The sequence below is a fragment of the Labeo rohita genome, chromosome 20 (assembly GCF_022985175.1).
Source record: "Labeo rohita strain BAU-BD-2019 chromosome 20, IGBB_LRoh.1.0, whole genome shotgun sequence".
In the NCBI taxonomy this organism is placed as follows: Eukaryota; Metazoa; Chordata; class Actinopteri; order Cypriniformes; family Cyprinidae; genus Labeo; species Labeo rohita.
In genome coordinates this window covers 6,613,012-6,685,100 of record NC_066888.1, presented here as the reverse complement: position 1 = coordinate 6,685,100, position 72,089 = coordinate 6,613,012, and the positions used below count along the sequence as shown (strand labels likewise).

General features: G+C 35.4%; 3 protein-coding genes, 2 long non-coding RNA genes and 1 other non-coding gene across 6 annotated transcripts; 2 read left to right on the top strand and 4 right to left on the bottom strand.

Moving 5' to 3' along the window:
- Window positions 1-37,393: 37,393 nt before the first annotated feature.
- On the bottom strand, window positions 37,394-39,360 carry LOC127183232 (alpha-1-antitrypsin homolog). The gene is made up of 5 exons (XM_051139163.1): window positions 39,250-39,360; window positions 38,409-39,098; window positions 38,050-38,320; window positions 37,766-37,913; window positions 37,394-37,679 (listed from the first exon to the last, which is right to left on the bottom strand). The coding sequence occupies exons 2-5, from the start codon at window positions 39,088-39,090 to the stop codon at window positions 37,491-37,493; spliced, it is 1,290 nt and encodes a 429-aa protein (XP_050995120.1). The 5' UTR covers window positions 39,091-39,098; window positions 39,250-39,360; the 3' UTR covers window positions 37,394-37,490.
- A 216-nt stretch (window positions 39,361-39,576) lies between these two features.
- On the bottom strand, window positions 39,577-43,294 carry LOC127183233 (uncharacterized). Its single transcript, XR_007830007.1, has 3 exons — window positions 42,355-43,294; window positions 41,569-41,651; window positions 39,577-41,432 (listed from the first exon to the last, which is right to left on the bottom strand). It is a non-coding gene; the product is annotated as an uncharacterized LOC127183233 (long non-coding RNA).
- A 1,380-nt stretch (window positions 43,295-44,674) lies between these two features.
- Window positions 44,675-57,211, bottom strand: clmnb (calmin b). The gene is made up of 11 exons (XM_051137911.1): window positions 57,061-57,211; window positions 54,918-54,979; window positions 52,617-52,712; window positions 52,436-52,519; window positions 50,715-50,807; window positions 50,423-50,643; window positions 49,435-49,628; window positions 49,025-49,107; window positions 46,340-47,151; window positions 46,149-46,298; window positions 44,675-45,341 (listed from the first exon to the last, which is right to left on the bottom strand). Exons 1-11 carry the CDS (start codon window positions 57,128-57,130, stop codon window positions 45,212-45,214), a joined length of 1,995 nt encoding a protein of 664 aa, XP_050993868.1. The 5' UTR covers window positions 57,131-57,211; the 3' UTR covers window positions 44,675-45,211.
- Window positions 57,212-58,879: 1,668 nt separating this feature from the next.
- On the bottom strand, window positions 58,880-59,152 carry LOC127151889 (small Cajal body-specific RNA 13). Its single transcript, XR_007824989.1, has one exon. It is a non-coding gene; the product is annotated as a small Cajal body-specific RNA 13 (non-coding RNA).
- A 665-nt stretch (window positions 59,153-59,817) lies between these two features.
- Window positions 59,818-62,565, top strand: glrx5 (glutaredoxin 5 homolog (S. cerevisiae)). The gene is made up of 2 exons (XM_051092195.1): window positions 59,818-60,249; window positions 62,060-62,565. Exons 1-2 carry the CDS (start codon window positions 59,952-59,954, stop codon window positions 62,230-62,232), a joined length of 471 nt encoding a protein of 156 aa, XP_050948152.1. The 5' UTR covers window positions 59,818-59,951; the 3' UTR covers window positions 62,233-62,565.
- A 1,264-nt stretch (window positions 62,566-63,829) lies between these two features.
- On the top strand, window positions 63,830-67,899 carry LOC127183251 (uncharacterized). The gene is made up of 3 exons (XR_007830008.1): window positions 63,830-64,288; window positions 64,366-64,480; window positions 67,174-67,899. It is a non-coding gene; the product is annotated as an uncharacterized LOC127183251 (long non-coding RNA).
- Window positions 67,900-72,089: the final 4,190 nt, after the last annotated feature.

Here is a 72,089-nt window from a genome sequence, read left to right as displayed (position 1 = left end):
TGATATTATCATTACCTCCTCAACAGAGACTAAGCATTTGACTAAAAGCAGCTTTGGAAGTCCTAATGGGGGATTTGAACAGAATTAGAAAAACAGAATTATTGCCCGAAGTGACATATTTGGGACAAGCTGGGGTTCGGAGCAACACATTACTCCTGAGCAAACAAAAGCAAAGCATCTAGCAAAACCAAACAATGTTACTGGTGTTGTGCAAATAATTGGACTTTTGATCCAGCCACCAGTACATTCATTTATTTTCACAGAAACTCCTCAACGATGCTCTGAAATGAAAGACACCAGTTACCAAACGGACAGAGCAGATGGGTAATACAAAGAGATCTTCAGTGAGAAACTTTGATGCCAACAAGTCTTTTCATTTTGTTTGTTTCAGGTTTGGTGTGTTAAAGGCTAGAATGTCTTTTGCCCAGAATTGCAGTCTGGAGGAGTCAGCAATAGTTGTTGAAAGTCAGAGCCAGTTTGCAGATTTTTGGCGGTCAGAGTTGATAGATTTCACAGACTCCAATTTTTTAGCCTCAAACTATGAATCCAGCCATTCTGAGGATGTCAAACATGTTTCATATTCTGAGCCGGTTTTAGAACACACATTGTTTTCATTTGTCATGTGTTTCCTAGCAATGAGGCATATGTTTCGGCATGAGTTTGTTGTGTTTGGAACAATGTGAAAGTCTAAAAGTGTGTGATCTTCAGTTGTTTAGTGTCTGATGCCCAGTTTTTTCCTCATAGACTGCGTTTCGCAGTAAAATTTTTGGAATCATGTTATAGTTCAAAATTCAAGATTCAGATTGTGCAAAGGTAGAAATTGAAGCGGTGGACCACCAAGATGTGACTGAACATAGTAAACTCAGTACTTCTGAATTAGTTGTTTGGGCAACATGTCCTTTAAGATCATCTCACCCTTAAAGCTTCCTTCAGGGTCTCCAGGTAGTGGATACACATACAAATGCTTGTACATTTGTTCTGACTTCCACTGAGAAACTGTATAGCAGAGCTACAGCTAGCTAGCTATTTTAGCAATAAAGTGTTCCCCACTGCAGCTTACATAGCTAGATTCAGATCAGAGGACTCTTTTTAATGTAAAAGTAATAGAAGTCAGAAAACACTTTCATACTGCTTTTAGACCACAAGATGTTTTGAGAAGAGGAATTACATTAACTACCATAAGCATCTTACAGACAGACTTGGTGGGAATAAATGTTTATATGTGTATATATGTATGTTTAATCAGATAACTGATTTATCTAACAGTGACAGTCATTATAGAAGCAGATATTATTGCATATAGGGGAGGGCAGAGTGGGGCACAACCTAACACTTTTTGAATTTTTCAGTTTGTGTAAATCCATGTGTGGTTCAGAGTATAATTTTTTATCCATGTTACTTTCATACTTGTACAAATACATTGCTTTGTTTTATAATTACAGTGTATATGTTTTTTTTCGTTATTTACACCAAAAGAAAGGAAGTGAAAATTGACAACATGCCCCATATGTGGGGTACATTGTAACATGTGAGGGGCACATTGTAACATGACCATATGACAGCTTAAAATGTTATATGATCGAACTAAAACATATATACATGAGAAACTAAAATATTTTGTCAATAAAATAAAATGATTAACTTTTTCAAATAAAATAATGGTGTTTTTTAAGAATTAAAAAATATCTAATTTTTGAGGTTCACAATGAACACATCGCAACCATGCGTGACACGCCCCTACTAGCAAAACAGCTATACAGTATAGTTCAAAACAATGTGCACAAATAGGTGAAACGCATTCAGACATAAAAAAAAAACACTCCCCTCCCTTCAAACACAGCTCTCATAGAACACGAGACACATAAACGAGCCAAAATTCTTTACATTTTTTGAAATAATAATTTCTTAGCATTAAACATTGATTACCAGTCTTTATTCACCTGTTTCTTGTGGTTTCTTTTTAAAATCCGTAAAAAGTAAAAAGTGAAAATTACATGGCTAATGCCATAGAATAGCATAGTTTAATATAGCGGGGCAGATTTTTTACTTTTACTATGATAAAATAAATATTCAGCAATATTATCTTTTGAATTTTGAATTTTGGCACACTTTTTTCTCTGTATAGTGTTGCTATGGCAACTAGTAAATACCGTAAATTTGGTTATGTTAGCGTGTGTGGAAATATTTAAACCACGTGTGTTAAAATTAACCCCGTGTTAGTTTGTGCCCCGTGCACCCCTATTACTTACAGAGCTTCTCTTCTTCTTCAGTGTTTCACACTCACTGATGCTGGTAAACACATTGCGTTATGTGATATTGTGAAATTCTAGAGAAGCTGTCCATCATCGGTTGAGTACATGCCTAAACTCTTCTTGAATTTTTCTGTCATTTACAATGGTTGCTTGTCAGATTGTATGATATGAGCCTGGTGAATTGTTGTGTAAACCAAGGCTGTATGACCTCATCTGTCATTATTGTCAGACTGTACGATATACACTGTTATGACACAGTATTTACTGGATGATCAATTGTGTCATGTAAAATCTTTGACATGGGAAAATGAAAATGAAATAGTAACACGCAAAACCCAAGCAAGCTATTTTTCTAATAATAGCAAAGTGGTCTGTTGTATCCAGGGTTATTACACTGACCAAAATTATAAATATAACACTTTTGTTTTTGCCCCTGTTTTTCATGAGCTGAACTTTTGATCTAAGACTTTTTCTATGTACACAAAAGGCCTATTTCTCTCAAATATTGTTCACAAATCTGTCCAAATCTGTGTTAGTGAGCACTTCTCCTTTGCCAGGATAATCCAAATTACCTCACAGGTGTGGCATATCAAGATGTTGATTAGACAGCATGATTATTGCACAGGTGTGCCTTAGGCTGGCCACAATAAAAGGCCACTCTAAAATGTGCAGTTTTATCACACAGCACAATGCCACAGATGTCGCAAGTTTTGAGGGAGCGTGCAACTGGCATGCTGACTGCAGGAATGTCCACCAGAGCTGTTGCCCGTGAATTGAATGTTCATTTCTCTACCATAAGCCGTCTCCAAAAGCGTTTCAGAGAATTTGGCAGTACATCCAACCGGCCTCACAACCGCTTCCCATGTGTAACCACACCAGCCCAGGACCTCCACATCCAGCATCTTCACCTCCAAGATCGTCTGAAACCAGACACAGCTGCGGCAACAATTGGTTTGCATAACCAAAGAATTTCTGCACAAACAGCCAGGGAATCTCATCTGCATGCTCGTCGTCCTCATCGTTGTCTTAACCGATAAATCACGGTTTTCACTGTACAGAGCAGATGGCAGACAACGTGTATGGCGTTGTGTGGGTAAGCGGTTTGCTGATGTCAACGTTGTGGATCGAGTGGCCAATGGTGGTGGTGGGGTTATGGTATAGGCAGGCATATGTTATGGACAACAAACACAGGTGCATTTTATTGATGGCATTTTGAATGCACAGAGATACCGTGATGAGATCCTGAGGCCCATTGATGTGCCATTCACCACGACCATCACCTCATGTTGTAGCATGATAATGTACGGCCCCATGTTGCAAGGATCTGTACACAATTCCTGGAAGCTGAAAACATCCCAGTTCTTGCATGGCCAGCATACACACAAGACATGTCACACATTGAGCATGTTTGGGATGCTCTGGATCGCCGTATATGACAGCGTATTTGTGAACAATATTTGAGAGAAATAAGCCTTTTGTGTACATAGACAAAGTCAGAAGATCAGAAATGCCCCAAACCTTTTTTATACAAAGGGCCAAGAATCAAACTTGATTTTTCAATCTTGAATCTTCATTTTCATTTTTTTCAAGTTATTCCAAACTGTTATCTTTTATGGAACACATGTGAATAAAATGCCACTCGTTTCAATGCAATTACAAGTTCAAGACAAAATTTAACTGTATTCATAAATCCAAGGCTTTAAAGTCAGTGGCTTTGGTTTTATTTGGACATTTACTATGTTGTGTACATAGAGACTTTAAATATATAAACATAAGCACATTTGAAATCTCTCTATACACAACAATCTCAGTCTTCAAAAGAAACAAATTCCACTGACTATAAGGCTTTGGATTTATCAAGGACATCTTTCTAAAAGACTGCACTGACACTTTCAGAGTCCAATGTCATTGGCATTGTCTTTTCAAACCGGCAGTCTTTAAAGTTTTCACAATTTCTATGCATTTTAAATTCCAATCTCACTTTAAATTGCCTGTTTTCTAGATGAAAGCGAGGCAAGCATGTTTAAATGACCGGTGGAAGTAAGGTAAGTGAAGATTGCCATCCATAGCCTTGGCCAGATCTCTCTCAACCCCTCTAAAGTGCTCCTATTTACCTGGAGATATTCATCTCACTCTTCCTCCTCCTTCTTCCTCCAGCTGCAGTGAAAAGGACTTCAGAGACATGGCAAAGATTGACTAAGTCAAGCGTTAAATTGGCTTTTTAAGGGAAATGAATAAATAACTTTGAGGAACTGATCCCTTGGCACTGCACATCTGTCGTGCTTGCATTTTTACTGAGAGGGCTGCCAGCTCAAATGGCCTGTTCTGACATGCAAACATGCCATTTGTGCTGTATTTTACTATAGTTAATTACCATGATACCTTCCTTTGTTTTAATTTGGTTTGACAGTCAGTATATGATACAGCAGGTCTATGCTATCCAGAGACCCAAATCTTAATGGTTAAGTTATGACTAAGAAAATTAAAAGGCAAAAAAAAAAAAAAAAAAAAAAAAAAACTTCACACTCGTTTTTGGAAAAAAATAAAATAAAATAAAATAAAAGCATGACCGTATTCTACATCCCTAATCCTACCCAATACCTGAACTTAATAAGCAGCAAATTAGGAGTTTATTGAGAAAAAATACATAGTTAATGGTGTGTTAATAGCGAGAACTGGACCTTAAAATAAAGTGTGACCAAATAAAATTTAAAAAATAAATAAATAAATAAAATAAAATAAAATAATATAAAATAATAAATGTACCCATACTAATTAATTTACCCATACTAGTACGTATGCATTTATTAATAAGCAGCAAATTAGGAGTTTATTGAGGCAAAAGCCATAGTTAATGCATTGTTAATAGTGAGAACCTTAAAATAAAGTGTGATAAAATAAAATAAAATAAAATAAAATAACATAAAATAAAATAAAATAAAATAAAATAAAATAAAATAAAATAAAATAAAATAATTTACCCATACTAATTAATTTACCCATACTAGTATGTATGCATTTCTTAATAAGCAGCAAATTAGGAGTTTATTGAGGCAAAAGCCATAGTTAATGCGTTGTTAATAGTGAGAACTTGACCTTAAAATAAAGTGTGAGAAAATTAAATAAAATAAGATAAAAAAAAAAAAAAAAAATTAAATTAAATTAAATTAAATTAAATTAAATTAAATGTACCCATATTGACCAATACTAACTAATTAATTTACCCATATGCATTTATGTGGAACACAACTGACTTTAACTATATGGGCGATATTAAAAAAAAAAAATAATAATAATAATAATAATAATAATAAAAATAAAAATAAAAATCATGGAAAAAAAAAAGTGGAAGGAAAAAAAACTGAAAAAACACTTGTTTTCCACAGAAGAAAATGTTATACACGTATAAATTATTTAAATATAAAGTAATAAGTATGATGACTAATAATAATTAGTATTCATTTCTCGGTGAACTGTTATTCTCAACTAAAGCTAAGGTTAGTTAAAAGCTAAGTATTATTTATTGTCACACTTTATAATGTATTAAATGAAGTTAATATGTATTATACACAAATATAAACTTGCACATCAATTATTATTTTAATGCCTTTCCAATGTGTATATAAATAAAGACTTGAATTTCAGTCTGTTTCTCACACCAGTTATACGGATAGTATTTATGAAAAATACCAGCTGTTTTGAAGCTTGAAAGTCTCAGGCACTCTAACAATTACTCCAAATTCTTAATTTTGATTCACAGAAGTAAGTAAGTCATATGGGTTTGAAATGATAAGCGAGTGAGTAAATAATGACAGAAGTTTTATTTAAGACTGAACTATCCCTTTAAGCAAAGAGCCATTTTTTAAAGCACAGTGAATTTAGAGGCTCTAGCAATGGAGGAAACCATCTGTCCATGAGTTAAAATCCCAGAGCCAGTCTGGCTCAATCTTTTCTTGATTACAGCCTCATGAAGACGGACTGAACAAGCTGTTATAAACTGCACTTCCATTACAGACTCCATCCTGCAACCACGGCTGCTCTCAGTGTGGGTTTGGTGATAGTTGTTTTGCATGCCTTTGATTTAAAGTAGTTTCTGACAGTAATTTTTGGAGTGAATTCTAACTAATTTGTTATTTTGTTTGTTGTTACTGAAAAATAGTTTGGAAATACTGAATGTTACATGTGGTAGATTGTGTTCAACAGTTTGATCATGTTGATCATTTGGAGGCCTCAAAACATTGCATATCAGATATGATACTGTCTTTATAGAGTTAACGTTGTTGCAATTGCTATTTAAGACTTGAAAATACAGTGGAAAATGAAAGTAAATCATGCATTTATGCTCTGTGGGTTGTTTTTGAGTTCCAGTCTATCCCTGGTGATAGAGTTTAAAACATCCATTCATTTCACACATATCCTCTCACACCATGCGGATGGGACCAATTAATGCCTCCATCCGCCAGCATCTGCATCCACACAGTGTGGTATTCTTCAGCCTTTGTCGTATAAATAATCACCTCTGATTCATGGAGCTTTAAAATGACCAGAGACTTGATCACCCATGAATATCTACCACAAATCTCTCATTTTAGGTGTGATTTGCTGCCTGTCACATTGCTGTGAAAAGGACTGAACATAAACGGAGAAAATACAAGTTATTCATTATACGTTATTCATTCAAAAACATATTATACGCAGTGCAACCCCATAAAGATGAGCTCATTAAATTCATGGTCACACTCCGTAAGCGGATTTTACCTGTCTCCAGGTTTGGAAAATATTTTGCATTAATTCAGGCATGATGGATGGAAACTTTATAGGTTACACAGACTTGAAATTGCTGCCAATGACGGATGTGTTTAAACTGACAAGTGCTTTGTCTTTTAAAACAGTGATTTTATTTGCCTAGATTAATAATGTAGAATAAAACCTAATTAAATGTCATATCTACCATTAACTCAAGCATCTTTTCTGGTGTTCATCTAAAGTGATTCATTTTCAATCCTTGTTACTTAAGTAGAGCTATCCAGCATGAATATCTGGATGAAACTGGTTTGACAGTCGGTTAATATAAAAGACTCCCTCCACTATTTAAATTCTTAACTTGTTTTCGTTTAACATGCAGGTATTCATCTAACTGCTTAGCTGGACCTGCTTAGATTTTCACTTATACTGGCTAAAACAGTACTTAGGAAATATTTTGGTAAGTGAGAGGGAACAACAGGAGATGGACTTTTTAATTGCTGAGGAAGTGCTATTATGGACTGGTGTTTGGGCCAGAAGTGTTAGTTTAAAGTTTAAAGTTATAGATTTGTTTTTTTAACAAACATTCCACGTTTCACTTCACAAGATGTGAATTGATGGGCTGGAGTCGAATGGATTGTTTGTTGATTATGTTTTTTTTTTTTTTTTTTTTATCAGCTGTTTGTACTCTCATCATGAGGCAACCCATTCACTGCAAAGGATCCACTGGTGAGCAAGTGATGTAATACTACATTTCCCTATGAAGAAACAAACTCATCTACACCTTGAAAAGCCCAGGGGTGAGTACATTGTCAGCAAATTTAAAGTGCCCCTATAATATGCCATTTTTAAGGTTCCTAATAGGTGACCCTGGACCTCATAACCAGTCATAAGCAGTGTTGGGGGTAACGCATTACAAATAACACGAGTTACGTAATAATATTATTTTTTTCGAGTAACTTGAAAAGTAACGCATTACTTTTGAATTTATAAGCAAATATCTGAGTTACTTTTTCAAACAAGTAACGCCAGTTACTTTTTTTCCCCATTTATTGATTGACAAGTCTCCTGTTGGGAAATTGGGAGTAAACATGATGTTACTGTATTCTAGACTAAATGTGAACATCCATTAATTCATCTCACTTACAAAAAACAGATTCAGTATTCCTCAAAATGAATAAAAACAGTGAAATGCAAATTCAGAATATGACGCAACCCTGCAATAATTAAATATATTAAATAAAACAAATATCCTTTATGTATTTAATCCCATTTTATTCTTTGCTGCTGACCTTAGATGATGCAATTTAACCATATTAATAAGCAAAAATTACTTTAGATAAACTAACATTTCTGCTTCATTTTTTTCATAGCTGAACAGTGATCTCCTGCATAAATGTACTTTTCTTTCAGCCTGAGGTGAATTCATTTCACTTTTGGTGTAAAAGGGCTTTTACATTAAAATTGTTAAAAACAAAGAAGCAAACCCTGCCCAGATTTAAAAAGTAACGCAAAAGTATTGTAACACGTTACTTTCCATAAAAAGTAACTAAGTAACGCAATTAGTTACTTTTTCAGGGAGTAACGCAAAATTGTAATGCATTACTTTTAAAAGCAACTTTCCCCAACACTGGTCATATGTAGCACAGGTATACACTGTGTGCAGAATTATTAGGCATGTTGATATTCTGGTCATATTTTTTTTCCAAACACATTTTACCAATTCCAAACCACATCAGTCTTAATAACTACTGTTAATTTTGTGTTTAATCATTTATATGTGATATATAATTGTCCGTGAAGGCTGGAAGTGAAAAACTCCTTATATTCAGGTGTGCAGAATTATTAGGCATGTTTTCGTTTACAGCTAAAATGAGCCAAAAAATATATCTAACCCAGACTGAAAAGTCCAAATTATTAAATGCCCATGAGAAGAATGCAATACTAATGCATTACAAGAATTTGCAAAGTTAAGGCTTGACCATTGGACAGTGAAATGCTTGTTGAGTCTGCATGGTCAGAAAAACAGGTGGAGAAGAAAAGATGCATGTTAACTGCAAAAGAATTAGGAATTAAGGTGAAGAATTAGGTGTGACACCATCAGGAACCGTTTCCAGTTCTCCAGCGCCACCATTTTCCAGAACTGCAACCTACCTGGAGTCTTCAGAAGTACAATGTGTCAGGTTCTCAGAGACTTTGCTTGGTAAAAAATCCTAAAAAATGCCCCTGACTTAATAAGAATAACAAGCTGACGTCTTGTGAAATACATGAAGACAGTTTTTTTATATGCTTTAGAGACAGATAAGTTGAGAGTGACTCTTGAAGGACAAGCATCACATCCTCTTGTACCTCTGATTCAAGAATTTATCTTCTAAAATCTGGCAGTAAGTTTTGGGAGTTCATTTTAGTCCATCTCTGCAAGTCAGACTTTTCAGGATAAGAGACTAAACATGAACTCCCAAAACTTACTGCCAGATTTTGGAAGATAAATTCTTGAATCAGAGGCACAAGAGGATGTGATGCTTGTCCTTCAAGAGTCACTCTCAACTTATCTGTCTCTAAAGCATAAAAAAAAACTGTCTTCATGTATTTCACAACACGTCAGCTTGTTATTCTTATTAAGTCAGGGGCATTTTTTAGATTTTTTACCAAGCAAAGTCTCTGAGAACCTGACACATTGCACTTCTGAAGACTCCAGGTAGGTTGCAGTTCTGGAAAATGGTGGCGCTGGAGACTAAACGGTTCCTGATGGTGTCACACCTAATTCTTCACCTTAATTCCTAATTCTTTTGCAGTTAACATGCATCTTTTCTTCTCCACCTGTTTTTTCTGACCATGCAGACTCAACAAGCATTTCTCTGTCCAATGGTCAAGCCTTAACTTTGCAAATTCTTGTAATGCATTAGTATTGCATTCTTCTCATGGGCATTTAATAATTTGGACTTTTCAGTCTGGGTTAAATATATTTTTTGGCTCATTTTAGCTGTAAACGAAAACATGCCTAATAATCCTGCACACCTGAATATAAGGAGTTTTTCACTTCCAGCCTTCACGGACAATTATACATCACATATAAATGATTAAATACAAAATTAACAGTAGTTACTAAGACTGATGTGGTTTGGAATTGGTAAAATGTGTTTGGAAAAAAAATACGACCAGAATATCAACATGCCTAATAATTCTGCACACAGTGTATTTGTAGCAATAGCCAAAAGTACATGGTATGGCTCAAAATTATTGATTTTTCTTGTATGCCAAAAATCATTAGGATATTAAACAAAGATCATGTTCCATGAAGATACTTTGTAAATTTCCTGCTGTAAATATATCAAAACATAATTTTTGACGTAATATGCATTGCTAAGAACTTCATTTGGACAATTTTAAAAGTGATTTTCTCAATATTTGTTTTTTTTTTTTTTGTTTGTTTGTTTTTTTTACCCTTAGATTCCAGATTTTCAAAAATTGTATCTCAGCCAAATACTGTCCTATCCTAACAAACCACACATCAGTGGAAAGCTTAGCTTCAGTTTTCAGATGATGTATAAATCTCAAATGGCCATTATGACTGGTTTTGTGGTCCAGAATCACATATTGTTTTGGGAGTCTCGTCTCCTACAATAGATTTACATACATGCAAGGTCAAAAAAAAAAAAAAAAAAAAACACTTGGTTTTCTCAAAATATGCATTTAATATCACCTCATTCCCCAGCGATACTTATACAATTCATTCTAAGCGGTTCTCTTGACAGCAAATTTTGATTTAGTCTTAGTCATAGTCTTTTTACTAAAATGTTTTGTTTTGTTACTATCTTGTTTTCATCTGTAAAAAAAAAAAAAAAAAGTTACTAAAAATTATTCTTCAACGAAATTACCACTGTTCTAAACCTCTCCTTTCTGAGTCTACTCTGCTCTGATTGGTCAGATGGCCCAGTCTGTTGTGATTGGTCTACCATGTACAGCGTGTGTCAGAAATGATACACCTTTTGCCATAGTTCCATATTTTGAAATTGTAAATTGATGTGTTTGAGGGCAGGTCAAGTTGTTTGTGGCTGGCCAATGTAGAACTTTGGAATTATGCAAATGTCTTACCGTGCAGCCATCACGAAAGTGGGATTCAAATATTAACAACTCATTTAAGCTATACACTATAAAAAATAAATAGTTGAGAAAACCTTAAAAAAAGAGAGGCAACTTGATGCAGTAATACTTTTGAGTTCTCTCAACAATAGTTTTTTTTTTTTTTTTTTTTTTTTTTAGTTCTTCTCAGTAAAGATACTTTATTTAGCCAACATAAATTTAGTTGTTCATGCAATGCTGATTGTCTTATTTTGCTAATAGAAAAAGTCTTGTCACAGCAACTGAAACAACAATTACTGTCATTGAGGTAATTTATGTATCTTTTTTTTGTTTGTTTGTTTGTTTGTTTGTTTGTTTTTTGTTTTGTTTTGTTTTGTTTTGTTTTGTTTTGTTTTGTTTTGTTTTGTTTTGTTTTGTTTTGTTTATGTACAAATGACAAACTGTGAATTGCTATAGAAATCTTAATGGATAACTTAGCCTAATGTGTAGACAACATTTTCTTTGACTAAGATATCCAGAAAACAGATATAAGTGGTTGAAAATACTCCTCAAAACTAGACACACAAACATCAAGAACTATTCCTTTTAGAGCTCATTTAAATTATTACTGGGCCACTGTTATCTTGAAAAATCTGAAAGAGATGTATAACCAGTGTGCAGCAGAAAGACTTGAAATGACCAGCAGTATGTATCCAAATGTGTGATTACACTTCTTTTTTGCAGTTATCTGTGAGAGGTGTGAACCTGGTTTTTGGAGTTTTGTGCCGACATGGGTTTTATAACACACGTGAGAGAAAGTGTACAGCTGTGAATTGTATTTGAAGTAATTCCCTCGTGTTTAGAACCACACATGTGACAGGCTGTGACAACCAAATCAGATGCTTTGTTTCTCTTTGATGGTCTCAACAGAGGAGACTGACTCTCTTTAAAACCTGTAAGTGTGTCTTTTCTTCCTTGAAAAAGGAAAACATCTTGTATGAAAACTGAAAACTGAACAGGGGAAAATGCATTCAAGGATTTATTTTCTTGCTTTTTGGAACTGGTTCTCAGTTTAGGTCACTCTGTGCCTTCTGGCTAAATACAAGGGTACACAAATAAATCTTTATCCATTTTATAGTACATACTTGCCTATAAAGTTGTTATGGTTAAATAAAGTTATTTAAGATAATTTGGCATGTCTTATTAAATCATTTTGATTGTAAGGATCATTGAACATTGTAGAGATGTCGTCACTGGATGCAATTGAGCGTTTTGCTTTCCCTTTAGAATCAGTGGGTCTCATTCACTAATAATTGCATACAGATGTTTCTACTTGTTTAAGTACAAATTAAATAAGCAAGTAATTTGTAGCATGACAGAAATGGAAATTCACCATTGTTCTTTTGCCATTTTAATCATGGATAGCCAACCAAAGTAAAAGGTCTGTGTACACCATCTACTGGACTGGAGTGTGAAGAGCTGGATAGTGCACAAAAGAGTGTTTTTCGGAGTGTCTATGTACATTAAGTGCAAACAGCCTGTCTTGTTGGCAGAGGCTGTTGACACTAACTCCGCCCACCAGTGTAGTCAACACTGCTAGACAATTTTTAAACATCTGCACCAGTGGCGCAGATGGTAAAGCATGTGTTGTACTCCTTTCGACGGTGATTGACCCGAGTCCGAATCCGCCTTTTGGCGAACTTTTTCCGTTTTCAAATCTTATTTCATATCGGAAAGGCATTTATTTCCAATAAAAATTAAGAAAATAACTGAAAAGTTGAAAATAAAGCATTGGTTAAGGTTAGGGTATAGGTGTAGGGAGGTCTTGTTGTCCCAATAAGGCAGCATCCATTTAATAATTTTAATTAAAACTATAATTTACAAACAATGTGTATACTATTTTATAATGTACTACAATACAGAGGTGCAGATAAGTGCCTCTATTTGCAGGAAGTATTATAAATAGCAGAAAATCCTGCTATTTTAACACAGTGTAAATATAATCTAAATAGATTATTTTTAAAATCTTTTTTTTTCTTCTTTTTTTTTTATGCACACTTAACCATTAAGTTGTTTTCCATTAAAACTACATTTGAGCACATTTTGGAATCACGATGTGCTGCCATTATATTGTATTATTATTATTATATAAATTATAAATTTTCTTCTTTCACAGAAAAGTCATAGCAGTTTGGAAGGACTTGAAATCTGTGAGCGCACAAAGCATATACAACAATGCTGACCAAAATGAATCTCAAACTCTATTTATAGCCAGAATTTACACTTGCTTATTCAATACTAGCTGCTGAATGTAAATTTTCCAATACCTGTCAATGTTTGAAGTAAGCATTGCATGAGAAGGGCATGGACCCTCATCCTAATGTTGATTTTAACCTCTCTGGATCTCTAAGAAAGGTATAAGCACTTGTCTTTGGATATTTGAAAAGCTGAACGATTTTTCAGCTGGTGTGAACAATGGTAAATGGACAACATAAAAGAATAAAAGGCTTTTTTGAAGTTCTAGCATTTTTTATTGTTTTGTCAAGCATATGGTGAGGGATAGACAGATTCTGGGCAGACTCTGCCAAGAATAGCTCATACATCCCAATCAACACCAGCGTTTCTGTAAAACTCCCATCCTGAACTGATCCCAGCTGCCACTGAAAACCTGTTTCCTCTCTTAGAATCATTTAGTGATAGACACTGCACAATTAAGTACTTCTCCTGTTTCCCTTGAAGTATATTTGGTACACTACACTTGGTAAATCACTTTAATAAGAACTGAACTCATATCAGATTCTCTCAGTGAAACTGGGACACAAACTCTTTGTTCTTTAACCCTTTATGTTCACAATCACAAAATCACAACCTCAAATATGGTATGAGTAAAATGCCATTAATGTCATTCACAGACATCGGAGAGTAAATTGTGAGAGAATGTTTACTTTTGCAATAATATTCCTCAAAATAGTTGAGCTTCTTCAATATTACCAGAATGAAGAAAGTGGGTCCTCAGAAAGGATTTTCTGCTGCTCTCCTTGTCTGTTTCCAGAAATGTTCAGTTGTTACGACGAAAGAGGCAAAGTCTGAAGCTAAAATATTTAAGAATCTGTTCATTCACCAGAATCTCATAAATAATTTCTTCAACACATCCCAGAATACTGCTGGCGTGAGTATAGCAATCCATTCAAAATTAAACTCAAATCCAAAAGAATTACGCTCATTTATCTCCACATTTCAACACAAGAACCTAAGCTTCAGTCCAAAAAGGCCAGTATGAGGAAGACAAATGATGGGTTGAGATACGGCCAACAGACAAATGCTCTCTCTGAAGGACTTCAGGAACAAGAGTTTCAAGGTTCTCACTGTTTTCTGCTTTTCTGGGATCTGTGACAGATTGACATTGACGGAAAGATGAGGATTTGAAGGTTTCCACTGAGTTTGAAGTGATGGCCTTTTGTCAGTCATTCATAGTCTTAGCTGGACTTTGGTTTAGTTTGTGTCTATCAAGGACCAAACTTCTATGCTGGAGTGGAATGGGGAATCAGACATGAAGAAAGATGGATGCTTCTGTCTAAAGGTCTAATGAAACACAGCTGTATGTACTTACTGGATTTTTCCACGCACACACAGCCAGGGCTGCAGTTGAATTGTGAGGTGATCAAACAAGGTTTGGGTGACATTGAAATGAAAAGGAATTGGAGTCATTTTTCAGTTCTCACATTAGACATGCATCATCATTAGCTCCAACATTAATCCTCAAGTTTGCACTCGTGTGAACCTCCCTTCCAAATGGATTCACCTTAGATGTTTGAATCTCTAAAGCAAATGTTTCCATACAAATTAAGCATTTCTATAATATGTCTATTTCAAAAAGCTATTAAATATATCCACAAAGTCCAGATCTATTGTCTGGGAAAATAACTAGGGACCAGTTCAGAAAATAAATAAATAATATACAGTTTTCACAGTACGTGAGATGAAAGGTGCAACATGAAAATGAAATGCAATGAAAAGGATTTAATATAATCAACACAGGTAAATCCACAAAAGGAAGGCAGGAACACACATACTCATTGACGAGACATGACGACAAACACTGAACACGTGTTTCCGAGGGGCGCTACTGTAGAAAAGAACGTGGGTACAACTTCCAGTGAGGCGGCAGTATACCAGTGGTAATTTGTGTGCTAATTAGCGAGAGGCTAAGTGTTTTTCGGATCATGGTTTACTTTGTAAAGTTGCAAACCTTTATGACAGATGTCATTATGGTGCTCAGGGACAACATGTGTTGTTCGAAGCTGTGCTCCCACATCGTTAGCAAGTTTGTATCTTTAAATCTTCAATGACTGTTAACTAGTGATGTGACATTTAAACCTAAGAGAGTAAATAATGACAGAATTAAAATTTTCATCACCACAAGCCTCACACAAAAATGTTGGCCTGTCATGTGTATTTAATGTTGTCAAGTTTAACTTGATTTGAACCCGTAACATTCATTTAACGTGTAATGACCCGTGAGCATCTTCATGTCAATTTCCGTTAATAACTTCATAAAAGTTATGCTCACCTACACTCAGCAATGATCACCTTTAGATTTGCTATACCTCAGCGGATACAAAGGCCTGATGAAAGCCAGAAATGATCATTCCGACTGTAAAATGGGTGTATAATGTGACAGCAACCTCCTCTATAGTCACCCTACACAACTGCATTATAAATCAGTGCTGCACCCACTTTGCAATCAGTCATTACACTCACACATGCAACCACATGAGGGAGGACAGGGGGAGGTTGATTGAAAGCTTGTGGGACAACGTAGGTTAATGGTGCTGTCTTTTGTGTCTCTGGTCACACACACCTCGGCTGTCCTCTGAGGCTCGCATGAAGGGACTTCTCAGCGCAGCCAGATTCAAACTGACGGGAATTGATTTTTGCTCTGATTGAAATGCCGTCTTCATGATGTGCTTGACTCAGCTTATTACTCAAAGCAGACACCAGCTATAGATCCACACAAAGCAGTCTTCATCTTGGCCACGTACGCATTCAACCTCTTCTTATAGCAGCATAAGAAAATGGGTATTTTCAATTTTATTAAAATTATTTTATTATATTAAAATTATCATATATTATCATTTTGGCAGATTCTATGAATTTATGAAAATGACTCAGGAATGCACTTAAATAAATAAATAAATACAATTAAATCAAAATTGCTTTTAAGGGCACAGCACACAGAGGATGCTGCCATCATATTTGTTAATAAACTTCCTTTAAAACTGACTTTTGCAGTCTTTGTGTTGTCCTTCCTTTGGCCCCTTAATATTTTGTACCTTCTTGAAACATCTTTTTTCTTTTCCTACTGTGATGTATATCTGAGTGAAATGGCTTTTATGAAAAAATAAATAAAATTATATATATATATATATATATATATATATACACTGACCAAAATTATAAACGCAACACTTTTGTTTTTGCCCCCATTTTTCATGAGCTGAACAAAAAAAGGCCACTCTAAAATGTGCAGTTTTATCACACAGCACTATGCCACAGATGTCGCAGACTATGTGTAAACACACCAGCCCAGGACCTCCACATCCAGCATCTTCACCTCCAAGATCGTCTGAGACCAGCCACACGGACACAGCTGCAACAATCGGTTTGCATAACCAAAGAATTTCTGCACAAACTGTCAGAAACCATCTCAGGGAAGCTCATCTGCATGCTTGTCGTCCTCAACGGGGTTTCGACCTGACTGCAGTTCGTCGGCGTAACTGACTTGAGTGGGCAAATGCTCACATTCGATGGCATCTGGCACTTCGGAGAGGTGTTCTCTTCACGGATGAATCCAAGTTTTTACTGTACAGGGCAGATGGCAGACAGCGTGTATGGCACCGTGTGGGTGAGCGGTTTGCTGATGTCAACACTGTGGATCAAGTGGCCCATGGTGGCGGTGGGATTATGGTATGGGTAGGCATATGTTATGGACAACGAACACAGGTGCATTTTATTGATGGCATTTTGAATGCACAGTGACAAGATCCTGAGGCCCATTGTTGTGCCATTCATCCTCAACCATCACCTCATGTTGCAGCTTGATAGTGCACGGCCCCATGCTGCAAGGATCTGTACACAATTCCTGGAAGCTGAAAACATCACTGTTCTTGCATGACCAGCATACTCACCGGACATGTCACCCACTGAGCATGTTTGAGATGCTCTGGATCGACATATATGACAGTGTGTGTCAGTTCCTGCCAATATCCAGCAACTTTGCACAGCCATTGAAGAGGAGTGGACCAACATTCCACAGGCCACAATCAACAACCTGATCAACTCTATGCGAAGGAGATGTGTTGCACTGCGTGAGGCAGATTTATGAATATATGCCTTATGCCTAAAGTGTATAATAATAAATAATAATAATTTCCTAATCATTTTCTCTTATTAAATAGGTTTCTCTGACCTAATAAAACATTTATTTAAATTATTGAGGTTTTAATGTTTTTATTTCCCCTGCTAAGTTTATTAAGAAATGTTACTGTTATTTAATATGCACTGTAAAACATTTACATCATTTTCTAAGTTGTAAATAAAATAAATATTATTGGAGTTAGTTGAGCACTGAGTGTTTAAATGAAAATTGTTTTAAAGTAAATCAATCTAGTTTGTTATTTATGTATTTTCAGTGTAACAATGCTTCTGATTTGGGGGTCAATTTGGCCACAGCAAAAATACAATTTAAAAATTACAATAAAATAAATAAAATTGTACAAACTATGACCAAGAAATATTACTATGTAAATGTACACTGCATTTATTAACGTTTTTACCTATAGAGTCTTGGAGACCGCAAACAGAACCCTTTCGAAATGTTTCAACAAGTTAAAATTGTTTTTATAAGTTCTCAAAGGACCGAAGAAAGTCTTGAAGTTTCAACCTGATACTTCAATGTGTTGTTTTAGATCAAAAGAGACTCGTCTCTTTAGATCCAACACGAAAATAACTTTTTTATTTTATATATATATATATATATATATATATATATATATGGAACTGGACTTGATTTTGTCCACAAGCATTGATTGGACCATTGGATTGTTTGTTCATTGCTGCAATAGGATGGGCTAAAAAGAAATTATGACATGCATGGATAAATCATTAACACTGCTGTATTCCATGGAAAAAAAAAAAAAAAGAAAAAAAAGAAAAAGAAATAAAAGGCTGCATCCTAAATGAAATCAGAGGTGGGGATACTCAAGTTGAAATTTAGAAGTTCTGACCTCAAAATGTCCCAGTCATTTGTTCCAGACTGCTCAAAATTCTCCCACCCCACACCACTTGAAAATAACCAATGGAATATTGTTTTAGACACTGCTATCACTGAAATTACATCAAGTGACACTTCTCACTAAATTCAAGGTTGAACCAGTCAGTTGTTCGACTGACTGTGCTATTACAGTGGCTATTTTCCATTTTCAAGTAGGAGGTGTTTTCTGGAATGCACAATCAAATTTTACAAAAATGTATTTTGTCAAGTGTTTTTTTTTTTTTTTGAAAGCCCTGTAAGCCCTGTAAGACTGGGGTTTCTGGGGTATGTAGGATGCAATATTTAAATAAATATTAATTCTTAAGTGAGATGGGATAGCTGTAAGAAAACCAAGCTTAAATATGTTGCACAGTATTGGGCAAATTCATTATAAACAAATAAAGTAATAAGAAAGAAATAGTAGCCAACATTAAAACCAAAGAAAACTGTCAGAGAGATGTAATGCTATGGAGTTCTGACAGAGTCAAGAATGATCAAATGTTGTTAGATTTAAGCATTATTCAAAATGATTGATGAGTAAAATTGCAAAAATGATGATTGATGCATATCTAATGTGCTAAAATTACTAGCATGACACGAAGTCAACTCCTTAGAAAATTTCACCAGGTCCCAAATGAGCAGAAAAACAGCTGTAAATTCATTTTTAATTTCACATGTCGCATGCTCTTTAACCTTTGATCTAAACTGTCACAACAGTTAAAAGTCAGAAACCCCTCACTGGAGATCATTAGCTGTCATGCTAACCAGCCAAAACTTGGAAAAGATATTTGGGTTCCTACTAGTCTAGTTTGTTCACTGCTGTTTTAGTGCTGGTCTGCCACAGCTGTGCTGTTCTTTTGTATTAATAGCTATAGATAAAGGAAGACACAGGCTTGATTTACACAGCCTGCATCTTCAGCACATGACTGTCATATATTCATTTTGAAATTTACTATTTTTGCCTTGCACCACATGCTGCGCTCAGCAGAAAATTGTGTTGAAAAGGCATTGTCAACTAGTTTATGAACAGTCTTTTGCAGTAAAGACTTTTATGAAGCAACATAAAATAATGAAGTAACCTACTCGCTCATTGTTTGAGGAAAAAGTTGTCTGCAAGTTTCATACAACTTCCTATTCAGAACCTCACTGCCTATTCTGTAAATGTGACCGAATCCAGATTACTTAAGCAGTTTATAGCTTCAGTCTGAGGTTTGTGTTCAATTTCAAGTGGATTAATTAAAATTAGTAGAAAAAAGCTAAAAAAATGCTAACACAGAGCAATTTCACCTTTCGCCACTACTAAGCCTTAACTCTTTCAAAATCTAGACGTTGGAAAGTATGAGTTAGAAAAATTAGCAAGAGCTTGAATAACACTATAAAAGCATTTCAGGAATTTAATTGACTTTGGGACGATGAAACCAGAAGTGCAAAAATTCTAAATTGTTTTTGGGTTGTTTTCAGTCCTGCAGCACTATTTAAAAGTTCACTACTGAACTCTTGGCCTCTCTGTTGCAATTTGTGGTTGAAACATGAAGACGACAGTTAGACTTTTTTCTTCTTCTTTTAGCCACTCGATAATTTTTTGTTCACATCTAAAAAAAAAAAAAAAAAAAAATAATTATAAGTATTTTCAGTTGACAAATTTGTACTTTTTAAACTTCTTATGAATGTCTGATTATGATCTATGATCTTGGCCTGTCTTTATTATCCTCTTTCCAGCACTGGACCGCTGTTTGTTTCTGATTTGTAAACTGGATTATAGAATAAACCACCACATTCGGATCCTACCCACTGTTTGCCATGAGACATGAACCCTATAATCCTCAGCAGACAAACTGGGCTGTGTATTTTATCCAGGGCTCATCGCTGTGTGATGGCTTGAGATCGTGGGATGTGTCCTGCTGACCTCAGCCTTGCAGAGATGATTGAGACTGCAATCCTGTTATCAGAGTTTCAGTCTGTCCAGGTAAACCTCACTCCTCTGCACATTAGTGACTGGACTTTGACACCTTAGTTTGTGTGCCCACCTCCCATGTCGATTGATTCTGGCTTGAATCCTGCCCAGGGCAAATAGGTCCAGTTATGTTGGTGCAACGACGGTTACAAAGGCGAGTATGATGGAGTCACGCTATGTGGAGATGTACTGGTAAATCTCAATCCCCTACCCTCAAGAAGCACATTAGCAATTGGACTTTAACTTCATTGTTAGTGAACCTGCCTGCTATGCTGATTGAGTCTGGTTTGAATCCTGCCTGGAGCGAGTTGGACCAGTTATGTTGGTACCATGACCTGGATGGGAGTGGGGGTTAGGGGATGTGCAGGTAAACCTCAATCCCCTGCTCTCAAGAGGGACTTTAGCGAATGGACTTCAGGACCCAAGTTAGTATGCCGACCTCCCATGCTGATTGACGCTGGCTTGAATCCTGCCCAGAGCAAGTAGGACCAGTTACGTTGATGCTGTGACCCGGATGGGAGTGTGGTTTAGGGGAGCGAGTTTAACTTTGCAGGTAAACCTCACTCCCCTGCCCTCTGCACATTAGTGACTGGACTTTTGCACCCTAGTTTGTGTGCCCACCTCCTATGTCGATTGACTCTGGTTTGAATCCTGCCCAGAGCAAATAGGATCTTACCCTCAAGTAGCACATTAGGGATTGGACTTTAGCATCTTTGTTAGTAAGCCAGTCTACCATGATGATTGATTCTGTTTTGAATCCTGCCCGGAGCGAGTTTAGGGGAATGAGTATAACAGAGTCAAGCTAGGAGAAGCTGTGCAGGTAAACCTCAATCTCCTGCCCTTAAAAAGGACATTAGTGACTGGACTTCAGCACCCAAGGACTTCAGCACCCTAGTTTGTGTGCCCACCTCTCGTGCTGATTGACGCTGGTTTGAATACTGCCCAAAGCAAGTAAGACCAGTTTGGTTGGTGTCATGACCTGAATGGGAATGAGTGTTAGGAAAGTGAGTATGATGGAGCCAAGCTAGGAGGAGATGTGCCAGTAAACCTCACTCCCCTGCCATCTGGAGACACATTAGCAACTGGACTTTGGGACCTTAGTTAGTGCGCACACTTCCCACACCGGTTGGCGCTGGTTTGAATTCTGCCCAGAGTGAGTAGGACCAGTTACGTCGGTGCTGTGACCTGGATAGGAGTGCTGTTTAGGGGAGTGAAAATTACAGAATCCTGCTAGAGGAGCTTTGCAGGTAAATCTCACTCCCCTGCCCTCAAGAAGCACGTTAGTGATCACCTACAGCAAGTAGGACCAGTTAGGTTGGTACCATGACCCGGATAGGAATGAGGCCTAAGAAGGTAAGTGTAATAGAGTCAAGCAGGAGCTGTGCAGGTAAACCTCACTTCCCTGATTGAGGCGCACTAGCAACTGATGCTAGAGGATGATAACGGTTGAAACTGATTTGAATCCCGGAGCCGTGCGTGTACATTGCATTTGCAAGAAAAGCAAACACTTAAGCTAAGACAAACTTTGAACCAAGGAAAAATGTAAAAATAAATAAATAAATAAATAAATAAAAAATAAAAAATAAAAAAAAAACTTTGATATCGGAGCATAATACACAGCACAGACAATCTTACAGTGTTACAAATTACAAATGACAGGCAGCATCTGATATTGTGACAAGTGTGCAGAGAAGAGCAAACTAGTTAAAAACTGTGTTTTTATTGAAGGACATAGAAAGGCATTGCACCAAAGTATCAAAGTCATCATCAGTCACTCTAAAGCAAGTTAGCACACTTTCTTTACAGTCAGAGGAGCTGTGTATTCCTATATTCTCCGAAACCTCAATAAGCTCCTTTATATATAGGCCATGGCATCAATTTCATTTTTGAATTCAAGTTATACCCTCCAGCACATTCTTCATGGGCCACTTTCACTCAGATTTCTCTGAACCAATTTCACACAAATGTATAGAAAAGCACAATATGCAGCCTTCTCATTCTGTTCTGTTAAAAGATCAGCACACAAAAGACCATAATGATTATTGCTTCAGGATTTTGCAATTTTATCTTGCAAATCTCAGTCCAATGATTTAATTGTTCACCTTTTCTATAATGCACATTTTTAATTGCTCCTAGACAAGATTAATTGGAATAAGTGCTGGGTATAATGAGCAGAGATTCTGCAATCGCTATTCTATTTGAAAACAATCCCTGCGAGTTAGCTGGTCACTAATATGTTGGGAGTGATTTCCATGCTTTTTTTTATGTTTTCAATTATTTTTCTCCAGGAACATGGTTGGAAACCACTGAGTTATACCAGTAAATATTTAACGTAATCACGCATTCATGACCTCTAGACTGGACTATTGTAATGCACTATTAGGTGGTTGTCCTGCATCTTCAATAAACAAGCTACAGATAGTCCAAAATGCAGCTGCTAGAGTCCTTACCAGGTCAAGAAAATATGATCATATTACCCCAATTTTAAAGTCTCTGCACTGGCTGCCTATTAGGTTCCGCATCAGCTACAAAATAGCACTTCTTACCTATAAGGCACTTAACGGTTTAGCTCCTGCGTACCTAACTAGTCTTCTACCACGCTACAATCCATCACGCTCCCTAAGGTCACAAAACTCTGGACTGTTGGTAGTACCTAGGATAGCAAAGTCCACTAAAGGAGGTAGAGCTTTTTCACATTTGGCACCCAAACTCTGGAACAGCCTTCCTGATAACGTTCGGGGTTCAGACACACTCTCTCTGTTTAAATCTAGATTAAAGACACATCTTTTTAGCCAAGCATTCAAATAATGCATCTCATAAACTTTTTCTGCAGCTATATCTGATCAAATGTTCATTTTAATCTTTTAGCTCTGGTTTAACAAACCTTCCTTTTCTTAGTTTGAACAGCAGCTACGCTAATTATGTTCCTATTTGTTCTCTGTTTTTGCCATGGGATTGACATCCCATGGTAACTAGGAATTCACAAGCTCCAGTGTGGATCCAGAACACTTAAGAAAAGATGATGCCAACCCTTCAGAGGACTTCAGATGATGCCAACCCTGATGCCAACCCTGAAAACATACAGCACTACCAAATTCTGCTACAAATTTATAGTGTTCTTTGTCTGTTTGATTACGTCATTAATTGATCTTTACCACACATCTCTACCATATGTACATCAAGCTACTACTACATATATTGTAAAAATGTCAATTTGGTATAAAGCTGCTTTGCAACGATATGTATCGTGAAAAGCGCTATACAAATAAATTTGAATTGAATTGAATTGAATTGAATTTTATTTTACAGTTCGGCTTTGCTAGAATTAACATGAAGACTTTTGAAAGAATCAACACCCTACAAGAAACTTCAGCCTAGCAGCAAATGTTCTGAGACTGTGTATTACAATACCACTGTACTATAAAACCAACAGGGCTTTAAACACAAGATGGAATGGGTTAACAAGACTAATTGACGAAACACCTGGGAACAATCCAGGGAGGTAGAGAAAGCTAGCTGCTAGAGTTTCCATTTTATTTTAATGGTAAATGTTGGACTTGTGTGTTTAAGTCTCCTGAGGTATTAAAGAGCAACCACTGAAGAAATGAAACAGCTATAAACTTTATATGCTCAGAGTTCCGAAAAAACACTTGAATGAAAATATCTGTTCACCAGTCCATTATTAAAAAAAAAAAAAAAAAAAAAAAAAAAAAAAAAAAAAAAACACACTTGAGAAACCACTTTCATGCCCCACAACACTTTTAGAAAACAAAAGATGAGGATAAACTTGATCAAACAAGCACATCATCAGACAGCATGGTGTGAGGGGAAACCATGGTTTGGGCTGCTGGAGAGCTCAGAAGTCAATTGGATCAATCATTTTAACCAGAGAATAGCAGGTTAGTAGTCAGTCACCTGAAGCCAAATAACAAAGACAGATGGAAATATCAATATAAATATATAGGTTTCTTAAGCCTGTGGGTGAATCAGCTGCATGCAGAGCTAGTGCTCTCAAGAGGAGAGACATTTAAATACTAAGAAATAGGGTTCTTAAGCTATATTCACACTAATCCAGATAAATTTGGAGAAACAAAAAAAAAAAAAAAAAAAAAACATCTTATTTGCTACATTGTACGCTTTCGTCCACACTGAGACAGTGTTCTTATTTAGAGAAAACTGAAATTTTTGAAAACACTATACTAACTGGATTTATTTATTTATTTATTATATTTATTTATTATTATTATTTTTATTTATTTATTTATTTTATTTTGTAGTTTGCACTGTGAAAGTAGGAACCCTTACTGCCTATGGCAACATTTCTGCAAAATAATATTATGTTTTTTCTTACCTGTTTTTATTGACACTTTCAAAGTGAAAAGTTCAGCGACTGGTGCTGAAAGCATGTTTTATCTGTAACAAATGAATGTGAATATGGCAGTGTTTTATTACTTTGGTTTGTTAGATCTGGTCCCCACGCCAGACAATTAGGATCCAGCCCCGGACACCAGATCCCGTCAGAAAATATCAGTCTTTCGGTAACAGGACAACTAGTCAGCAAGCTGTAGTTACCCCAACCCCACTAACAAAAGATGCAGGACTCTAACCCACAGTAGATGCAGGACTCTAACCCACAATAACAGCAGGCTTCTGTCAGTTATGAAGTTGACCGATGGAAGCCAGAGATGAGCAGAAGCAGGAGACGAAGTGATGATGGTAAAAAGGGTATAACAGAATTTATTGAACAGTTTTAGTTGCGTATGTCTCAATGTTCAGACTTGAAGAACAATGATATATCAAACGGATTCAACATCCCATAAACCTTGAATTTCCATAAACATCCCCGTTATCTATTTCTTAGACCAAACAATTCATGAAACCCCACAATCATGGAACTGAACAATAATGAAAATGCATAAGCAAGGAAAATAATAAGAAATATAAAATATAAAAACATATAAATGAATAATATAAATGAACAATATATATGAGTAAATGAATAAATGATAAATACTTAAATAATCAAATAAATAATTAAATATGAATTATTTGAATGATTAATGATTATAAAATGATTATAAAATGATTATGTAAATAAATGATTATAAATGAAATTAAACAAACATAAAATTTAAACACAACACAATAATTTGCATGTAAGGATCTAAGGATCCTTCAGGTTGTTGTACATATCCCAGCAGTTTCAAAATGAAATGTACATTTAGTGGCTCTAACAGGTTAATGCTCTATGAAAAAAACAAACCACCTACCCTTAACCTAAACAAGAACTCCACACTGCAAATGCATTGCTGTACCAGGTGAGTGACCAAGCAAGTTTACTACATCAGAAAAGCCATACATATGAATCTGCAAATGTTATGCACTGCAAATGACAAGTGTATTAGTTTATGAATCATGCATTATGATAAAAGTCTTTTAAGGTCATAGCATAGTATTGTGCAAAAAACCACGTACAAATTGTCCCTGTAATCATAATGTGAAAAGGAAAGGAAATTAATATATATAATTTTTATTTATTTATTTATTTATTTATTTATTTATTTTAGGTGAGTTAATTCAGCTCTGACAGAGTAAAATATTTATTTATTTATTTATTTATGAATGAATGAGTAATCCATGTAATTTCAAAATGGATCATATACTAGCAGCATTATTTTGGAGAGTAAATCATAATATGGTACTTCAAAGGGAAAAAAAAGATGCTGATTATTGCTGAAAACATTCTTACATTATTCATTTCACATTATTCACAGGTCAGCATCAGTGATAAGCTTAGGAACCATCATACTCCCACATCTCTTTGAAAATAAATTTAAAAAGGCAAAAAAGAAAAAAGGAAAAAAAAAATCATAAACTTTGTAAATTGATGTTCTCTACAAGAGAATAACAATCTGCTCTACTATGACAACGTAATTTATCAAGTAAAATATATTCCAGCAATGACAATAATGTTTTTTGAGACAGGAAAAGTAATTTAGTAGCTGCCATATTTTTCTCAATGTTATTTCCTGAACAAGGACAATATCAAAATGTTTGTCACTTGCATGAATTCTTTAATGTCATTCTAAATGTGAAATATAAGTACAACAATGTTTTACCATAGACTTTCTCATTTGCTTGACATTATAATTAACTAAATCTTTCACATTTTAAATATTAGTTTATGTTTAAATAATTGCCCAAAGGCCCTGCAGTACCTTCATAGACCCCCAGGGGTCCAGAGACTTGTGTTTTCTTGGTCTGATTAATATTCAACATTTATTTCAATAAATATATACTTTTAACATAATATTTGTAACATTTTTATACAATTTGTAAAATAAGGGCTTCTTTTCTAATCTGAAACAAAATGATAATGTGGATCACAAAATAAGCATGAATTTTAAAGGTACAGTCCAGCGATTGTTACACCATCTGCAGCTTGTGTGAAGGCTGGGGAGATATATGAATATGTATAGTTCTGCTACTCTGGATGGGTTTGATTGCTTTGATGATCAGATGTCTAAGAATTATGAATTATGAATCTCTTCCCAAAATGTAATTTGTGAACAAAATGACTGAACCGCTTCCCCTCCCTCAACACCCCCACTCTCATCCTGCTAATAAGGTCTGATTACGCTTTGAAGTGGAGGAGCATCATTTCCATAGACCATCTTCACATCTCTGATCCAGGAAGACTGAAGACCTTTGTGTTTTGTTATGTTTGTGTTTGATGCTTAATTTATGGCCCATTTTCAGGAGCACATAATGGCCGGAAAGGGAATGGCCTTTGCTGTTGTTTTTTTTTCTCTCTCCTTTCTTCTTTTTTATGACTTATTGACGATGGCTGGAGGTAAAATAAGCAGCTTCACTTTTACAACAGTACTGTTCCTTGAATCTGGTCAGAAGTTCATATATAACCATCCATACAATAGCAATGGGTGTTTTCATTGTTTGTCACTTTATTGTCTTTGTTAGTGCATTCCAGAGAGACTGACAGTATGTGCATAAGTGGTAGGGATTTTGCACCGACTTTGTATGCAGGTTACATCATTACACAAGTAAGAAACAGCAAGTGACTGTCTATAAATAAGTCATTGAATCATTAACCCTCTGGTGTCTGAGGGGGGTTTTGGAGCCCTGGAGAAGTTTTGACATACCCTGACATTTGTGCTTGTTCAGTATCTTAAAAACACAGTAATGGCTAAAGCCTGATTCTGCTGTAATCAGCACAAACTGGGCTACAATAATATGTGAGCAGCATGAATGTACATATTTGTGCATGGTTAGTGAGGTTTTTTTTTTTTTTTTTTTTTTTCATCCTGTTCACTCATTCACAGAAAATAATATATTGATTTAACTTTCGTAAGACATGTTTTGTGTTAGAAAGACCATATGCAAGGGAGTGGCAATGGCCATGGAGGTGATTCTCACCTGAGAGACAAAGGGTTTGTTGTATGTTTGCTGCTTCTTTCCATGAATTCAAGGGGGTAAAAAAAGAAGAAAAAAAGAGAAAAAAACAGCCCCAACATCAGTAGTCACGGAGCTTATTTGATCTTATTCACGTAGAACATCAGCCCAATATAGTTAAACAGCTTCTGAAGTTGGTGCAGCATTCTCAGAGGAAAAAAAAAGTTTAGTAAATGAAGTCTTCAAGGTCACCAACAACTAACTAAATAAATAAGTTAGAAAATATATTATTACATTAGCATTCACTAATATTAGCTACTCATAGCTCCAAATAAATAAATAAATAAATAAATAAATACGATTTTGTATAAACACAAGCATGTTTTGTATGTATTGTACAATACAAAAATATTTTATATCTGAGAAACTAAATCATTTTTGTTAAGCATGTTATAAACATCTGTGTTTGAACAGAAATTCAAGAGTATTTCACAGTAAAAAATTGTCTAAACATTCTTAGTCTCTAACATTCTTAGTGTTACAGTGTAAACACTCATATTACTTTTATATCTTATGTTTTTTTTTTTTTTTTTTTTTTTTTTTTTTATTCTATAGAACATATATGTGTGTGTGTGTGTGTGTGTGTGTGTGTATCCTGGTGTTGCTAGACATTTAGATGCAATGAAATGAAACATTGAAAATGAATACTTCAAAATGTTTCAAAAATGTTTGGACAGCCACGTGATAGCCGAGGTGCTCATGGGCATGATCACATTACAGATAATCAGCTCAGATGGTAATGACTCAATCATTCAACGTTTTGGAATGAAGCACACGACTGTCTTTATGGGTAATGTAATCATTCACTCAGCTGACTCATTCCAAAATGCTGATTCATTCAGGAATGAAACAAGTAACTGTCTATATGAATAAGTTATTGAATCGATCATTCAAAAAAATTGTTTTAAAATTGGAAATCATTCTGGAACGAAACATTTGACTGTCTTCATGGGTATGTAATTTAATCATTCACTTAATTCCAAAATGCTGATTCATTCAGGAATGAAAAAAGTAACTGTCATATAAATGAATCATTGAATAATTAATTTAATTATTCCAGTCTTTCCAGAAAAAAAAAAAAAAAAAAACACAACTGTCATTCACTCATTCATCAAAGAAACAAGTAACTGTCTATATGACAGTCATTGAATTGGACATTTAACCAATTTGAAACCAATTTCAAACCATTTAATTACTCATTCAACTGATTAATTCCAAAATGCTAATTCATTAAGGAATGAAACAAGTAACTGCCATATGAATGAAACATTTAATCATTCAGTCAACTGAGTCATTCCAAAATGCTGAATTATTCTGGAATAAATCATATGACTGTCTTTATGGGTAAGTAATGTAATCATTCACTCAGCTGATTCATTCCAAAATGCTGATTCATTCATCAATGAAACAGCTAACTTCATTTATGTATGTTATGTATTTATTTATTTTTATGCTAATCCATTCTGGAACAAAGCACATGACTGTCTTAATGGGTGAGTAATTAAATAACTGAACTGATTCATTCCAAAATGCTATTTCATTCAGGAATGAAACAAGTAACTATCTTCGTGAATAAGTCGGTAAATCAATCATTCGAATGGTTTGCTAAAATAGGCTAATTCACTCTGGAATGAAACATGTCTTTATGGGTAAGTAATTTAATCATTCTCTCAACTACACCACACATCAAAATTGCTGATTCATTCAGGAATGAAACAAGTAACTGCCATATAAATGAAACATTGAATCATTCATTCAACCAATTTGTTTAAATCTTTCTGGAATTACATGTGTTACTGTCTTTAAGGGATTAAGTTATTTAATCATTCACTCAAATTAATTATTCCAAAATGCTGATTCATTCATACCTTGAATTAACTTTATTTTCCTTAAAGGCAATTCTTTTTTTCAGGCAGCAGTATACATGCACTTGCAACAACATAACACACATGAAACACATTTATAATAAGCCATTTAAAAACATTCAGGAATGAAACAAGTAATTGTCAAATGACACACTGAATCATTCATTCAACCAATTTGTTTAAAAATGCTAATTCATTCTGGAACATGTCTGTGTTTATGAGTAAGAAATGTAATCATTCACTCTGCTAAAGTACAAACCGCGCTGTCAAGTTAATAATGCTAGAAACCAGGAACTGATATGTTTTGTGTGCGCCGATGCAATTACTTCAACTTTCCTCATACCAGTAAAATTAACTTAAAAAAAAAACATAAATAACTGTCACAATAAATTTCCTTTCTGTCACAAAAGTATACTGATATAATATTTAGTATTTTCACATGTAGGTGGAAAAAAATGTAATTTGTGGCAGCTATATTGCTGTCACTGCAGCACCCAGGGAGCAGTTGGGGGATCGGTGCCTTGCTCAAGGGACTCACCTCAGTCAAGGTATTGAGGGTGGAGAGAGCACTGGTTATTCACTCCCCCCACCTTCAATCCCTGCCTGGGACTCGAACCCGCAACCTTTCGGGTTACAAGGCCGACTCTCCCTAACCTTTAGGCCACGGCTGCCCCTACAACATGATAACAACATGATAAACAGCATTAATCATGTTGTTATTGTCATGTGACCTATACCATTCCCAAACCCTACTGCCATTCCTAATGGCCTCATGGGATCGAAAAGTGTCCACTGGCAATCATACATCTTCATAAATGAATTTGTCTTAAAAATTTCTGAAAAGGTTCTGTATCCGTTGTTGTATAAATGTGAATTTGTTGAATTGTTCTCAGTTAATCTGTTCATGTTTTCTTTTCATGTCTCTTCACAGGGGGAGCCTACAAACTCTTCTCAGCAGGAATCTCAAGATGTAATTGTCCTTGTAAGTAACATTTTTCTTCATTACAGTCCATTTAAATCCACTAAAATGAGCTTGCTGCTGTCTATTCTTTAAGTTGCTTTGTAGAGCCCACAGTAAAACTGACTTGCTTCATTCCAGCTGGTGCCATCACATCGGCTTGGACTGTGGGTTATACAACAAAATAGATGTTTGCGCTTGAAGGTTTTTAGTAGAATAATCACATTTTGTCATCTATTGTAAATCCGTGGAATGCAGTCCATGTTTACAGAAAGCAACAACAGGTTTGTTAGTTTAATAGGATATCTGTTCAAATGACGTAGCTGAAATATTATTGTACCTCCTTAATGCTAAAGTACTTGCTTACAAAAATACATTTAATTATAAACAGCTTCATGGAATACAATAACTTATCATCTGTTTACAACCTCTCTTGCAAGGTCAGTGCAGTAGCTGCAGCATGAATTACCTGAAAAATACAGATGGGCTTTTATATAAATAAAGCCTGGATCCTTCATGCTAACAAGCTGCATAGTGTTATAAACAGAAAATTGGGCACCAGCAAACAATTTAATGTGCATAAATGTGGGCACGGAGAGTAAAATGATAATGAATCCCCCCTGAGGGGATTAATAAAGTCTATTTACATGTATAATAAAAAAGATGAATTTTAAGTATTTTTAAAATCTCAATAAAACTTTTAATATGTTAATAATTTTTCATGGTACATATTTTTAAATTAACATTAATCCACTCATACAAAAAATCCATTTAATTGGATGTAATGCAACATGAGCTCATGACTACTAAAGATGCTCATCATTCAGTAAGCCCATGTCAAAAATAATTAAATAAACATTAAAAAACAAACAAAAAAATCTATTCTGTCTTCTGCTTATCAGAGTCAGGCTGATCTGATGTCATTAATGTGTACCTCTGTCATGCATGTTAACTGAATCACATCCTGAATGTGATGCAGTAGCACAAATGTTGCTTCAGGCTCTGTTCTGGATCAGTCCTGTATCCAAGATTTGTTATATCTGGTGTTCATTTAAGCTGGGATTGAATTAATGCAGTAATTTGTCAAGCTGCAGTAGAGTCACTCCACAAAAAGACAACCATTTGTACCCACAAACATTTGTGAACTAAACACATCTATTCGTACGTGTTTGATATATTAAATTCATGAATTCAACATTAATTCATTTTTTAATAAAATACATATTTTATGCAAGGACACTGTTGTCATAAAAGTATTTGAAAGGAGTCTGAAATACATCCATATAGTCAGTAATAGATCATTTAAAATAGCAGTTAATAAATTATTTAAAAATTAATTATGCCAAATAATCATTTGAATAAAACATTTCACCATATATTAATCTTTATAATAATATATATTAATCTTTGCTCACCAAAGCTGCATTTATTCAATGAAGATTTTAGTATAACAGTATTATTGTGGAATACTATGACAATTAAAATAATTGGAATATTTGAATATATAGTTAAAATGCATTGTTTTTTTCTGTGATGCAAGGCTGAATTCCTTGCATTATTACTCCAGTCTTCAGTGTCACATCAACCTTCAGAAATCATTATAATATGCTGATTAAATATCTGAATTATTAATAATACCGTCAAAAACTGCCATTTAAATGATCATTTGACTTTTAAAAGGTGCAAAGTTAAAACTTCTATATTTCTATATTTCATAATTAGTTTAGAAGTTCTAGATTCATTAGACATAACATACCCACCCCTTTGCATAAAATCACTTTTCTTTTTCAGTAGAAAATATATAGTTATATACTGTGTAAACGTCTTGAAATAGTGCAAATATTAGCACTTGAAGAACTGCCTGCACTGTAAAAAAAAAAAAATAAAAAAACACAATTTGTTGAGTTAACTTAAACTTATTCAACTCAAATATCTAAGTTGTTACTTAGTATAATTTAACATTTCAAGTTGAATAAACATTTTTTTTGAGTTGACTGAACTTAAAATTTTAAGGCAGCCAGGTTACAAACAAATTGTTTTTTACAGTGTGTTTCAAATCAAACTTAAATATCACTTTTATAAAATGAGAAAGGCATGGGCTGAATACAGCAGCGACCAGTAATCATTCAGGACGTATTTTATCGTTTAGAAGAGTTTCTCATTAATGTACTTGTCATAAATACAAGCATTTTGGGCTTAGTTTGTTTGGTGTGTTGCTGGTGTCCTGCTGTGGCCATATGATGTCTATCATCACCTCTATCACCCGTCTGTGACTCTGCCTGCTGCTAGTTCACGGCGTGCCCGCAGAATCCATTTAGTTTCAATTAACTCTGCTACCATCCACCCCAGGGACACAGCCCTCGCCTATTCGTAGATCTGCCAGCGCCGAGCGTTCACCTGCCTTGTCCTTAAACTCGTGTCCCATTTTGTAGATTTAGTGGCGAGGGTCTGTCTCGAAATGAATGCCACAGTTTTGTGTGGCCTTACTGAGCATGAAAGTCATTAGTAGTGTTAAATGGTCAGTGAATTGGGAGGCTTGGCTGCTTTGCTTGGCGCTCAATAGCCAACTGAAAGAAAATTAACATCTGCTGTGCTGGGAGACCAGCGTGTTCTCTCGTTTTCTCTCCCTCTCTCACTTACTCACAGACTTTCTTTTAATATTCGGAGCGAGAATCAACAGTGCCACCTTGTGAATGGAAAAAATCAGATCGATGCAGAGCACTTCTGTTTAATTCAGCAGCTTTTACTGGGAGAGATGCATATAGTGCAGCATGCTGATGGCTAAAGGTCTTGGCTAGACAGAGCAATGGGGTTTTAGATGCAGTTAAACAAATATCAGTAGTGTTTGTAGTTATGCAGGTGGGGGTGTTTGTTGTCAGTACACTTGTGCACACTGGAACACTAAATAAAGCAATGTTCATAGTCCAGCAAGCAAGGTGTGCACAAAATAAAGCGGTCATTCCTGTCATGTCAACTTCTATAATGAAAAAAGGGCAATTTAATGAGAAATATTCCAAGCGTTTTCCTTAAGTTTTTCTTTCATTTTGCTCCAAATCTGTATGGAGTTCTTTCTTTTGCTGAAATCACACATACAAGCTATTTTGAAGAATGTGGATAACCAAACAGTTGATGGTCCATACTAACTTAGTATTAGCATAGTATTTTTCCCCCCTTTACTATGAAAGTCAATGGGGACCATCAACTGTTCAGTTATAACAGGGCTGGGAACTTAGGTCCTGGAGGGCCACTTTCCTGCAGAGTTTAGCTCCAGTCTTTCAACATTTGCTCTATTTCCATCCCTGTTAAGTTCCATCCTGTTAAATGTTTTGCTATTGTGGAAATAATCAAGTTATGATGAATAGAATTTATAGGTTTAAGCTTAATCTATTGCCTTTAATAGAAATACTTGCATAAATGACTCTACAAGCATATTTACAAGAGTTCATATGGTACTTAATAACAGGAATGAACTAGCAAATGGACTATTAGAGCTTTGTGTTGTCTAAAATATTATAATCAAAAGCCTATGTTTTATATTGTAATAATCACTGCATAAAATGCAGTGTTGAATGATCTCTGAGAATACAAACTATTCTCTGCTGTGCGCCAGAATTAGCTGAAGTGTTCTTTTTTATTAAATTATTTCCATTTATTCCAATCATTTCCATAATATTTCCAGGTTTTTCATCAGTGTTAAATACATATTCATGTTTCTCTGATTAGGCTTGTTTAATTGCCATTGTGAGCGTGCATGAATAAAACAAACCCAGCCTTATTCACATCTACCGCTCTTGATTCTGCCCTCGAAAGAAGTCACAAGCACTTGATGACATCAGGCTTGATCAGAAACATGTGAGGAACTGCCATATGGTCCGGAGTCTTTGCCAGTGTTATCTTGGAATGAGCATCACCCTGATGTGATCTATTTCCTGACTGCATACCTTCCACAATAAGGCTTTCATGTCATTTTCATTTTCATTTATTTGCACTCTTGATCTCTTAGACATGTCTCGACCTGCTGTGTTGGATTTTTAGAGAACGTGGTATTGATTGAGCGCACTATCATGGAGCTCTATCATAAGGTTAAAGGTTAGAGGGGAATGAACCAGAGGTTGTCTTATCCTTCTCGTTGTGCAACCCAAAACATAGCTGCATTTGTCCTTAGAACTAGAAATGAACAATTCTTTTATTTGGAAGCAAGTGTAAATTGTTAGCGGCCTCCTAGTGTTTTTGTTGTCAAATTTTTATTATTATCTTTCTTTATGCACTTTTATTCTTTTAAGGTTTGAGATTCATAAAGAAAAAGTTCTGTGGTGTTGATTTATCTCAATGCATTTGATCTCAAAAATATTGCCAACAACTGAGAGCCAACAAAGCTCTATGTACAGTGGAGTCCAAAGTCTGAAACTGCTTTGAAAATCTGGGAACCAAAAAATAGGAAAAAAATAAGTTTTGCAATAGTTAAGTCATTTAGAATCATTCTTGCAATAGTGGTCTTACAGTTTTGGACCCCAAATTACTGCATATGCATACTGTGCATTCTGTGTAGTCAAGTATATCCCAACTATGTTCCAGTAACTAGAGGAAGCCTAAGAGGAAAAGATCAATGTTGCAAACCAAAATATCTGTCATTCATTTGCAGGACTACTGAGGAATCAGGGGCCCAGATGGGATTTTTTAACTGGGGGGGATCAAGCTGTCAGCAAATGATTTCAACTCAATTAGTTATTTTGCGCAATGTGGGCTTTAACTAATGCTCAAGTAGTAACTTTACATAATTTGGGCTAATGGTTTGTACTAAAAGAGCCGTTGGGGGATTCTTATTTGAAATCATGTATAAACAACAATGAACAAAGGCCTGCCTGATCAACACTAGCAATGCATGATCAAACTGTTTTTTTGTCTAGTATGCCAATCACCCACCAAAACTTTATGCCTTCTGCAAAATATGTTTTATTTAGCTAAAATTTAACATGGTCGCATTTGTGTGCTCCAAAGCTTCTGCTATATAAAGCACACGTTGCAGCAGGAGTCGGAATTCCAACTATGTATAACTGCAGACCGGAGATCTCCAAATGGAGGCGGGAACTCCAAAAGTGGTCATAACCTCCAAAATGGGGCGGGGTCTCGTCACGCAAAGACTTTCACCATTGGCTCTGGCTTCAGCCAATTGTTATTTCAAAATAAAACTTTATAAATTAGACATTGTTTCTAGTTGTTCTAAAATAAAACAAAATATGCTACACAAATAAATATGCTCAGTGAAAGCAGAAAAGCTTGTGGCCAGTGGTGTTTGGATTGGAGTTAGAATCTCTGCTTAATGATTTAAACGGGAATCACCCGCGAGCTCTCCCACGAGCCGTCCCAGCGCAGTGCAGGGGAAAGGTTTTACTCTATCGCTTTGTTTTAAGAAACGGGGGCATCCCGAGACTTGAAATTCACAGGGTAGAAGGGTGTAGTGATGCTGAGTGTAACTAAAAAGGTCCCATTTTCTGGTGAGGTCCGGTTGGGAAGTTGCGGAACGCCCCGGTGATCTTATATTGCATAATTGCATTAACTGTTTATCTGCCACGCTATTTAGCACCAATCCCTACGTGCAGTCAGTTCACTGGTTAAGGTTAGGGTCAGGTGTGGGATAAGTTTAAGGGTTAGTATTGTTTGTAGCATAGTGTAGGAAATCAACACTGTGATTGACACAACTAATAAAACCTTTAGAAGCAGCTGTGGGGCGGAGTTTGCGCTGAAGTGGATTGGTGCCTGCCTGTCAATGGGAGGAAGCCACGCCCTATTTTGGAGCTCCCACCCCGTTTTGGAGTTCCCGCCCCCATTTGGAGATCTCCAGGCTGCAGTTATACCCTTTTCCAGAATTTACTGATCACGTAAAGAGAGGCACATTTAGTGTGATCGCTTTGGATGTAGAGCCTGGTTTATACCACTAGCCGTGTCAGCACGGCGCGAAGGTGTGCGCAGCGTCATTTACCTCACGTTACGTTATGGAGGCTTTCTTTTAATTTTATTTGATTCCTCAGTGTTTGCTAAACATTCTGTAATTTATTAGTCAGTATAAGCTAATACAGCATGTGGTCTTATTCGTTTTGTAGCCTGTTTTAGTGTTGTTATGCTTTTAATAAAGAATAGGCTACCAAAGATTCCATCCTTTGTTTTAGTCTTAAAAAGTGAAAGACAAAACAGACAATAATCTTTTCTTGTAAAACATGACAAGATCACGAATTCGGAAGTGAAAGCGTCTGAAGCCCGACTTATAGCAAAAGAGGAACTCCCGTTCACAAAATTCTAACCAAAAATAATACTACTGGTGAAAGAAAGAAAAAAAAAGTACGGGTTGAGGGTTAACCACTTTTGTTACCATATAACTATAAACTATGATAAAAGTTTATGAGCATGCATTGATTAAAGTTGTAGCCAAAAAAGCGAGCAATTAACGTGACCCTGTGGCCAATTAAGAAAGCGCGTTGCAAATGAGTGACCCGTGGAAAGAATGAGTCTAGAGCCCTGGTCAGCCTGCGACTGATTCTGAAGCAGTGACAGGTCCCTATGAATCTGGGGGGGTCATGTCCCCCCCGTCCCTAGTGCTATCTGCGCTCCTGTGAGGAATAGCACTGAGGCAACAATAGAAAGTTTTACAGAAATTACTACCACCACCAAAAAAATTAAACTCTTGCTAAAAGAGAAAAGTAGGCTAAATATCTATACAAACTGAAGCACAATTTAATAAGCTGAACATTTTTTCAAGACCGCATTATGTTGAGACCAGTATCAAAATCATGATGACTCTTTTAATTAGAATCAAATCAATTTATTGCAGTTTACAATAAGCTACATAAAGATTAGCAGGCTTATGCAGAGTTGGATATCACTCTGTAGGATTGGTGATCTTGCCCATAAAGAGGATGCTCTTGGTGCTGTCCTCTACAATCAGTAGCAAGAAAGGTCGGTTGAGGATCACAGAGTCTGGCAGGGACATGGGCATGATTTCTATTGTGGTTACAGCCGCTGCCTCTGTGCCCTTCTCATCCACGCTGAGGACTGCCTGATGGACAACCTGGAGAATGGGTCCAAAATGTTAACTTAGTAGAGTCTAGCAACCACTGATGATGCTACAAGAGGTACAAACAAGTCCACATGTACCTGTGACACCTTGACTTTGAGCTCATCTGTCATCCCAGAGAGATCTGCTGTGTCACCGAATGCGTCAGTCACTCCCATTTCCTCCAGAATGGGTTTCAGTTTGGACGTTGCAGAGATGGAGAACTTGGGCATGAACAGGTCCACTGAGCTGAAGGGCAGACAAGTAAAATATGGTATACAGGTCATTTTTGAGGTACCTAAACTTGCAACTAAACGACAATTAACCTCCAGGTCAGAGGTCAACTAATACAAGGATTTCAATCTGAAGGTGATACCGGTACTACCTTCTGAAAAGTTTCCCATGCCAGTCCTTAAGATGCTCTCTGGAGATGGCTTCTTCAACCTCCTTCATCTTCCCATCATCAGGAAGAACGATCATCATGGAAGTGTTGCCTCTGTAGGGCACCATCATGATCGTAGTGTGGCCGGCCACGTCTTGATAGATGTCATAGCGACCGGTTCTTTTCATCATGTCAACTTGCACGGTGGTGTCCTTGTCCACTTGGAAGTCAGCTTTGTGAGTCAGCTGTGCATCAAATGGCTTATCCCACTTCCCTATCAGAACAAAATGCAAGAACTTCAGATCAGCATCAACCAAGACTTCTCAAATACATGAATATCATACAATGGAGGAGAAGTTTACCTCTGAAGTACATATAGTTAATCAGCATCATCACTGTATCGGAGTTCAGGTCCTTCACCATGCTGGTGATCTTGTCATGAGTTTTCTTGGCAATGAACTTGTTAATCTCTTCTATGGCAATTTCAGGCTTGGAGAAGTCAACACTGAAGGCTTCACTGTTGTAGTAGTGCTGAACGTCCTTCAGGAACTTGTCCACCACTTTGATGCCTTCTCTGATGGCTACACCAGCGCCTGCCTCCAGCTGCATGGCTTCCCGACTGTGGCCCAGCATGTGGATCAAGTGCTCATAACCCTCATTGACCTGCTGAGCCTGCAACGCACTGTAACCCAGAGTGCTGTATATCTGTGAAAGAGTGCTGCCCTTGGCACCAACGGCCAGCATGCTCAAAGCCATTGCAATACCGACTGGGGAGAAGAAGATGTTCTTGCCTTGTGCGTCAGGTTGGGATGCAAGTTTCTTGTAAAGGGAGAAGGCGAAGTCAGCATTGTGTGGAGCAAGCAGGTGGCAGGCATCATCCTCACCGTGGCTGGGGTGGGGTTCGTTCTCGCCGTGGTGGAGGTGGTGGTGGTGCTCAGCTGAGTGGCCACCGTGGTCGTGGCCTTCGTGGCCTTCGTGGGGTGCAGCCCAGGCTGTTGCTACCAGCAGGGCAGCAATTGCACAGTAATAAGTCTTTCCCCACATTTTTTCACCTGCGTTTTATGACCAGAGGGTACAGAATTTTACAAATGGATCTTAAATGTGTGACACAAATCTTTTGACACGCAGTAGCTATTTCACTATTTCTATCTCTAATTCAGTTACAGTCACGGCACTTTTGAAGAAACAATTATTGTCACTTACCATCAAAGTCCTCTTGACGGGAGACTGGTTGGATAGAGTGGAGTCAATTTATAGTCCTTCAGATATCAGCTGAGTAAAATCTTTAAACATTAACCCACTTCCACCCCCGTTCTGTGAACACAATCGCTCATGATTAGCTGTTGCTCTAAATCCAGTGATGCAACACACATTTGGACGTCAGAGTCATGAGTTTTCAATGCTTAAATTGTGTGTGCATGCTGGTTAATGGGATTTAGATAGAAGAAATCACCAATTCTTTATTGATGTAGTTGTCACAGCACTGTGCAAGATGACTCTTTTTGTAGGATGAATCAGTTGTCCTTTCAAAACCACAAAATCTGTAAGTTTATCATATACAATAAAAAAACAAACAAACAAACAAAAAAACCTTGGATTTCCCCCGCTTTTATATTGGGTTTCAACCACTATGATATATCAACAAGTGATTAGACTATACTGTCAGAGAAGGGAGAAGGGTGCTTAAAATTAATACCCTCACATGAGACAATACCAGATCGTTCTCCTTTGAGGGATGTATACAACTGGCTGATCTAGAGAACGTATAGTGAACACCATGCTTCTCAGGTCTCTAAAGTATATGTTGTTTTCCAAGGCAAACTATGGGAGTTGGATCTCTGCAAACCTGTCAAAGGGAGAGGGGAAATCAATGTTTTAGACAGTGCGCAATGTCACTTTCTCTCCATTTTATTGGCATGTTTACAACAACTGAATTCAGAATGAAGCTTCTTGAGCTTGTTGTTTACAGAGCTGCAATTGGCCACAAACAGAATGTCTGGCTTAAGACAGAGCCTTCTGTACTGGATTAGATTGAAATATACAGTGGGGTCCAAAAGTCTGAGACCACTAGTGGTAGAAATTTTCTTTCTTTCTGTACAAATTGTGTTATCAGCATAACACACTGAGTGAGAATTTATGGATTCCCTAGTATTTTATATATACTCTTTTAGCTTTTAAGGCAGAGGTTGTGAAAGGCAATGCATTAGCTTTTCAGCACTTTAACATCCCTCATGGCAACAGAAATAGTCTAGCATGATTCACATCCACAACCACCCCTTCAGACATCTGTAGCATAATTATACTGTCTTTCTACTGTTTGAATGGCTCGTCCTGTTTGGCTACTTAAATTTTTTGGTCCACTCTAGACATTCTACTAACTATAAGTAACTTTGCAACTACATGTCAACTAATTCTTATTAATTTGCAACTGCATGTCTACTAACTCTCAGAGCAGACTGTTAGGTTAGGTTTAGGGTTAGTAGAATAAGTTGACATATACTTGCAAAGTTTAGAAGAGTGTAAGAAAAAAGTGGTTTGTGCAGTAAAATTGGTTTAGATGCACGTGCATTTCATTTAAAATAATTCAATAATTTACAGTTGACGTCAAAAGTTTACATCCCCCTTTCAGAATCTACAAAATGTTATTTTACCAAAATACGAGGGTTCATACAAAATGTATGTTTTTGTTTATTTAGTACAGACCTGAATAAGATATTTCACATAAAAAGATGTTTACATATAGTCCACAAGTGATAACAATAGCTGATTTTATAAAAATGACCAAATTCAAAACTTTACATCCCTTTGATTCTTAATACCGTGTTGTTGATCCACAGCTTTTGGTTTATTGATAGCTGTTAATGAGTCCCTTGTTTGTCCTGAACAGTTATACTGCCTGCTTTTCTTCAGAAAAATAAATCAGGTCCCATAAATTATTTGGTTTTCCATAATTTCTGTGTATTTTAACCCTTTTCAACAATGACTATCCATCTTTTCACACTGGGGACAACTGAGGGATTGATATGCAACTATTACAAAAGTTAAAATGCTCACTGATGCTCCAGAAGAAAAAAAAACAAAACAAAACAAAAAAAAGACTATGCATTAAAGGAGTCCACTTGTCACCATATCAGTCCGTTATATGGAGAAAAATCTAGAATTTTTTTCCTCAAAAAACACAATTTCTTTACGACTGAAGAAAGAAAGACATGAACACCTTGGATGACAAGGGGGTGAGTACATTATCTGTAAATTGTTGTTCTGGAAGTGGACTTCTCCTATAAAAGCCAGGGGGTGAAAACTTTTTGAATTTGAACATCAGGATAAATTCAACTTATTTTGTCTTCTGGGAAACGTGACAATCTTCTGTAGCTTCTGAAGGGGCTCTGAAAAAATGATATTTAGGCAAAATAAGAAAACTGTACACATCTCCGTTCTGTTCAAATGTTTTCTGACATTTGCATAATATAATCTGCTCTATATATGCTTTTTCTGACTTAGTAAACTTGCTTCATAGCTCACCTGGTACAACATTGTACTTGAGATATGGCACACTTGGGTTTGACCCCCTAGAAACACTGGCCTTAATAAAAGAGCCAAAAGACCTGTAGAAGCAAACAAAAATGGCATGTTTGCTTCATTCATCAGATGTGTTTTTATCTCATGTTTGCTTTTGTCAACACTATCTGTAAGGTTTAGGTTTGGGTTTAGTGTAGCTGGTATTTCTAACTGCCGAGATACATAATAAAACATTGCCCGTTAAATTGCATTCAACAATTCAAATTAATCTGTTCTTGGATAAAACTGAAAGTGCTTATAGTCCCACTCACTGGACATTTTATTTTTAAAGTGTCACAAAGCATTCAGGAAACAACAAAAAATCATTTTGTTGAAATGTTGCAACGGGGACATATTTTCAACGAGCCCAGGTTGCAAAACAATGTTTGTCAAGTGAATTTGTATGCCCTCTTACTGCCCCTTTGTGGTGCCTCCATCTCCCTGGGAGGTTCTTGGTTCACAATACCATTTGCAAAAAGATCATGCTCAAGATAATAATGAGCAAGGGTTGTTTTGTAAGGGTCTTCTATAGGTTATGAATGTTCCACAGAGGCCTCTGCGAAGTTAAGAAGCTCCTCTATCAGTCTTTTGAAAGCAGGTCATGTGAGATCCTCACTATCTTCCCAAGGGCAAAGAAGAGTCCCACTGAGGAGTAAAGAAGATTTTCCCACCGCTTCTCCCTGCTAGCAGCAAACAAACCAAACACAAGGTTATCATAGAGCACTAGGGCATCCATAGTAGCTTCCATACCATTTAGTGCCTGCCGTCTTTCAAGTTTGCCCAATTCCCCTGGAGGACTGAGGATTAGCAGCTTTGCCGCTAGCATAGTAATACTATACATAATCTCTTGATAGCTCACTGCTGCACAAAAACCACAGCTAGGGGTACACGCAACTGTCCAAACTCCTCTTCGGATCGTTTTCCAAGGGAAATGTTGAAAGATACTGACATTGATTAGTGGCCCTGACCTTGACGGCAAACAAGAACATTCTCAGAAGCTGCTGGCTTGCTGTAGTGAGGGCACAAATCTCACCCAGCCCACGCTTGGCCGTACATATTTGAACAGTTTGGCCTGTTTTATCTCCCCTAGATCCACACACATTGTTTGATTGCTGGGACAAACTGAATGTCTCTTTAATGCTGCATGTAAGCATTTGTTGTAAGTTGCGACACATTTACACATCATCTGAGGAGATTAATATTACATAACCATTATATTAAGGTTCACTAATGCAACAGTGAAACAACAGAATGCAGTTAACAAAACAATTTCCATTACCTGACTTACAATACCGTCTTGTGTTTAAAAAAAGAGTGCTAAAATAAAATATTTTCAGTGTATAGCTTCAGGCCAACATTATGCCATCAAAAAAGGGATCATATAAGGAAAAATATAACAGCATATATTAACAAAATGATAAAACATTTTGGTAAAAGCATGCAATGTACAACAGAGCTTACATTTCTTTGCTTAAAACCAAAATAGCTATCAGTGCCAAAATAGCCATCTATTACTGAGTTGCAATAAGGTCATAGAGAGTAAATAGATAATATTAGTCTTAAACATCACATGATTATAATAGTATGCTAGCTGGCATTTAACAATACAAATATGATATGGTGAAAGTTTGCCAAAATTTTGCTGTTTCTGGATCACAATGTTAAAAAAGTGCCTCACATTTAAGTAATAATTTAGCATGTGCGTGATTTAGAAATATATTCCCAGAATGTGTGTGTGTGTGTGTGTGTGTGTGTGTGTGTAATGGGGGGGGTGGGGGGTGGGATACTGCATGCATGGAGGAGAAAGTGTATGTATATATATATATATATATATATATATATATATATTTTTTTTTTTTTTTTTTTAATGCATAATAGAAGAAAGGTGCATGTTTGTATTTACCTAGCACTCTGCTGCCTATTTAGGCTCTTTGAGCCTATCAGCTCATTGATTTTGGAACAGACCCTGTGTGTGCATGTTTCACTACAGATTGTTTTGTGAACCTTTTGCAATGTAAAGCAAGATTTGCAGACTGTTTTTGAAGGATGAGGCAACAACAACTACTGTACACTAAACCTTTTTTTCTTATGTCACGTGTGAGGACAGATATGCAGGCTGAAGAGATATCTTAAAGGTGCAGCTGCAAAAAAAGAGAATATTGAGTGCTGCAGAAATGAGTAGCGGCTAAAGGCGCCCTAGGGTAAAAGGCGCCTTTGATTTTATTCTCCTATAAAAACCACTAGATGGCACAAAAATGTGACGTAGCACTTTCTAAAACATTTGCTTTTCAAGATGTACGTGCAAATTTGTCTGATCCTTGACCCGATCGCGGGCTGCAGAAGTTGAAGTTGATTCTGTGCTAATATAATATTTTATTTTATTTATTTATTTATTTATTTTTAATTGTAGATTTAAGTAGCAAATAAGATGGATATATTTTGAGACAAAGGTCTTCTTAATGAAAAGCATCAGCTTTCAAGTAATGAAAGAATATGTATAAGTATGGTATTTGGGGTAAAAACCGCTACTGCTGTTGGGGCTAAAAGGCACATTAATTAACATGATAATTAATAGATTTGTTCAATTTTCCATTTGTTGACATTGTTAGATTCAGATGGTAAACATCATTATGTGTCCATCTTAGAGATAACTATCATGTTTAGAATGAAATCATCATATTTAAAAACATGATATTAATCATATAATATAATAAAATATCATTTGTTGTTACTACTGTACATCTGTATTAAATTATAATGGGATCTCCTTCAATGCTTTCAGAATCTTTACTTTTTAAAATGATTTTGTTTCTGTTTATATATATATATATATATATGTATATAAAATTAATGACAATATATTTATTGAACAAAAAATAATTATTTTTTTTTTTTTTCAAAATAAGCAGAAAATATATATATATATATATATATATATATATATATATACACACACACACACACACACACACACACACACACACACACATACATATATATATATATATATATGTAAGTAATAATATCTATCTATAATAATAATATCTAAACAAATAAAATAGCTGCCTTTTGCCCCATGCTGGTGAGCCCCATGCTAAGGTCCCCCTTGCCACCTCATACATTTATGAGCTTTTAAATCAAAATAAACGACGTGTACACAAAATCTGTTGCTCCATAAATGTTTAATACAAACTTATTTTTTTCTGCAATTATACATTTTAAGTGGAGTAAACTGTATATTTTTTCTTAAGGTGTGCCTTTAGCCCCGTTGTACTTTACTAAAACCTAGAAACGAGTTAGCATTTTGGTGAAAGAAATCTCATGATTATCATGGAGACTAATGGAAGAATAAATAAAACCAATAAAATGGATTATTCTGACCCTTTTCAAAGTATAAATTCCCCTAAAGACATTTGGGTTTATCTTGAAATGTAATACTGAAAATCCACATTACTCTACTGTAAATCTAGTATGTGTTCTAGATCCACTTTATTTGGAGGACAACTTTTAGTACTAACTACAAACAATGAGAGGCAACAGAATTTGTGTGTGTGGACCCACAGTATAGTACTTTGTACAACCAGGTAATTATATTTCTCATATATTGCTATTTTGATCTTAGTAGACTGAGAATATCCAGGTGAGGATACATAAGGATGCAGTAGGCGATCAACCACAGGAACAGAAGCACATGTAGCTCGTCCACCTCATAATGAGTAAGGTCAAGACCCCCCTTCCTACAACACACAAGAAGGAGGCAGAATAAGTGGTTATTTTTCAAAGCAACACAGGCTCACTAGAAAAGCATGCATGTGGTGACATTTTTGCACCACTTTGAATGTAAGTGAAATGTCCAGTGAGTGCCGTTAAAAGTTTCTACGCGAGATAAAAACACATTTGCTAAAGCAGGAATGCCATTTTAGACTTGCATCTTGCGTCTTCAAATCTTTGAGCTCTTTCATTGTGACTTGCATTTTATGCATTTTAGCGCATCACTATACTAATGCAGTGCTGTACCAGGTGAGCTAAAGAGCAAGTTTACTATATCAGAAAAGCAATATGAAATTGGTTATGTGATGCAAATGTTAAAATTAAAATTAAAAGTTAAATTTAACCTTTGTCCCTAAAATTCTACCTTTCTGGGCCTTAAATGTGTCAGTTGCATTGCTGTCTATGCAGGGTCAGAAAGCTCTCGGATTTCATCAGAAATATCTTAATTTTAGTTCCAAAGATGAATTAAGGTCTTACGGGTTTGGAACAACATGAGGGTGAGTAACTGATGACAGAATTTCCCTTTAAGTTCCTTAATTCTTGAAGTTATTGCTGTTTTACCACCCATAGTGTTATATTCAAACATAAACTGCAGTTAAATTAATATATAATGTGTAATGTATGTACTTTATTTTTTTTTTTTTTTTTTTTTTTTTTTTTTGGAGCTTTGCAAAAATGCAGGTAGAGGCATGTATTTCCAATGAGCATAGCTTGTTTCAAAATTACTTTCAACTGAACAATGTAGTAAAATGTATGTAGAATATAATCCAAACCTTTGTGTATGTGACACTGCAGGTTCTCCAGTTATTCTATCCAAAACTCTTCGATCCAAAACACTGTTTTGCTCATATTGGTCATTATCTGATAGACCATCCTTCACTGCACCGGGGAAAAGGTCCTCTCTGATTTTATCCTTATCTAGACTGGTGGCACAAACCATTTTATCCTTATTTTCACTGGTGGCACAAATGCATTATCACTATGAGTCAGATTAAATACATCTGAGTAAATACTCTCCTTCATTTTAAATGAACAGTCCATTTCCAAAAGTTTGTCACTAGATGATATGGGCATCTTTTTACCAGACTGATTCATCAGCAAAGAGTCAGAAGCAGGTGACGATTTTTCTAAGTCACAGTCCCTTTGGGACACACGGATGTCTGCACTTCTGTCGTCACCTGACCTAATCAATACATCTGTGGGTTTTAACTGCCTCTGTGTCTCACAAAAATGACACAGTGAGTTTATTTTACTTCCTTGAGATACAAACGCACTAGCAAACTCTATGCCCTGTCCATCCATAATTCTATTTAATTCAAGGTCAACATTTGACTCTAGTCCAGCTTTATGGTCCAGCTCTAATATGTAGCTATATGCGTCCTCTTCATCTGAATCCAGCACGGACACTGCATAAACAGCTTCTTTTGAAGCCTCAGAACAGTTCCCATCATCCTCCAGACTTCCTATCAAGCATTTCTTCCATGCTAAAGAGTCACAATACTGCCCCCCAGTGCGGTCTGACAGGGATTGCTCTTTTGACCAGCTGGAGCTCTTCATGGTGAGGAAATGTTTAGACGGAGTAGCAGAGCTGAAGTCTTGATCTCCAGTGTGGTAGATTTGTTCTTCTTGGCTGGTCTCAGAAGACTTACGAAGTCCTCTCAAAGTTTCAGCAGAGATATTAGACGGTAACATACAGCTAACTGAATCAGTCCATTGTCTGTCCGATCTTTCAATTAAATTTGGTGTGCCTCTAGAGGAGTCTGCTGATGCACAGTCCTGTGAGTATGAGTCAATGACATGGGATTAACAATATTTTACTTAAACAGACATTAATTAATTAATTATTTCATTCATTCATTAAATATCACAATTTTTAAAATGTCTTTGTCCCATTGTGGTATATTAAGTTATTTTAGTATAGAAGTCAGTTTCCGCCTCAGAGTAACACAATGAATAAGTATGTAAATAAATAGAAAGGCAATTTCAACTCAGCTGTGGATTTTTATATTTCCAAGGTGAATATATGTCTTACATGTGAAGTTATTACGTATGTATGTATTTATTTATTTATTTATTTATTTATTGTGACATAATAACCACAGTGTGGTTTTATTTATCATAATGCAACCTTTTTCTTTTTTTTTTTGCATTTTCAAAGTAGAACTTTTACAGATAAAGCCATGTGTATATCATGTCACATTTTAATGAATAAATAAATACATAAATAAATAAATAAATAAATAAATACATACATACATACATACATACATACACTACCGTTCAAAAGTTTGGGGTCAATACATTTTTATTGTTTTTTTTTTATTGTTTTTTTTAAGAAATTAATACTTTTATTCACCAAGGATGTATTAAGTTAATAATTAAAAGTTTATTAAAAGTTAATAATAAATAATTTACATTGTTATAAAATATTTATATTTTGAATAAACACTGTACTTTTTAAACTTGTTATTCATGAAAGAATCCTGAAAAAAAAAAAAAAAAAAAAAAAAAAAAAATCACAGGTTCCAAAAAAATATTTGGCAGCACAACTGTTGATATTATCCAACATTGATCATTCTAATAATATATCTGCATATTAGAATGATTTCTGAAGGATCATGTGACACTTAAGACTGGAGTAACAGCTGATAAAAATTCAGCTTTTCATCACAGGAATAAATTATATTTTAAAGTATGTTAAAATAAAAAAACATTATTTTATATTGTAAAAACATTTTGCAATATTACTGTTTTTTTTTTTTTTTTTCTATATTTTTAATCAAATAAATGCAGCCTTGATGAGCATAAGAGACTTCTTTAAAGACTATTACAAGTCTTACTGACCCCAAACTTTTGAACGGTAGTGTACATACATACATACATACATACATATATATATATATATATATATATATATATATAAAATTGCATTATCAGAGATAAAGCCACACTGTGTATATGTCGTCACATTTATGGGAAAAATAAATTAAATAAATCATTATAAATGTGATCTAATATCCACAGTGTGGTTTTTTCTCTCATAATACAACTTTTTAAAATTGTTTACATTTTTTTATTATATATAATATAATATGTAAAGTTAAGCATAAAATTGCATTATGAGAGATAAAGCCACAATGGATACCATGTCACATTTATGGAAAAAAAAAATGCCTTTTTAAGCACAAAAAATGCTTACTTGAATGTTTCTGTTTGTAAATGCAATGAATTTATGTGACCAACTTGAACCCAGAGTGAAATCTTCATAGGCAAACGTGCCGCCATCACGCAAAATTCCCAATTACATGGATTCCTACTGAAATGACTCTTTTATTCAGTATGCCAAACTATAGAAAATGTGAGCACATCTTTGAATTGCCGCATGCAGAATCCAGTCATTTCAAAACAAATCCACATGATTACATATCTCTCAATGCAGATTTCACAACAGGTTCACACTGGTCACACAGCTTTGCCCATAAAAGTTGCTTGGTTTTTGGCCTGTGAATTTCTGCTAATGTGACTACACCTTTAGTCTTATTAACATACAGTATGTAGTCTCAATAAAGCTATCATTATAGATAAGCAAGCCTTAGTGTGCTTTTATCATCTTATCAACCATTCATATAAAACATAAACATATCCTCACCTCATCATGGCCTGGACAACATTCAAGAAACTGGGCAACGTAAGTGATGACAGACTGCTCATCTGGTGAATTCACTGCAATATCTAGTAAGAAAAAAAAAACCCAAACACACTTGCTTAATGTTGCAGTGGGGATCCAATCTGCTTTGAAGATGAATCACACCCAAAATCACATTTCTGCTTACATTTGCTATCAACAAGCTGTAAAGCAACACAACACTTTGCTATATAATTCTCGGGCAATATGACTGGTACAATAGTTCTGCAGTAAAATTCTGGGCCTGCTCAAGTGTTTTCATTATTTCTGAAGTGCAAAGCAGGTCATGCAGCAATTAAATACGTTCCCCTAGAAGGCACAAACAATACACAGCAATTCTTCAAAGAAAATCAAACGGTTTGTTTGTGTGTTACCATCTGGATCCAGCAGTGGAGGAATCCCTAGCCACTCATTCGCTGCTGTGAAGGCTGTCTCCATATTTAGTCGGGGCTCAGAAGACAAAGCTTTCCTCATGTCCACAAACTGAGGACAGAAGAATTTAACCAGAGCCAGAAATGCCAATCCACTCCTCCAGCTTTTACCAAAATCATGGATTTCTACCCCATATCTGAAGGAAAAGATCGAAATGGCAGGGCTAAATGAAATATGGACGTTCATCAATTGCATATATTACTCTACAAATAAAAAGTCTAACAATCTCATATAGCATGTTGTTGTAAACCATTTTTACTACTAAATTAAATCTATAGGGACAAAAACAATTTAATAAACACCATAAAAGTAACATAAAAGTGGTCCATGTAAAGTCGTATGAGAGTTTTGTGTCAGCAACAGGCCAAAATCGAGGATACATTTATTGAACATCTCAACCTCCAGCCAAGACGTCCACTTCATGAGATTTCATGAGAGAAGAATCATTTGAGCTGGTTCACAAAACCATTCTGAATTATTTGTTCATACTGATCTGGTTCTTGAGCTCAGTTTACTCAAGTTACAGAACTTTACTTAACAGTTACAGAAGGTGATTATTAGTGAAAATGGAAATCTATCGCGTGGTTTCTGAAAAATACAGTGAAAAAGAATCATATCAAGCACTTTTATGACAGTTTTGTTGTCCTTTTGCATCTATTTGAAGCTTGAAAGCTTCAGTCTCCATTGGCATTTTGTGGAAAAGAGTGATCATGGCATTAATCAAACAAACTCCTTTTGTGTTCCAAAAAATAATAATAATAATAATAATAATAATAATAATAATAATAAAATATTTGAAAGTTAGGCTGAGTAAATGATGTCAAATTTTAATTTTGGTCATAAAAAATCTTTCCAATAAATAATTTGATGATTTGTACTGAGAAACCCATTTCAAGACTTTATTGTGGCTCAGTAAATTAATTCACTTACTTTGCCGTGCAGTTCTGCGCCCAGCTAAGCAGAGTCTTTATGGCTGTACTGCGGTACTTGAGATTTTGAGATGACCGTTTGCCTTTTGAGGGTAGAGTGCCAAAAATGTCATCTCCAGGTGATGCTGGAGAACTACAACCTGAAGAATCACTGCCACAAGGTAATGACATCAGACTGAAGGTGGATGGGAACTTCTCCAAGCTTACTGTGACCTGTTTAATCTTAGAACAGGGAAATGATTTAGCTCACAATAACTCTTTCATCACCGTTTCGCAATGCTAGTGTGCTTTACCTGATAGTACACAATGATGTTCCAGATTAGCCTGAGAACAACTGAAGGACTGCCATCAGCAATATCATTAGCGTCAATGTTTATAAGGCTGACCTGTTTAAACATAACATAAATGATTACATTTTAACACAAAGATATGGTAGAAAACATACAGTTGAGGTCAAAAGTTTACACCCCCCTTTCAGAATCTGCAAAATGTTAATTATTTTACCAAAATAAGAGGGATCATACAAAATGCATGTTATTGTTTATTTAGTACTGACCTGAATAAGAGATTTCACATGAAAGATGTTTAAATATAGTCCACAAGAGAAAATAATAGTTATAATTTATAAAAATTACCCGTTCAAAAGTTTACATACGCTTAATTTTTAATACTGTGTTGTTACCTGAATGATCCACAGCTGTGTCCCACAAATTCTGTGGTTCTCCAGCATTTTTATGTATTTGAACACAATGACTGTATGATTTTGAGATTCATCTTTTCACACTGAGGACAATTGGGGGATTCATATGCAAATACTACAGAAGGTTTAAACGCTCACTGATGCACCAGAAGAAAAAAAAAAAAAACATGCAATAAGAGTAGGGGGTAAAAACTTTTGAACACAATGGAGATGTGTACATTTTGCTTTTTTTTTTTTTTTTTTTTTTTTTTTTTTACTGCCCTTCAGAGACTACAGAAGATAGTTACATGTTTCCCAAAAGACAAAATAAGTTACATTTATCCTGATATTCAAATTGAAAAAGTTTTAACCCCCTGACTTAATGCATGTTTTTTTTTTTTTCCTTTTGGAGCATCAGTGAGTGTTTGACCTTTCTGTAATAGTTGCATATGAGTCCCTCAGTTGTCCTCACTGTGAAAAGATGGATCTCAAAATCATCAGTCATTGTTGGAAAGGGTTCAAATACACAGAAATGCTGAAAAACCAAAGAGTTTGTGGGACCTGAAGGCTTTTTCTGAAGAACAGTAGGCAATATAACTGTTCAGGACAAACAAGGGACTCATGAACAACTAGCACTAAACAAAAAAGCACAGCTGTGGATCATTCAGGTAACAACACAGTATTAAGAATCAAGGAGATGTAACTTTTAAACAGCATCATTTTCATAAATTCAACTATTATTTTCTCTTGTGGACTATATTAACTTTTAAGTTAAATATCTTATGCAAGTCAGTACTAAATAAACAATAACATGCATTTTGTATGATCCCTCTTATTTTGGTAAAATAATTAACATTTTGCAGATTCTGAAAGGGGGATAAAAACGTTTGACCTCAACTGTAGATAATGGCCATGTTATAATAATTAGAGCCCTTATTTTAAATAAATCATTGTCATGTTGTAATAATTTGTTCCCTGGTTTTAATTTAATACAACATGGCCACAATTTAACTAAAATGAGGGAGATAATTCGTAAGTTGTGGGGTGGAAACAAAGTCTTAGTCCTGATTTCACAGACAGGGCTTAGACTAAGCCAGGAGTAGGCCATAGTTCACTTGGGACATTTATGTAATTTTTATAAATGTGCATTAGAGAAAAAAAAAAAAAACATTACTGGTGTGCATCTTGAGACAAAACAAAGGCACTGATATATTACAGTCAGTGCAAGTTTCTCTCAGTTGAAACAGCTCAGACTTACATTTCAGTCTGCCTTGTCTGTAAAACCAGGGGATCATTTGTTAACTTATGGACAAAAATAAATAAATCAGGACTTACATTTCTGTCCTCAAGGAAATTCAAGACCTTCGAAATATTATTTAGTTTGAAGATGCGATGTGGAAATGGCCTGAATTTATCAAGCTGCAGAACATGAAAACAGTTCTAAAAAAGCCATCTGTATATGATAGATTTATAGTGATCAAACTTTATCTTTTCAGTAAAATATGTGATGACAAACCATATTACAGCCTGACAATTCCTCTAGAAGAGCCATGAGAATCTTTCCATCCTGAATATCAGTGAATAAGTTATGAACCTGTAAAGGTGGGTCACACTACAACACAGAGAGACACTAAAATTAAATATAGCACTTTTAATTAAAAGGATAATTCATCCCAAAATTAAAATTCTGTCATTAATTACTCAACTTCATGTCGTTCCAAACCTTAGTTTATCTCCGGAAAACAAATTAAATTTGGATGAAATCTGAGAGCTTCAGAGTAATATATAGCAAGGACATCGTTAAAATAGTCCATGTGACATCAGTGGTTCAACCATAAAGTTATGACGATATGAAAATACTTTTTGTGTGCAAAGAAAACCAAAATAATGACTTAATTCAACAATGTCTTCTCTTCCATGTCTGTCTTTGACACACGATCATGAAAGTACTATGATGCATGCATTTAAATAAAGTTGATATTTTTCTTTGTGCAATAAAAGTATTCTCGGAGCTTCATAACAGTATGGTTGAACCTTTGATGTCACATGGACTATTTTATTGATGCCCTTACTACCTTTCTAGGCTTTGAAAGTGGTTGTTACAGGGTCTGAAAGCTCTCGAATTTCATTAAAGGGGTGCTATTATGCTTTTTCACTTTTTGAACTTTAGTCAGTGTGTGGTGTGTATCTTTGGGCACAAAAAAAGATCGACAAAATTACAAACCTCAAAGTCCACTCCAAAAGGAGATATTTTGTTTTTAAAAAATCCCTTTTCAAGAACTACAACGAACAGCTCCTTTGGACTACAACGTTTGTTTTTCGCATGCAATTATGTCACAATGCGGTCCATTAGAATATCATTAAATTAAATGCCGCACACGGAAATTTGAATTGTTGGAGGGAGGGTAGGGATGTGGTGGGGGATTAGCCTAACTTTAGCGATGCAGCGCGGAGAACCGCTTCAACGAGCCGCAGTGTGGCGGGTATAAACACAAGCATTGACTAGAGTGGCTGCTTCAGAGCAGTAACGTGCCTCAGGCGTGTGCAGTACAGGGGGTCGAAACACATGCTAAAGCCGCAATCTACTCCGGTTGCCGCGTCGGAGCCGTAACGCGCCGCAGACGTGTGCAGTGTGTGGTAAGAGATTTATTCATCATACAGTGTAGATAGCTTCACTTATAATGCAAGTGTTTTTTAAAATGCATAAACTTGCACTAGAATAGGCTAGGCTAATCCGTGATGACGTTCTTTGATAATGTTAGGCTGCTTTTAGCCTTATGCTGGAGCTGGTTTCGAGCAATGAAACTAAGTATGTAAATAATTAAATACATTAGCACGATAATATCATGTATTGGCGATCTCACAGGTTGACGACAGGACTCAACACTACTGTAGCATATTATTTACTCACTCTCCATGCATCCTAGGTGTATATGACTTCCTTCTTTCAGACAAATGCAATTGAAGTTATATTAAAAATTACCCTGGCACTCCCAAGCTTTAGAACGGCATAGACAGGTGTTTCTCCTCATCAGTCCAAAACAAGTCCAATAATATGCATCCATCCATAATAAAAAGTGCCTCACACGGCTTCAGGGGGTTAATAAAGGCCTCCTGTAGTGAATCGATGCGTTTTTGTAAGAAAATTATCCATATTTAAAATGTAAGAATCACTTTAATCTAGCTGGCGCTAACAGTTGTACACGGAACTTGCTTCTTTGATAAGTACTGTACTGGCAGTACTGAAATACCGTCTAAGCTGTTTGCCAGTCGCAAAGCAGTGGGACAGCTAACCAGTCACAACACATTTTGTTTTTCGGAAGGCTGCCCTTCATTAAACCCGGAACTAATCGAGCCTTATGTGCCAGGCTGGGAAAAATGTATTGTAATAATGTAAATTATGTTAAAAATAATGCACTTTTCGAAACACCAAGCATGAAAGCATGTTATACACCCTCAAAACAAAATCAAGACTTTGTAAAAGAGCATAATAGGACCCCTTTAAAAACATCTTAGTTTGTGTTTGAACAAAGATGAACAAAGGTCTTATGGGTTTGAAATGTGAGTAATGACAAAATTGTCATTTTTGGGTAAACTATCCCTTTAATTAAGTTATTTGCAATAACAAACATGCTGAAAATTGTACAAAAACAGCACCATGATACATATTCAGAACTTTCTTGCAGTAACAGGCTTAATGGTAAATGTCATGTAAACAAACAAGTAATTTTGAGAATCATGTGGGCTTGACCTTGTTTTGCTTGTCAAAAGTGAAATACATTGATTGAATTTGCAGTAGAATAAAGACAGTTCTCACTCTTTTCAAATGCATGTTTATCCACTTGGTAAAAGTTCTCTCTTGGACTGAGTGCTTCTCATCTGTAGCAAAAAAAAATAAATAAAAAACATCAAACTGAAGCTTTATAACAAGAGTGTAACAGCATGGATACACAACAACAAATGTTTGGAGTCAAGTTAAGTGACATGCTGTCATTTCAAAACATTTTACACAGGTTTAGCACAGGTGAGAACAGGTATAAGCAGGTTCACTTTCATTTCATGAGATATGCACTGATTGAAATAAATGAGGAAGTTGAAATGTTTACTTTGTTTTTTGTTTTGTTTTTTCAGACGTACAAATGTTGTTTTCTGTACACTCACACTTTACGCTTCTATTACTTTTCCATTACATTTTGATATAATACACTCTATTAAATAATATACAGTGGTGGGCAGTAACGAAGTAGTTGTAATTCGTTACTGTATTTAAGTACATTTTTCAAGTATCTGTACTTTACTGGAGTAGTTTTATTTTGAGTAACTTTCACTTTTACTTCACTACATTCCAAAGCGTAAGATCGTACTTTTTACTTCACTACATTTCATAAACATATCGTTACCTCTTATAATTTATCACGTGCTCTGAGACGCACAAGCGGTGTCTGATTCATGAACAAACTGATTCTTTTCAATGAACCTGTTAATCTGATTCACCAATCGCACTAAATGATTCATTCACGAATTGAATGATCCGATTGCAGCTGTTCTCGAGTCGACAACTCACTGATTCAAATGATCCGTTTAGAGCGAGTCTCCAGTCAACTGAATTCACAAGTAAGAATCAGGAGATCTTGTGTGTGCGCGCGCGACTGATGCTGCGAAAAGTAAGTTAACATCGAATTTTAGGATTAATTATTATAACTGAAAATCATATTTAGGTCAAAGCGTTGTTTGTGAATTACATCTGCTGTAAAAGGTGATCTGTTTAAGCGCACTGAAATGCTTGAATTCAAAAACGAAAAAATTAAATAACAGCAAATAAAATAACTTCTGCATGTTCATATTCCTCGCTGATGTAACGTTAGCAGTTTTATTAAAATGCTACGCATGTAGCGCTACGTAACGTCTGTTTTTATATTGTTTAGCAACAGTATACATTTTTATATTGTTTGGATCAGCTGGAGTAGACAGATATAAATGTTTATTCAACCATACTGAAAATAAGTAAATATTGTTAGCTGATGCTAACTGTCTAGCTGCTTGCTGGTGCTAAGTTGAGATAATTTTTTAGATATAAAGTCCACATATTTTTATTCAACCACCTAGATAGATTACATCAGAGGGAAAAAGAAAGGATGTCATGCTCAGATCATGGTAACTACAGTAATTATCAAAGTGGAAAGTGATGCCCTTTGGGGGCATTTGGCCTGGGATGTTTTTACATGGACAATATTTGAAAGGAAAAAATCATTTTGATAATATAATTATATTTTCCTTAAAATGTTCTTGTTAACTTGAGTCCTTATTCTCAAGTCATATATAACTGTGATGTTATGCAAAACAAGCTTTACTTGTTCACACTTTTTTCTTACTGGTGAAAATATGATGGTCAAATCTGTTTTCTCTCAGGTACATTGCTGTGTAAGCTTCACATTGAATATTACTACATCACTCTCGTCAACATAGTCCATATCAACAACAGTAGGATTATAAAAAATATGTGCTGCCTATATAAAATTGCAAAATAAATCTATCAGTACTTTTTTTTACTTAAGTACATAAAAAATCGGGTACTTTTGTACTTTCACTCGAGTAAAATTGAAAGAGGAGCACTTTTACTTTTACTGGAGTAATATTTTATTATACGTATCTGTACTTTTACTCGAGTACTCAAATTGTGTACTTTGTCCACCACTGATAATATAATAAAGATATACGTGCATGTATATTATGATATACTAAAAGATATATTGTATATTTTAACTGTGCCATCACTGCAAACAGTACATTTCATGATATAATGGAGCGAATTTGCACTTGCTATAAACATGCTGAATATTATGTAACTCTAGAAAATATATATATTTATCCAAAATTGCTTAGTGTATAAAGAATGCATGATTTAAATCTGTACCTGTGAATTATGCATGTACCCTGTACACCGTCATAGATTTGCCTACCTTGTTTTTTTTGCACACGCTTCTTGTTCCTGCCAACATGTTCATCTCTCATACCCAGTGTTGAGGACATCCTGAACAGGACCAAGGAAATTTCTAAAAGTCACTAATAAGCTCCATGCATTTCTGTAGTGACACTACAGAGGAACATTTAAGGAAGTCTTGGGTTTGTGAAGTGTTTTTGAGCGTCAGCTCCAGCTCCTGCCAGCACACGCCCGCCTCCTCCATACACATGCATTACCTACGACAGCTCCTCCAAAGCCTTTACTGCCTTGAGCCAATATTTAGTACTCATTCATAAGACACAGTTTAACTTTTATGTGTTGACATTTTATCCATTCACTTATAACAAAATAAAACATGTGGATACTTGAATGAAGGTTGTACATAACATAACTATGACTGTTCAAGTTTTTTTTTTTGTAAAAGCAAATCTTAATCCTAAATCCTCCTCATCAAAGGATCGTTAGAACCCTGCAGTGGTGTACTGCTGAAAGTCTTTGTTTTTTATTATTGCAATATAAATTGACTTATATACAGTGAGTCGATGTGTTAATAAATCAAAAAAGTTTAAGTATACAACTAACAAAACAATGCACAGGAAGTCATTTGTTAGGTTTTAAATTATCAGGGTTTTTGCAGGTTTTATGTAAATTTAAACTTTTTAAAATCAAGCAAATCAAATTTAAAGCATAAATATGTTCTTATATTTGTTGTATTTGACACTTAAACCTCCATTAAAAAAAAAAAAAAAAAAAAAAAAAAAAAAAAATATATATATATATATATCAAAAGATTCTTAAGATCGATTGGAAAACAAGACCATAACCCTGAGGGAGAATGTATTTATTTTCGCAGTGCCTGCAATTGTGCATTTAAAGCCATTGTTTTATGAATTTAAGAATTTCTGCTCCAGTTTAAGATCCTTTTCAAGCCTTAATCTATAAGAAGTTTCCTTTGGACTCAAGGAAATGCTGATAAACACTAGAAATAGTTTAAATCAGGGGTGCCCAACCTTGTTCCTGGAGATGTACCTTCCTGCAGAGTTTAGTTCCAAACCTGATCAAACACACCTGAACCAACTAATTAGGATTTGAAGGAGCACTTCATAATTACAAACAGGTGTTGGAGCTGAACTCTGCAGGAAGGTAGATCTCCAAGAAACAGGGTTGCACACCGCTGGTTTAAATATTAAATGAAAACAAAAACGTATTAGGACACCTTCCGATTATCAAGTGTTGTTAAAGTAGGCTATTTAAAGTGATGAACAACACCTGTGTGAACTTGAGGAGAACGAGCAGTCTACATAAACCACCCAGAGACCAGCTGGTTCACAGTAAAAACGAATCATTTATTTTAAATCACTTCGATCTGGCTGAGCTGGTCCTGCAGCATAGATTGTACTGGCTTTTTTGAATGCAGCATTCCTAATAAACCAGTATGCATCAACAAAGATGACGGTGTTCTAATTTTACTTGAGTAAAACAATAAACCGTTTTGCTGGCTAATTAAATGTGCATGAGATAGGATAAACTTAGATAACCTCAAAAAAGTCAATGATTCATTTACGGTTGACGCAAACAGGAAGCAAATCTACAAAATGTTTTGTAAAAACATTTTATTGGAAAAAAATTAGTTAACGAAAGGGCAAATATACAAATATAAAATATACATATATAAAAAAACAAAAAAAAAAACAAACAAACATATAGCTCAAGGATGGATTCAGGCTTCCAAGTTAATCCGGAAAAACCTACAAATAGCAGGAAATAAGAAAAATAAAACATTATCACTTTTACCAGTATACAACAATGCTTAGGCTAATTGTGGCAATTCAAAGTATCTGAAAGGTGCACTTCTCCTGTCAGACAATATCTGACTGCCACTGCTTTACTCTGCCTGTTTTTAGATTGGTAACGGTACACAGCAAACCATCACCGCCGTGGAAACAGGACAAGATTTGTTGAAAGAATATCGCACGTAAAACTTCAGAGTCTAGAGAAGTCACGCCTTTTGCTCCTTCTGTTTCATTTGTGCAGTCTCGTTGAGTCTCCAGCTATTGCAGATACTGGAGACAGGATCTCGAAACTGCATTGTTATTAGGGGATAAATGTGTACAAACATTTCTTACCTCTTACAAACTGTCTATAAACTGTACGGGGGGGAAAGAGACACGTGTGTTTCACCAATCAGGAACTACAACAACATTCACTTAAATAGAGCTTCGTGAACGAATCATTCATTCAGAGTCGGAACATGATTCTTGATTTGTTTTGAAATGATTCGCTTACGGTTCGGACTGAATCCGAGTTTATTTTTACTTTTGTTCACAATGCAAATTCTGTTGGTTTTAAATGACTGTATTTTATGAGTTGGATTATTGTAACATAATGAACTGAAATTAAAATAAGGATTATATGACGTAGATGAATCACTGAGTCGTTTATTTGAACCGGATCTTTTCGATTTGTTTGATAGAACCGATTCGCGGGAGAAGCCTGTGCGTGCCGGAAGAAAAAGTTAGAGCATTCTAACCGGATGTAAACGCCTCCACTATTTAAGAACAGGAAACAGATGTTTTTAAATTTCAGTGTCGGTACATGTAACAGTACATACATTTTATAAAATACGTTACACTGCTAAAACAAAAATAGTTAGAGTTCAAGATAAAAAGCAAATGTGTAACATTCATGATTGACGGAGTATTCAACCAATCAGAGAGGAAAAGACAAAAACGATATCCAATAGTTTTCACCCTTTGAGTGTTTATACTCGAGGAGGCGGAGCTTCCATCCAGAGAGTTGCTTCGGTGAGGCTCTGTGGCGTGTGTTCAGGGAAGTGTCAGGCGTATTTAAACCTCTTCAAGCCTTTACCAAACCATTCAGACTTGCACGATGAATAACCTTATTAGGTCGACAGCTCGGTGTCTTCGATCGAGCGCGTGGCAGTACAGAACAGCTCAGACTAATGGAGAGCTGCTGTCTGGTTGGGCCCGCCTCATGTGCTCCTCCTCAGCGGTCCAGAAGAACCTGGAGGAGATAGTGAAAAAGGACAAAGTGGTGGTTTTCATGAAAGGCACCCCCGCACAGCCTATGTGCGGCTTCAGCAACGCCGTCGTCCAGATACTGAGAATGCACGGGGTCGACAGCTATGCGGCTTATAACGTGTTGGATGACCAGGATATTAGACAAGGTCAGTGCTTGGGAACTGTGTTGTGTAGAGTTCTTGGAGTTCAAATTTTTTGTTGTGTGTGTGTGTGTGTGTGTATATATATATATATATATATAATATTTATTATTATTATTTTTTTAATTTATATATTTTTTATTTATTTATTTATTTTTTGAGGTATAATATTATATTAAGTAACTTATGAGATATAAATTAGAAACTGAATTAATTGTCTTTTTCATTATTATAAGACCATTTTATTAAGGGTTACAAGAAGTTTTGTCATAATGACTTGGCATTTCAGAATAATTAGAAGCAGTTGTTATTATTATAAGAAAGTTTCTATTTTTTTGCAATGTTAAGTTATTAAAATGAGGAATTTTTTTATGAGAAACCAATGCATTGTTACATGGAATTTTCTCATTATTGAGACCCTGCTGCCTTAAAATTTTAAGTTTATTCAATTAAAATAAGTTTAGTCAACTTGAAATGTTAAGTTGTACTATGTAACAACTTAGATATTTGTGTTTGCTAAACAACAGATGGGTAAGTAGTTGTCACAAATATCTAGTATAATTTAACATTTCAAGTTGAATAAACTTTTTTTGAGTTGACTGAACTTAAAATTTTAAGACAGCCAGGTTACAAATTATTTTAAGTTGACTCAACAAATTGTTTTTTTTTTTTACAATGTAGTCACTATTATGAGATAATGAGAAACAAAGTTATTATTATAAGAAGGTTTCTAATTATTATTAGACATCTTATCATTACTATGAGATGGTTTCTTGTAATAATGACTCGACATGTCTATTAATATTATTATTAGAAAATATCTCATTATTAGATGTTAATTAGATTAATTGTTATTATTAAAACATTTTCCATTATTACAAGACAAGTTTCTCATTGTTGCAAGACAATCACTTGACATCTTGAAATAGTAAGAAACATATTCCCTCAGTTTCAAAGCAAGGCTTAAACATAATCCTAGACTAAAATGTAAGTCTGAGCTGTTTCAACTGAAAGAAACTTGCACTGACTGATCTTATAATACATCAGTGCCTTTGTTTTGTCTCAAGATCCACACCAGAAATGTGTTTTTTTTTTTTTTTTTTTTTTCTTTCTTTCTTTTTAAGCATGTTTATTTACATTACTTAATTGTACTAATTGAACAATGGCCTAATTCTGGCTTAGTCTAAACCCTGTCTGTGAAACCAGGCCAATAAGATATTTTGAGGATTTTTTATAAGAAAAGGTCATTAAAGTTTCTGATTATTATGAGATGTTTAGTCATTATTACGAGATATTAATTAGAAAAAATAAATTATTATTGTGAGGAAGTTTCTCGTTGTTACAAGATTTTTTTTTTTTTTTTTTTTTTTTTTTTGTAATATTGACTTGACAAGCTATTATTATGAGAATTGTTTCTCATTATTTCTACAAATGTTCTCATTGTTATGAGATATTTTAAGTTTCTGATTTACAGAATTTCTCCTTAACTTTAACGGGCTTCTACAGTTTTTATACATACAGTGAAAGTCAATTTGGGTCTGACACTCGTTAGTTTTGTCAGTACAGCACAAGTAGGTTAACGGCACCAGCAGTCCTGTCGGCTCTGATTGCCTTTATCTGTCCCTTGCAGCAGGAAGAAAGGGGTGTTAACCTTGCATGACTCAGGTTAGTTTCCAAACAGTGAAGCCTAGACTCTAAAGTGCTTAAGAGGAATTAAAAAGAGAAGCAAATAGTTATGTTACATGAAATGAATTCCATTCCAGAGTTAAGCATGTCGAAATGATGTTAAATACTGACATGTGACTTTGTTTTCCAGGAATAAAGACTTTCTCCAACTGGCCGACCATTCCACAGGTGTACTTCAATGGTGAGTTTGTTGGTGGCTGCGATATTCTTCTTCAGATGCATCAGAGTGGAGATCTGGTGGAGGAACTTCAGAAGTTGGGAATCAGATCAGCTCTTCTCGATCAAGAAAAAGAGTCCAAGTAGGAGTCTTGTTAGCAAAGACGAGTCTTTGGGATGATTGTCCATTGATGTAAACCTCCCAAAGGTTGGCTTGAGAATGGGGACTTGACCTGCTGAAGTCCAAACTGTCCTGAGATGACTGAAGGAAGTGATGTCAACCTCCCAAATTCTGAAAAATCACTGTAAAACACTTGACATAGAATTACCGTATTACAAACGATGATTGCATTTCTATTGCGTTTATTTCAGATACTCTAATGTTAGACCACTGCATATTTAAAATGTTGAATTTTCAATTATATTATTAAATGTATTTTAGATGTATATCATTTTTTGTCAATAAAATATTTTAAAGCACCCTTTGTGTGAAACTGAAGCTGCTGGGTGTGTCACAAGATTGAATTCTGCGTATCTGATGTCATTACAAAGAATATGTTTTGTTGATTCAGTCAGAGATTTTCCCCTTCCTCATTCTGTAATGCGTCTGTCATGTTATTTCTTGTCTAAGATTTGTTTAGAAGTTGTCCTACCAGAGAAAGAATTACTCAACACTTAGTTACACATGTAAGATGACCTAATCGTGTGGAGGAACAGTATCTGCCTAACCTTAGTGGTCAGACCTCTTTTAAAGATGTTTGCAGATGCAGTTCTATGAGATAAAATGCATAAACACATCCTGCTTGTTCCACTCCTATCTTCTTATATTTGCACTGTAGCTATTAAAAGCAGTGTCACTGACAAAACTCAGAGTCTGGTAATCATAAAGGGCATTAGTTTAAATAAATAAATAAATAACGACAATATACAGTATATTTTGTTGTACAAAAAATAAATAAATAAACAAAATAAAATAAAATTGTAGTTTCTTATGTGTCCACTAGAGTATGCAATAGCATTTTAAAACTTTGTTTTGCCTAATATTTACTGTATATTTCCTGTATTGCTAAGATTATTTTGATGTAATTACAGGAGGTAATGATATATTTTGAAATGTTCATTAATTATAAAAAAGCAAAACTGATGTCATTAAAGATAGATGACTGATAAATTGTAAATTACTAAAAATCAATTATAAATTCATGTTGGTTTCATCTGGTTTTGAAAACCAAGAAAAGATTATAAATATATTTTCAAGGGGAAAATTATACATTTTTAATTATTATGTTTTTAGAAACTTGCACCGCATGACAAATTAACTTTGCTTGTCATAAAACAAAGGTAGAAATATCTGATATTTTAATAGCCTTATTGTCCTTTGACATGAGGGTCTGCCAGGGACCTTTCTAGGATCAAGGGATTATTTATTTTATTTTATTTATTATTATTATTATTATTATTTACTCCAAGTCACTGTATATGCATTGTTTTTTACATGTACAATACATTTTTAATGTACTTATGAATGAGTTAATAGGTTGAGATTTGGAAATGTATTACACCTTTATTATAAGGCTTATATAAATATATAAGCCTAATACATTTCCACATCATAATGTATTAAATTGTTTAAAAATACATTAAAAATGTCATGTCGATGTAAAATCAATGATGCAGTGACTTGGAGTGGAGAAAAATTCAAATAAAATAACAGCTGCAATAATTTTCCTGCATGGTTTCTATGTTCACTGTCCCCTCAAAAGCCTTCATATCCCAGCATTCCTTTGTCTCCCTTTAAGATGGTTGCTAGGCAACACCAGGTTTTCTAATATACGAAGCAGAGGGAGCAGGCAATGCCACTATTCTCCATGTGGATTTGGTTTGCCAACAGAATCAGGTCATTGGTGCCAGTGCCTGAAGAGTGTCTGACACCTCTGCTCTGTAGATACGTGTAGACAGCTGAGACTCGAGAAGGAAGAAGGTACTACAGCAGCTGTCAGCAGTACATCTTCAAGATCACCCAGAACTGGAAATCTAAAAGTGTCAGTTTGCTGCGAATGTCCATGGCGTTAATAAAAAACCTGGTGCCAGAACCTCCGAGACCAAATCCCTGGCTCGACACTTGTGCCACACAATAGACTGTGCTCATCTGATTTTTAGAAGATGTTTTTTTGGAAGAAATCGAAGACTGGAAAGAAATGGTGTAAGCATCTCAGTTATAGCCATAATCAACACATACCGTATGAAGATGGACCTAAATAATTTTTTTTTTTTTTTTAGATGGGCTGAGAAGGACCAAACCCTGGAGTCCTGGGACATGGTAAAACAAAATTTTCCACAATCTTTCCCAGATACGGAGATTTAAGGCGAGGAACTTTTCCAGATGCTGTGTCAGGTAAGCACCTTAGAGGAACTCATAGAAAGTTAAAATAGATTATATCAAATAGGATGAAATAGCCACTGGGGGTCACCAGTCTACCGTACATTGAGATGTTTATGTAGAATCAGGCCTTGCAAACAAGACTTAGTAATAGTGCACTTTAATGTCCAAGAAGAAAAGGTCTGGCTGAACCTTCTGGAGAACCTCTATCTTGCATTCTAAGGAAATTAAGGTTCCAAATTTTGGCAGCAATACAATAGAAGAATCATTTTGCTTTTTCCACTCTAAAGAACCTTTTGTGCAATCGGAAGCTTCCGTTGAAGTTAAAGGTTCTTAATGGAACCAAAGCTACCAATAAAAGTGGCTTTCGCACCGGAGGAACATTTTCATAGTTCCTAGAACTATTGGCGGAAGTTCACGCTTTTTGACATGCTTGCACCGCAGGAAATAGGAACATATTTCTTTCTAGGAACTCTATTTGGGAAACTAAATTAGCTCCTATTTCAGAGTAGGGTCTAAAACAGTTCTACGGAAACTACAAGTGATGCACTGTAAGTATACGCTGATTGGCCAAACACATACGAAACACATACTACCGAAACACTTACTATAAAAAGCCATGTAGAAATATTTACTCCATGAACATTGAACGGCAATCAGCATTTACCTATTGTCTGCAACATTGTGTTCTTTTCTTAGCCTCAACAATATGTAACACTGCAAGTTGTCATAGATTTAGTCAGATTTTCATGCTCTTTTAATTGTGTAATTTTGTGCGTTTACATTCCATCTCCATTATTAAGAAACCCACGACACACAACACTAACCGCTCCTATCACAGCGTCCTCCATTCACCGATTGTTGGTGTTTGTAAGTGCCACAAATAAAGACGTTGCTGTCAGCCGCTTCAGAGTTCCTGCTGCCAGTGCGAATACAACCAGGAAAAGGGCCCAAGGGAGAAAGTTGTTCTGCAAAGAACATTTCAATTCTTAAAATAACCATTTTTCTTAGTGTGAGGAACATTTTAATATTGTAAAGAACCTTTTTTAAACTATAAAGATCCTTCTGTGCAATGAAAAAATTCCAAGGATGTTAAAGGTTCTTAATGGACCCAAAGCTACCAATAAAAGGGGCTTTTGCATCAGAGAAATATTTCCATAGTTCGTAGAACTATTGGTGAAAGTTCCCGCTTTTTTGGCATGTTCGTACCGCAGATGCTAGCCATGTATTTAGTTTTAAGAACTCAATTTGGGGGAATTAAATTAGATCCTACTTCAGAGTAGGGTCTAAAACAGTTTTATAGGAACTACCACTGAGTATTTACTCCACAAACATGGAAAAAGACCTGATTGCATTTGCACCTGCTGCTGGTGCAAATGCAACCAGGAAAACGCCCTGCGGGAGAAATTGGTTCTCTAGGAACCACCACAATCATTACATAACTATGGTCGTTAGTTCCACTGAATTCTGTCGGCAGTGACAAAACTTGAAACCATTGTTGCTTTTAATGCCGTAGAAGAACCATTTTGGGCTCCGCAAATTTTAGCTCTTAAAAAATATTTTCTTAGTGTGAAGAACATTTTAGTAATCTAAAGAACCTTTTGCACAATGGAAAACTTCCATGGATGTTAAATGTTCTTCATTAATCCAAAGTTACCAATAAAAAGGGCTTTCGCACCGGAGTCTGTCATAGTCCGCTTTTTAGCCTAGCCCTATTTAGTTTTAGGAACTCCATTTGGGGGAAGTAAATTAGCCCCTATAGGATCTGAAACTATTCTATAGCAACTATCAGTGACATAAGTGTATGCCACTTGGTCAAAAGCATATAAAACACTGGCTACCAGGCTTTTTTTTTAAAAAAAAAAAAAAAAAAAAAAAAAAAAAAAAAAAACTGTGTAAAAATATTTACTCTGCGAACATGGAAAACAGCAATAATAACGACATTTACCTGCCTGTTGTCTGCAGCGTTGTGTTCTTTTCTCAGCCTCGAGGATATGTAACACTGCATGTTGGTGTTTAGTTACATTTTCATGCTCTTTTAATCGTGTAAATTATGCATTTACATCATATCTCCTTTATTTTTGAAAGTGTAGGAACCCTTTTTAGTAATTTTCAAATGACTATACTTGGAAAAACTTCATTTCATTTCAAGTGCTTCAAAACCATTTCTCTTATTATAGGGTTATCAGAGTAGCCTTTGACAGTTTTTCTTGCGGGAACTTTTTAACAGAATTGTCGTCCGTGAAATGGTTCCCCAGCCATGTGGCACAGTGGCTCAGTGGGTATCAGTGTTGTCTCACAGCAAGACATTTGAGTCCTGACATGGGTTTCCTCCAGGTTCTCTTCAGTTTTCCCCACAATCCAAAGACTTGCAGCACAATGTGAATTGAGTACATTGTTTGTGAGTGTGAATGTGTGACTGTCCCTCTATCCATCTGATGCTTGGATTGGCTCTAGCACCACATATGTATTGTACAAATTAATTAATAGAATGATATATGAGTTACCATTGACCTGTTTGCTAAAATGAGGTCTCTTACCAAATATTCAGAGAGTGCAAATATTAAATAGTAGGCTGTACATTCAGTTTAGGAAATAATTTGATTTCTTTCGCACTCAGTATGTGCTAACTTTGTCTTCTTCATTACTTACAGCATAATTAATGAATGCTCTCTCTTTCATCTTTTGTTCTCCTCTCGGTGTAAAAGGGATCTGTCATTCTCATGCAGACCGGCTTCAAAAAGACTCTGACTCACCAGGCGAAAATGCTGAACTATGCGATCACCCATCAAACCCCAAGACCACAGAAGAGGGAGAGCAGGGAAGAGTCCATCCTGGCCTTTCTGGGGATTGTTGGAACCATCCTCAACCTACTTGTCATTATTATTGTCTACATCTATACTTCTATCTGACAGTAGACGCTGACAAGCGTGACCTAACTTTCCACAGGGGAAGAATTCCTTCTCAGACACTGGATCAAAGATGAGACGTACTGCAGCCTGTGTATTATCTCACCGACATTTGAACATTACTGAATTATGTGGTTAATCAACCAGTCCAGAGCTGCCTTTTGGATACAACACACTGATGAACAGTTATTAGTACCATAAATTATTCTTATGTCTACAGTTTAAACACTGTTACACAGTTACACAAGTTATGTTCGTCATGATCCCTGTAATCAAAACAACACTTTTTGCATTTCTGAATTTGTTCAGAAGTACTAATCTGTTTGCTAAAAGAACTGTTTTCAGAACTACAGTGTTGAATATATCATATTCAAGACCGTAGACCATATTTAAAGGGATAGTTCACCCAAAAATGAAAACTATCCTATGATTTACTCACCCTCAAGCCATCCTAGGTATATGACTTTCTTTCAGACGAATACAGTCTGAGTTATATTTATGTCCTGGCTCTTCCAAACTTTATAATGGCAGTGAATGGCTGTTGAAATTTTGAAGTCCAATAAAGTGCATCCATCTATCATAAAAAAGTACTCCACATGCCTTAATGGGTTAATGAAGGCCTTCTGAAATGAATTGATGCATTTCTATGAGAAAAATGTGTACATTTAAAACTTGATAAACCGTAATCTCTAGCTTCTGCTAAATGTCGCGTACGCACTCATGAGAGAGTTGTATGACATAGGCGTAGCGTAAGCTCCGGTGATAATATGCTTGTCTTGCGAGAACCAAGTGTTGTAGAAAACCGATGTCCTGTATATAAGCCAAGAGAACACTGGTTTTTAACAACACTTGGTTCTCATTTCTTACAAAAATGCATCGATTCACTTCAGAAGGCCTTTAGTAAACCCCGGAGCCATGTGGAGTACTTTTTATAATAGATGGATGCACTTTATTGGACTTCAAAATCTTAACAGCCACTCACTGCCATTATAAAGCTTGGAAGAGCCAGGACATTATTTATATATATATATATATATATATAACTCCGATTGTATTTATCTGAAAGAAGACACCTAGAATGGCTTGATAGTGAGTAAACCATGGAGTAATTTTCATTTTAGGGTGAACTATCAGTTTATTTTTAAACAAGAATTAAACAAGGCTGTGAGGGGTAGAGATACAGTGTTTAATTGATTGTACTGTTGTACTAATACTTTTCATCTGATTATGTGATAGGGCCTTTATACAATGCGTGTCATAAAGCCTGTCCTTCACATCCTCGTTTTCATCTGTGCTAAATTCAATATGGCATCTACAGCATCTCTTCTATTAAGACAAGTAAACGATTGTCCATGTTAGCCATGTTTCTTAGCTGTTTCAGGTGAAAAGAGTGCTTTCCTATTGTTTTGGTAGTATTTGAAGATTCTAAATTGTTGTAATAGTGGTTTTATCATTATTATTTACTAATCACTGCAACTCACTGCATTTATTGTCAGTTTACTGCAGTTGCACTTTGTTAATTTACTTTCCTTCATATAGATTAACAGAATTGTGAAAATCATAAAATGAAACCTTCTAAACAGTGCATGTTTGGTCATGAAATGATATACATTTTATGCTTTTGTCAGCATGACGCCTAGAGTAGCCATCTCTTTTGAGGATATTGTAGGACTAACTCTCTCAATAACACTAACGCTAACATGGACACTAACACTTAAAAGATTAGTTCACTTCCAGAACAACAATTTATAGATAATTTACTCACCTCTTGTCATCCAAGATGTTCATGTTTTTCTTTCTTCAGTCGTAAAGAAATTATGTTTTTTGAGGAAAACATTTCAGGATTTCTCTCGATGTAATGGACTTCTATGGTGCCCCCAAATCTGAACTTCCAAATAGCAGTTTAAATGCAGCTTCAAAGGGCTCTAAACGATCCCAGTCGAAGAAAAAGGGTCTTATCTAGTGAAACGATTGGTTATTTTTTTATTAATTGCATTTTTTTTTTTTTTTTTCTAGATTATGACAGTTAAGGTACATTAAAAAACTCCCATTTTGTCCTCCAACTTCAAAATCATCCTACATTGCTGAAGAAATACCAAACCAGAGTTTACAAAGTGAACATACAAAGAAGATCAAACACCCTTTATGAAAAAATGGTAAAAACACCAATGTAGGGCAATTTTGAAGTTGGAGGAGAAAATGAGATGGGAGTTTTTAGACGTACACCAACAGTCATGACCAAAATAAAACAAAACAAAAAAAAAAAAAAAAAAACAGTTCACACAGAGCTAGACAAGATGAGCGTTTGAGGTTAAAAATTATATAAATTGTAATTTTTATTTAGAAAAGAACGTTTCGCTAGACAGAATTTAATTTGGGGGCAACATAGAAGTCCACTATATGAAAAAAACCAAAAACAATTCCTTTACGACTGAAGAAAAAAAAACATCTTGGATGACAAGGGGGTGAGTACATTATCTGTAAATTTTGTTCTGGAAGTGAACTAATCTTTTAAGATTAACACAACAATAACTCTAACCACTTCTTCCACTGAAATTAATTCTAATCATCTCCCTGACTGACATTAATAACAAGTTCCCTATTTAATAGTCTTAATCTAACACAATCTTAATCTTAATCTTAATCTTAATCTTCCAAACCTGTATAAATGTCTTTCAGATGTTGAACACAAAAGATATTTTGAAGAATGTTGGTAACTAAACAAATGACAGTAGCCATATATTAGAGTAGAAACTAACAAACTGGCATTTTATCTATACTTATCGAACGTTTTTAACAGGGTTAAACTATTAATCCAAAGGCTTTTGTGATGCAATCAACACTTGGTAGTGTACTAATGTCCATCCAGACTATCAGGTTGAGACGAATTTTACAGTGGCAGTAAACAAATGTTGTAAACTGTTTTCACTAATAAATTTTGTAGCTTGTTTTTAATTTATCATGAATTGACATTACCAACAAACAATGAGATTTGGCAGCAAAAAAAGACAGTCAAATTTTAGTCTTGGAAATTGTGAAAGATTCTGCTAAAACATACACAACAACATGACATTATTTACTCATGCACTGTATATGACATTGGATAACCATGTATGTATGTATGTACAGTATTAGGTCTTAAGCAGGTTGGGGATTTGAGATAAGTTTTGAATATGGTTGTATAATAGGATGATGAGAAAGATGCTCTACTTTTGTCATGCCACAAGGTGCAATGCAATAAAAGTTTAATAAAAATAATTGTGCACACATAAACACTGTTTATAAATTATTAAAAAATGGCGTATTAATGTCAGTAAACTATCTGATTTTATGAGATAAAGTGTTGCTAAAGTATCTTTCACTGGAGCAAAACTGAGTCTGGACTGTTTTCCAACTCTTTCTATCCTACTGAATAAAAGACAGATGAGTAATAGTTCCAGATACATTTGTAAGATACTAGACATTTTCTGTTTTTAGAGGATTTTGTGAGCTTTTTCTGTATTTCTGAGCTTCCAAACAAGACAAGTGAATGTTATGTATTCTCATACAAAAGATCAATTTTCACTCAGTCATTTCATCAATGAAACTGAATGGTCTTGTTTTATAGCACAAAGTCTCTCAATGTATGTATACAGTATAAAATATACATTAAGAACATATGAAGATTGTAAACATTAAAAGCAGATGTTTACCTCAGACTGTGGTATTCTCAAACTTTATGGAACCATTTAGACTTGTTGCACACTAGTTTGGTCATTTCAGTTTGAGAAATATAAGCTAAAAAACTAGATATATATTTCATAAAGGAAACAGTGACCACACATAGTGCCCGATGAGTGTCTACTGAAAATGTCTAATTTCTTCTCTTCTGTGTCAGTGTTCAAGTGTTCAAGAGAGCACCATAACACATGCGTGTGGTGTTGCTGACATGGTACTCTCGTAAACGCGTCGAAGACTGGCACGGAAGAGAAGAAACTCTTTAATAAAGTCGTCATTTTTGTTTTCTTTGGGTACAAAAAATATTCTCGTAGCTTCATAACATTACGGTTGAGCCACCGATGTCACACAGACTATTTTAACGATGTCCTTACTACCTTTCTGGGCCTTGAACATGTCAGTTACATTGTCAGATTTCATCAAAAAATATCTTAATTTATGTTTTTACATTATTAGGGCTTGTGTGGTCGTTAAAGTAATCTGTAAATCATTCTCGAGTGTAATATTTCTCTGAGCATCTGGTATCTCAAATATACAAAAGCAATAGGAGAGAAGCAGTCTGCAATGTTAAGTTCCTCCCCTGTGGGAATCAGGCAGCTGGGCTTCAGCGCACACTGGGTTAATTAAAAGAGATGTGACATCATCTTTGCATTAATGTATCCCTACTGCTCTCTTATCATTGTGATGTATCAAGCCCTGGAGCTGAACGATGGAAAAGCATGGAGGCCTGGTGACAAGCCGTCAGCAGCCATGAGAAATGCAGACAGAAAGGAAGGAGGCGGCGGAGGAAGAAAAGAGAACATGAGTGGGAGAGAGAAAGAGAAAACAAACATTCAGTTGTCCAAATTGCCATTTTATTGCTCATTTTACTTCTAACGTTTGTGATGATGTCTGATGTTACAAATGTTTTTGTCAGAAAACATGTCATAGATATGAACATATTTAAAAAGCATTATTACCTGTGTTTTGCACTGTACTGGAAAAATACAAATAGGCAC

Coding starts and splice junctions, on each gene's coding strand:
- LOC127183232 (XM_051139163.1), bottom strand. CDS start 39,090: ATGTGGGGAAAGACTTATTACTGTGCAATTGCTGCCCTGCTGGTAGCA. Junction 38,321..38,408: donor TAACTATATGTACTTCAGAG/GTAAACTTCTCC, acceptor TTGTTCTGATAG/GGAAGTGGGATAAGCCATTT. Junction 37,914..38,049: donor CATGGGAAACTTTTCAGAAG/GTAGTACCGGTA, acceptor TCTGCCCTTCAG/CTCAGTGGACCTGTTCATGC.
- clmnb (XM_051137911.1), bottom strand. CDS start 57,130: ATGTCCTCAACACTGGGTATGAGAGATGAACATGTTGGCAGGAACAAG. Junction 50,644..50,714: donor ACATCATTGTGTACTATCAG/GTAAAGCACACT, acceptor CCCTGTTCTAAG/ATTAAACAGGTCACAGTAAG. Junction 49,629..50,422: donor GCGCAGAACTGCACGGCAAA/GTAAGTGAATTA, acceptor CTTTTCCTTCAG/ATATGGGGTAGAAATCCATG.
- glrx5 (XM_051092195.1), top strand. CDS start 59,952: ATGAATAACCTTATTAGGTCGACAGCTCGGTGTCTTCGATCGAGCGCG. Junction 60,250..62,059: donor TGACCAGGATATTAGACAAG/GTCAGTGCTTGG, acceptor TTTGTTTTCCAG/GAATAAAGACTTTCTCCAAC.